Source organism: Gossypium arboreum, chromosome 9, assembly GCF_025698485.1.
Source record: "Gossypium arboreum isolate Shixiya-1 chromosome 9, ASM2569848v2, whole genome shotgun sequence".
In the NCBI taxonomy this organism is placed as follows: domain Eukaryota; kingdom Viridiplantae; phylum Streptophyta; class Magnoliopsida; order Malvales; family Malvaceae; genus Gossypium; species Gossypium arboreum.
Genome location: NC_069078.1, coordinates 61,196,019 through 61,256,966, shown reverse-complemented (window position 1 = coordinate 61,256,966; position 60,948 = coordinate 61,196,019). Strand labels below are relative to the sequence as shown.

General features: G+C 33.4%; 1 protein-coding gene across 1 annotated transcript; it reads right to left on the bottom strand.

The window, feature by feature from the left end:
- Positions 1-21,597: 21,597 nt before the first annotated feature.
- On the bottom strand, positions 21,598-34,792 carry LOC128280448 (uncharacterized). Its single transcript, XM_053018591.1, has 7 exons — positions 34,572-34,792; positions 33,802-34,471; positions 33,416-33,551; positions 33,156-33,189; positions 22,811-22,903; positions 22,324-22,476; positions 21,598-21,693 (listed from the first exon to the last, which is right to left on the bottom strand). Exons 2-7 carry the CDS (start codon positions 34,331-34,333, stop codon positions 21,598-21,600), a joined length of 1,044 nt encoding a protein of 347 aa, XP_052874551.1. The 5' UTR covers positions 34,334-34,471; positions 34,572-34,792.
- Positions 34,793-60,948: the final 26,156 nt, after the last annotated feature.

Here is a 60,948-nt window from a genome sequence, read left to right as displayed (position 1 = left end):
ACATATTCTTCGGGATGGCTATATCAAGATAGGATCACCCGTCCGGCTAGATCCTTTTATAGTCAATTCCTTTTCGAGATCCATCAATTTTCCTTTCATTCAACCGGATTTCTTCCCATTTTATCAAATATATCAATTTTTCATTAATTTTCATACAATGAACATTCAAATCATATTCACATCAATAACGTACAATCTCAAGCATTTAAGAATATAATTCAAGTTACACGAACTTACCTTGATACTTGTTTGTAAACAAAAAAAAATCTACTAATCCCGAACTTTTTCCTTTCCTCGATCTAGCTTCAGATTTGAATCTTCTAGATCTAAATAAATAAATTTAATTATAAATTTAATACATTTCAAGTTCATATGCAACATTCCTATAATTCAACTATTATTATTTATAGTTTATTCAAAGCTGTCTATTTGAGTCATAGTCACTAAATTATTTATAACTCGAGCTACGGAACTCCAAATTAAGATCCGTTAATTTTCCTGAAACTAAACTCATATATGTTCTCACCATAAAATTTTCAGAATTTTGGTTTAGCCAATAAGTACAGTTTATTCTTTAAATTCACCCCTGTTCTGCTGTCTATCAGTTCTGACCCTTCTTCACTAAAAATTAATTATCTCTTCATAAAGGATTAAAATGATGTTATTGTTTGTTTCTATTAAAAATAGACTCATTCAGGATTCTAGAAATATAAATTTAAGCCCCTAATTATTTTTATTAAATTTTTTATGATTTTTCAAAGTCAGAACAGGGGAACCCGAATTCATTCTGACCTTGTCTCACAAAATTCATTATATCTCAAAATTTACAAATCCATTGCTTACACTATTTCTTATATGAGAAACTATACTCAATAAGCTTTAATTCCATATTTTTTTCATCTTCTAATTCGATTTCTACAATTTATGGCGTTTTTTCAAAGTTAGTCTACTGCTGCTGTCCAAACTGTTTTTGTGCAAGCTGTTTATTACCATTTTTCCCCTAATCTTTTAATAAACGATAATTTCGTCACTACTCAATTAGCCTCTCAATTGAGCTGATTTTTCTCAATTAAATTTTATTCCGTCACCTTAAATTAGTGTACAACCTTTAGGAATCAGAATTTCAGCAATAGACTTTAATTCTAAGCATTTTCACAATTAGGTCCTAAAAATCAATTTCTATTGAAATTACCTAATAAAATCATCTCATAAACAAATTAAAGATTTAATTTCATTCTATTTCATCATAAAATTACAGCACTCAACCATGGTGACTTTCAATTTCATCCATGAAATCAAAAACTAATGAATTTAATAGTAGGGCCTAGTTGTAAAAGTCTTAGAAAAACAAAGATTACAAGAAAAAAGCAAGGATTAACTCACTTGGTGCAACAATTATGAAATACCAGCTTAGAGAACCCTCCTATGGCGTTTTTAGCTGTTGGAATTGAAGAGAAATAAAGAGAAATCTAGATATTTCCTATTTAGTCCTAGCTTTATTTAGTTAATTTTGCAATATTCCAATTTTGCGCTTAATTTATGAATTTTCCTGCTGATTTCATGCCCTTGCCATCCAGTCCAAATAAATTTTGGGTCTAATTTCCTTTTAAATCCTTTCTCATTAGACTCTTAAGCTGTTTAATCATTCTAGCAACTTTTACACCTATGACAATTTAGTCCTCTTCATTTAATTGACTACCCAAACATTAAAATTTCCTAACAAAATTTTAATACCACATTACTAACATTTCATAAATATTTATAAAATTATTTTTGACTCGGTTTTACGAGATAGAGGTCTGATACCTTGTTTTTACCCAATTTCTTCAATAATTTTTTTTCTAACTAACCACTAAATCGGTAAAATTTTTCTATCAAAATTTTCATACGATTTTCCTATCATATCAATTTTCATGCAAAAATATTGAAATAAATTTCTCTTTAAATTGGATTTGTGGTTACGAAACCACTGTTCCGATAACTTTGAGTTTAGGCCATTACAACTCTACCCCCTATTTAAGGATTTTCGTCCTTGAAAATCTTACCAATAAAGAGATTTGGGTATTGTTTCCTCATTGCCTCCTCCGGTTCCCATGTCGCTTCATCAATCCCGTGTTTTTGCCACAATACTTTCAGCAAATTTATCTTCTTATTTCTAAGCTCTTTTGTCTCCTATGCCAATATCTTGACCGGTTCTTCACTGTAAGTCATATCTGGTTGAATCTCCACTTCTGTCAGAGAAATAACATGTGAAGGATCTAATTGATATCATCGTAACATAGATACATGAAAAACATTATGGATTCTATCAAGTTCCGGTGGTAATGCCAATCGATAAGCGACCGGTCCAATTCTTTCTATGATTTCATATGGCCCGATAAATCTTGGACTCAGTTTATCCTTTCGACCGAATCGGAGGACCTTCTTCCAATGAGACACTTTCAGGAACACCTTGTCACCGACTTGAAATTCAATCTCTTTTCGTTTAAGGTCGGCATATGATTTTTGACGATCGGAAGCTGCTTTTAGACTATCTCGAATAACCTTTACTTTTTCTTCTGTTTCTCAGATCAAATCAACCCCATGTATCTTCCTTTCACTGAGCTCTGTCTAATATAACGGTGTTCTACATTTTCTACCATACAAAGCTTCATACGGAGCCATTTTAATACTCGACTGATAACTATTGTTGTAAGCAAATTCAATCAAAGGTAGATACCTCTCCCAATTACCTTCAAACTCTAGTATACAACATCGGAGCATATCTTCCAATACTTGAATTACACGCTCAGATTGACCATCTGTCTGAGGATGAAATACAGTACTGAAATACAACTAAGTACCCAAGGCTTCTTGCAATTTATCCTAGAAATGAGACGTAAATCGGGGATCTCTATCTGATATAATGAATACAGGCACTCTATGTAGCCTAACAATCTCAGATATGTACAATTCAACTAGTTTATCTAAAGAATAATCCATACGTACCAGAATAAAGTGAGCTGACTTTGTCAATCGGTCAACAATCACCCAAATAGCATCTTTTTTCCTCGGAGACAAAGGTAACCCCGATACTAAATCCATAGTGATTCTTTTCCATTTCCATTCTGGTATAGTAATTGGCTGAAGTAACCCCGAAGGTACCTGATGTTCAGCTTTAACTTGCTGACATATTAAACACTTTGATACAAACTCAGAGATATCACGTTTCATTCCCGACCACCAGTACATCTTTTTCAGATCATTATACATTTTATTACTCCAAGGATGTACAGACATAGTACCGCTGTGAGCCTCGCGTAGAATCTTCTGTATGAGCTCTGAATCCTGAGGTACACATACCCTACCTCTGAATAAAAAACAACCATCAGAACCAATCTGAAATTCAGAATCATTACCTGACTCACACTGTGCCCATTTAACTTGTAACATCTCATCATTCTTTTGAGCTTCACATATTTGCGGTAAAAATGTCGGTTTAGCTTTAATTCTGCTAGGATTGAACCATCATCAGTCAATGATAACAGGGTATTCATAGCTTGTAAAGCAAATAGAAATTTCCGGCTCAAAGCATCAGCTACAACATTAGCCTTACCCGGATGGTAATCAATAATCAAATCATAGTCCTTTATCAGTTCAAGCCACCTGCGCTATCTCAAATTCAAATCTTTCTGTGTCATCAAATATTTCAAGCTTTTATGATCAGTATAAATATGACATTTCTCACCGTACAAGTAATGCCGCCATATCTTCAACGCAAATACAATAGCAGCTAATTCAAGATCATGTACTGGGTAATTTCTTTCATGTGGTTTAAGTTGTCTTGAAGCATAGGCTATTACTTTACCTTATTGCATTAAGACACAACCTAAACTATTTAATGAGGCATCACTATAAATAACAAATTCCTTACCCGGTTCAGGCTGCACTAATACAGGTGCTTTCGTTAGTAGATCTTTCAATCGGTTGAAACTCTGCTGACATTCATCAGTCCACTCGAACTTTACATCTTTCTGCAATAATCGAGTCATCGGAGAAGCTATCATAGAGAATCCCTGTACAAATCTCCGATAATAACCAGCTAAACCCAAGAAACTTCTAACTTCAGATACATTCTTTAGTGCATTCTAATTGATAATAGCTGAGATTTTACTTGGATCTACCCTGATGCCTTCGGCAGATACAATATGTCCAAGAAAACCCACTTCTCGGAGCCAAAATTCACATTTACTGAATTTAGCATATAACTGCTTCTCTCGCAGAATTTGCAACACAATTCTCAAATGTTCTCCATGTTCTTCTTCATCCCGAGAATAAACCAAAATATCATCAATGAATACTCTATCTAAGTACGATCTAAATATCCAGATAATCAAATCCATGAATACTGCAGGTGCATTAGTTAGCCCAAACGGCATAACCAGAAACTCATAATGCCCATACCTGGTTCTAAAGGCTATTTTTGGCACATCTGACTCCTTTACCCGTAGCTGATAATAACCCGATCGAAGATTAATCTTTGAAAACACAGTAGCACCTTTCAGCTGATCAAATAAATCATCAATCTGGGGTAACGGGTACTTATTCTTTATGGTTACTTTATTAAGCTGACGGTAGTCGATACACAATCTCAAAGACCCGTCTTTCTTTTTCACAAATAGAATCGGAGTACCCCAAGGTGAATGACTCGATCGAATAAAACCTCTATCAACAAGCTCTTGCAACTCTGTCTTTAACTCTTTTAATTCTGTAGGAGCCATCCGGTACGGAGCTATGAAAATAGGAGTAGTTCCCGGAATCAAATCTATAGAAAATTCCACTTCTCTTTCTGGTGGCAATCCTGGTAATTCCTCTGAAAACACATCGGAAAATTCACATACCACTGGAACTGCCTATATTTTTGCCTCAGATACTTTGGTGTCGAGTACATAAGCCAAGTACGCATCATACCCCTTTTTGACATACTTCTGTGCTGCCATTACTGAAATCATATCAGATAACCCCTCTTTCTGATCAGATTTAACCCGGAGCAACTCACCATTCTGACATTTTAGCACAATATATTTTTGTCTACAATTTACTACCGCATCATGCTGGGTTAACCAATCCATACCCAATATCATGTCAAATTCATCAAATGGCAGTAACATCAAATTAGCCAGGAAACAATAACCTCTTACCATCAGTGGACAATTTTTACAAATTTTATCCACCAACACAGACTGGCCCAGGGGGTTCGAGACTTTAACCACAAATTCAGTAGGTTCAATAGATAAATTTTTAACAATTGCAAGTTTAACACATATACATGAATGCGTAGAACCAGGATCAATCAATTCAGTAATATCAGTATCAAGTAAAGAAAATGTACCAGTAATAATATCAAGTACTGAGGCATCTTCTCTAGCACGGATGGCATATGTCCTAGCAGGTGCTCGTGCTTCAGACCTGCATGTAATATCTTTCGTAACTCCTCGGCTACCACTAACATTACCAGATGGTCGAGGTGGTCTACCTCTCGAAACTGGATTACTCGGCTTCGATATCTGTTCAGCTTCTTTTTCACCCCTTTCTGGACAATCTCTGAAGAAATGGTCAAAAGAACCACATCGGTAACAAACCCCGCTCTTTAATCGACATTCACCAAAATGAGCTTTATTACAGTACTGGCATCTCGACTTAGGAGTGCCAACACTGCCAACACTGGTAACTGATGGAGTAGAAGGTCTTGGATTAGTGCGTTGAGAACCTCACTCTCTGCCCAAATACCCAGTGGCCGAGGTAAAACGATCCTGATACTTCTTCAATTTCTTTAAAGCAGAAAACTGGGATTTCCCATCGGTCTTTTACTAAAAATTTGAGCTTACCTCTCAGCTTGTTTCTTTTCTTTGCTCAATTCTTCTGCTTTATAAGCTCTCTCTGCCAATGTAACAAGCTCTCGAATTTCAAGAATTCCGATCAATAGCTTAATGTCTTCATTCAACCCTTCTTTGAATCGTTTGCACATTTCAGCTTCTGACTATACCCATTCTCGAGCATATTTACTTAATCGAACAAATTCTCTTTCATACTCAGATACCGATCTATTGCCCTGTTTCGGCTCAAGAAATTCTTTTCTTTTCTGGTCAAGAAACCTCTGGCTGATATACTTCTTTTTAAATTCATTCTGAAAGAACTCCATGTAATTTCTTCTTTCAAAACAACTGAAGCTTTAGTATTCCACCAATGATAAGCTGTGTCTTTTAGCAGTGAAACGGCAGATTTCAGACATTCTTCTGGTGTACAAGATAATTCCTCCAAAACCCGAGTAGTGTTTTCTAACCAGAATTTAGCCCGTTCGGAATCATCATCAACTGCTGCTGGAAATTCTTCGGCCCCATATTTTTGAATTTTATCTACTAGAGCTTTCTCTTTTCTAACAGATTCAGTACCTGTACCCTGTGGGATCTCGGGAACCGGTGGAGGAGCAGGAGGGGGAGCTTGAACTTGCTGCACTACAGGGTTAGTTCTTAAGTATTGATTAAACCATTCATTCATCATTTGAAAGAAGACTGTTTTTGACTCGTCCCCTCGACCCTCTGTCTCGGGCCTTCTACTGCTAGTTTCTTCTCTTTGTATTGAAGCCGGAGCATGACTCCCAGCTTCCACAGATTGACTCGGTCAGATGACATTACTATAAGAAAAACACATTTTAAATGGTCAGGAGATATCACACTATCAATAATAATTTAAATGGCATGTATAGCTAATCTCGTATTTGCTACATCGATCCTAGAACCGGCTAAACCGTAGCTCTGATACCAATAAATGTAATACCCCTACCCGTATTCATTGCTGGAATAGGGTACGAAGTATTACCGGAGTTTACGAATTAAAATTTTTTTAACTCAATATAACCCCTTTATAGATATCTAACATTCCCTGAAATTTTAAACAAAAAACAATCCACATCAACCAATCCAATTCAACATATTTTCAAGATAAATTCATGCATATTTATAAAATAACGTCATCACATACCCAAAATCAGGTTTGTTAACCATACCAATGGCTAACTCTACATTCATTTCATAGAATCATTTACTTTATTAGCTTATACATGCTATTGATTTCCAAAATAAAGTTTCTTTATATACTGAAATCCTGAGGTTGATAGTGTGATGTGTCTCCGACCAAATTCGACCTCCGAGCTCTAAACACTACAAAACAGGGAAAAAGGAAACGGGGTAAGCACTTTGTGCTTAGTAAGCTCATGTAACAAGAATTATACTTACTTAATATTTTCAATACAATACAATAAACATTCATATATCCATTCAATGCATTATTACCCTAATATGCACAAACTCAACATTCAAGTTAGTATAATAATTTCCATGTACCAATAATATATACCATGATTGATGAGCTCATCAATATCATAATTTCCATTTCCTTGTTATTTTTCCATATTTATCCCGTTGAATTTATCAGAATTTCGATGGATTTTCAGAGGTACACTTTTAGTGTACAATTCCGGGTCCGTCAATTCATATTCATGTGCGCACATTTGCATTTGAGAGAGCACACACTCCCGCGAACCTCAACCTTGCAGCGGGATTACCAGTCCAGGCTAAATCCCCTGCAACGACAATTACTCTAATGAGCTTGGATTTGAATTACCAGTCCAGGCTAAATTCAGACCCTAATTCGAATTACCCGTCCGGGCTAAATCCATTTTACACATATTCTTCGGGAGGGCTATATCAAGATAGGATCACCCGTCCGGGCTAGATCCTTTTTATAGTCAATTCCTTTTCAGAGATCCATCGAATTTTCCTTTCATTCAACCGGGATTTCTTCCCATTTTATCAAATATATCAATTTTTCATTAATTTTCATACAATGAACATTCAAATCATATTCACATCAATAACGTACAATCTCAAGCATTTAAGAATATAATTCAAGTTACACGAACTTACCTTGATACTTGTTTGTAAACAAAAAAAAATCTACTAATCCCGAACTTTTTCCTTTCCTCGATCTAGCTTCGTATTTGAATCTTCTAGATCTAAATAAATAAATTTAATTATAAATTTAATACATTTCAAGTTCATATGCAACATTCCCTATAATTCAACTATTATTATTTATAGTTTATTCAAAGCTGTCTATTTGAGTCATAGTCACTAAATTATTTATAACTCGAGCTACGGAACTCCAAATTAAGATCCGTTAATTTTCCCTGAAACTAAACTCATATATGTTCTCACCATAAAATTTTCAGAATTTTTGGTTTAGCCAATAAGTACAGTTTATTCTTTAAATTCACCCCTGTTCTGCTGTCTATCAGTTCTGACCCTTCTTCACTAAAAATTAATTATCTCTTCATAAAGGATTAAAATGATGTTATTGTTTGTTTCTATTAAAAATAGACTCATTCAGGATTCTAGACATATAAATTTAAGCCCCTAATTATTTTTATTAAATTTTTTATGATTTTTCAAAGTCAGAACAGGGGAACCCGAATTCATTCTGACCTTGTCTCACAAAATTTATTATATCTCAAAATTTACAAATCCATTGCTTACACTATTTCTTATATGAGAAACTATACTCAATAAGCTTTAATTCCATATTCTTTTCATCTTCTAATTCGATTTCTACAATTTATGGTGTTTTTTCAAAGTTAGTCTACTGCTGCTGTCCAAACTGTTTTTGTGCAAGCTGTTTATTACCATTTTTCCCCTAATCTTTTAATAAATGATAATTTCGTCACTACTCAATTAGCCTCTCAATTGAGCTGATTTTTCTCAATTAAATTTTATTCCGTCAACTTAAATTAGTGTACAACCTTTAGGAATCAGAATTTCAGCAATAGACTTTAATTCTAAGCATTTTCACAATTAGGTCCTAAAAATCAATTTCTATTGAAATTACCTAATAAAATCATCTCATAAACAAATTAAAGATTTAATTTCATTCTATTTCATCATAAAATTACAGCACTCAACCATGGTGACTTTCAATTTCATCCATGAAATCAAAAACTAATGAATTTAATAGTAGGACCTAGTTGTAAAAGTCTTAGAAACACAAAGATTACAAGAAAAAAGCAAGGATTAACTCACTTGGTGCAACAATTATGAAATAACAGCTTAGCGAACCCTCCTATGGCGTTTTTAGCTGCTGGAATTGAAGAGAAATGAAGAGAAATCTAGATATTTCCTATTTAGTCCTAGCTTTATTTAGTTAATTTTACAATATTCCAATTTTGCCCTTAATTTATCAATTTTCCTGCTGATTTCATGCCCTTGCCGTCCAGCCCAAATAAATTTTGGGTCTAATTACCTTTTAAATCCTTTCTCATTAGACTCTTAAGCTATTTAATCATTCTAGCAACTTTTACACCTATTACAATTTAGTCCTTTTCATTTAATTGACTACCCAAACATTAAAATTTCCTAAAGAAATTTTAATACCACATTACTAACATTTCATAAATATTCATAAAATTATTTTCGACTCGGTTTTACGAGATAGAGGTCCCGATACCTTGTTTTTACCCAATTTCTTCAATAATTTCTTTTTCTAACTAACCATTAAATCGGTAAAATTATTCTATCAAAATTTTCATATGATTTTCCTATCATATCAATTTTCATGCAAAAATATTGAAATAAATTTCTCTTTAAATCATATTTTTGGTTACAAAACCACTGCTTCGATAACTTTGAATTTAGGCCATTATATGGTCCACCGCTTGTCAGCCACCTGCCCCTCCACTTGCTCCACCACCTGCAAGGTTTAAAGAAGAAAAGACAACAAATAATAAAAAATAATGTAAAAGGGCTATAAAAGCCATCAAAAAACACAATGTAAGGGTTTTTTTTTTTTGGAGAATCAATACAAAAGAACAATAGATTTTCTAATAAAAAAAGCAAAGACTCAAGCATAAAAACAAAACAGCAAATATTTGAAGAAGAAAAATCAAAATCGTGCTAAGGTTCTTTTTATTTTTCTTTTTATTTTCTTTTCTCTCATAACGGTTTATGTACATATATATTTCTTATTTATGTTTTTTAAGGCTGTATATATGTGAGTAAAAAAAAAAATACCTTTTTCGGCATTTGTCTTATTCAATTACGAGTGGCGATCCGTTAATGGGCGTGGTGGTCCGGTGATTGGCCCCATGACAGGAAATCAAGAGGAGGGAAAGGGTGTTGAGAGCTTTTTTTTTTCTTTTTAGGGGTGGGGAAGGATGAAATGATTTTTTTTCAAAAAAAATTGACTTATATAGGCCCCCAAAACGATGTCGTTTTGGGACTGGCCTCAAATGCCCAAAACGACATCATTTCATGCTTGACCTGCGCGACCCGACCCGCTCCAATCTAGGATCCGCATGTTTTATTTTGGAAGGGCTAATTGCACTTTTAGCCCTTTCGCTTTTTATGGTTTTGCAATCAAGTTTTTTTTTTAATTTTAATTTTTGCCCTTTAATTTTTTCGTTTCCAATTTAGTCCTCTTAGAAGCTGTGCGTTTCGGGGGAAGGGAAAATTTCTCTTTTGGTCCCTAGTTGTTATTCGCGCGTTCAATGTGATCCATTTCCTTTTTATTTATTTCAAATTTGCCCCAAACTTTCGTTTTAAGTTCAATTTAGTCCTTTCTCATTATTTTGCTATTTTATTTTCAAATTAATTATTTTTATTATTATATTTATTATTATTATTATTATTATTATTAACGTATTATTACTACTACTTTCTATCTATTATTATTATCTTATTTAAAATATTAATATTATTTTTTCCATAATTATTATATTATTATTATTCTTATTAATACGCTATTATTATCTTTTCTACCTTATTACTATTACTGTATTGTTACTAATATTATTATCATATTATTAGGCTAATTAATTTTATATTATTACTTCATTATATGTTTCCTTTTGCATTTACTTATATTTTTACTTACATCATCGTTATTATTAATTTGTATTATCATTATTATTATTATTATTATTATTATTATTATTATTACTATTTATATTAACATATTATTACTCTTATTAATGTATTGTTATTTTTATTTTATTTTATTATTATTGTTTCATCCTTATTTTATTTTTGTCTTCATTGTTATTGCATTATATATGCTTTTATATACCTGCGAATTTATTCGTGATTATTGTAATAACCAAATTTGTCCGGCCCATAAATCAATGAATAAAAACAAAAACATAAATTAAAAAAATAATAAAGTTTATACAGTCCATGTACAAAGCCCAAAACTCATTTACATTTACAGCCCATTACCCGTTTACATTTGCACCCAAAGGCTTAAAACCCTTAGCCCAGATACCTAAAACTACCCAGTGCCCAATTACACCCAAGCCCGTATGCTACCCAAAATACACAGGGCCCAATTGGCCCAATCTGTTAACAGAAGATAGAGAGGCCTAGGGTTTCAGAAACCCTAGGCGCCGCAACCATCCCAAGCGTCACGCCCTTTCATCTCGCGCCGTTTCAGTGGGCTTCATCGGCGCCGTGACTCCGGCCGCGTATCAAGCCGCAATCAACCGGTGAATCAACTTTAGCGAATTCACTGACGAATTTTTTTTCGTCGGTACCTGCAAGAAGGAAAGAGCCACAACAGCAAAAGAAATAAACAAGGAAAGAAATCAAAAGATTCTTTCCTAAAATGTAACAGAAGGTTATAAAAACCCTTTTTGTTCCAATTTGTAGACACGGTTTTTGACAGAGAGATTGAATAAAACAGAATACCCTTTTATACAGAAGAGAGAATCACAGTCGATCAAGGAACACATAGGTGAATATTTTTTTTTCTGAATATATATATACAGATATTGTAACAATAAAAAATAAAATGGAAAAGGGGAACGCACCGTTTTTATCCGTGTAGGAAAAGGAAATTTTTCCAGTTTCTGACCGCTGTACGTGGTGGCGTTGGCGGGGGCGCGTGAGCGCGTGCAAGCCCCAAACGGAGTCTCGATAGAACTCCGAAGGCCGGCCCCAGATCCTCTTCAGAGGATTTCTTTCTTTTTTTTTAAAACTGGGTTTCAAAATGAATTTAAGTTTAATGTTTAGCTTTTATAGCCTTATAAGAACGACGTCATTTAGCTTAAAACGATAGGCTTCAAAACGGCTTCAAAACGATAGCCCCATGTTGACCCATGACCCGGGAAGGATCCGCGTGTTTTCGTTTAAAGGGCTAATTGCCCAATTGGTCCTGCCTTATTTTTAATATTTATGAATTCATTTTATTTTTATTATGATTTGACCCGGGCCTTTTATATTAGCTTCAATTTAGTCCTAGTTGATATAGTAAGGCTTTATTTTTAAACGGTGTCGTTTTGGGGATTATGGCCAATTGCCCAGTGAGTCCCTCAGTTTTTAATGCGTAATTCAATTAAGTCCAAATTTTTATTTATTTGTAATTAACCCTAGTTTTAAATTAAATTGATTTTAGTTCCTTTTATATATATTTAAATTTTTTAAATATTATATGTATTATTTAAACATTAGTTATATGAAAAATAATATATATCATTTATAATATTATATACATTTTATAAATTTTACTATATGTTATGTTTTTATTATATACATTATTTATTCTATTATATTCACATTTTATTATATGTTATATATTTTTACTATATATATTATTTATTTTATTATATTTCACTTATTCTATTATTTTTGTTATTTTTATATATTATTATCATTTTATTATGAAATATATATTTTGAATATTTTAAATTTCATTACTAAATAAATATGTGTAATATCAATATTTAGCATATTTTTAATATTTAAATTATTATATCCTATAACATAATGTATATTAATTATTTTTTTATTAAAAGATTCTACTTATCATTCTTATATTATTTCTAAATATTTTAAATATCTTTATTTTAATTTTAGTTGATTTATATTTTTATATGATCTGAATTTGCATATCTATTTTTATTTTTTAGTATTGTTTTAGTAAGTTAAATTTTATAGATTTATTTATTACTTTATGTTATTGTTTTTATATATTTGCATGAAAATTAATTTTCTAAGTTACATTTGCATAAAATATTATCACATATATATTATGCAATTTATATTGTTGTATTCATTATGCTCTATGTTATATTTAATATGTAACGATAATGCATGTATATTTTATATTATCTATGTTCACATATGCATAAAATGACAACATATATTGTGTAATTTATGCCAGTATTCATCATCTATATTATATTTGCACGGAATGTTAAAATAGGTATCATGTAGGTTAATATTGATCCTTTGTAATATGACAAATGCATCATCATTTTAAAAGAACTTTTATATTTCATTCGATCCAAAAAGATTTTTTTTTTTAAAAAAAGGGCAATGTTTTTGATATTTAAGAATTCTGGAGGTAGTGCCCTAACATGCTGGGTTGCGATTTTCCGTTTGTCTAAATACCTAAAATATCCTTCTAAATAAGTTTTGAAAATCACAAGATGATTTTAGTTACAAAAGTTTAAAAACATCGTGTCCAATCATGCTGGATATGATGTTTATATTCTTTCGAAGCCAAAGGATCTTGATTTTTTTTAAACTCAAATTATTACGGTTTTAAAGAGATCTTATTTCTATATTCATTCAAACTTTTGACATTAAGACAAAATTATTCAATTTGGTACCAATTTTGGGCGTTACGAGGGAGCTAATCCTTCCTCGTGCGTAACTGACTCCCGAACCTATTTTCTCGTAATTTCGTAGACCAAAACGTTTTATAAAGTGATCCAATCACACTTTAAAAGGTTGGTGGCGACTCCCGTTTTCAAAATACCCTCTCAATTCTAAGGAGGTTTCGACAATTATCATTTTCGTTAGTATTATGCCATCACCCATATAAACACCGTAATCCATTTTAAGTTTTATTACAAAATCATGTCGCATTTTACTCGTTATATCGAAAATTTCTTTTAAAAAAAATAATAATAAGCGATTCTTCTTCGTATTTCGGGATTCGAAAAGTCGTACCCTAACTTACAGGGATTCGACTTTCTCGATAAATTCGAATAATGAACGTTTTAAAAACATTTTTAAATATTCTCGGGAATTAAGAAAAAATCGTATTCTAACTTACGGGATATGATTTCTTCCTAAAATCGAGATAATCGAACATTTTTCAAAATAAAATTTTTTTGGCATTCATTCTCATTTCGGGGATTTATGGCATTATGTCCTAACTTACGGGATGTAGTCTTTTTCCTCGATTAATGTGAAATACGCCCTTTTTTCTCAAAAATTTTTAATTAAGCAATAATTTAACGATGGATCGTATTTTTCTTCAAAGTTCTCAATTTTCGACACTAAGATACTAATTAATCAACTAGGTACCAATTTTGGGCGTTACGAGGGTGCTAATCCTTCCTCGTGCATAACCAACTCCCGAACTTGTCTTCTTGAATTTTGTAGACCAAAAATCATCATTTTAATAAATTCAAATTTTTGTTAAAACGACTGAATTACCAGGTGATCCAATCACACCTAAATAAAAAAGATTGGTGGCGACTCCATTTTTTTCGTTTTCAAAACCAAGTCGACTCTTTTTTTCAAAAAAAAAGGTTTCGACAGTTTGGCGACTCCATTGGGGACCCGAATAAGAAAGTCAAGCCAAAGTTGATTAACTTTTGTCTTTTTGTCGAAAATTGAAAATTTGGTTTTGATATACGATCCTTTCATTTCATCTGTTTTGTGTTACGATCTTCATCATTTTATTCATATTTTCTTTATTTGCTTAGAGCATTTTTGTATATCCCCGCATATTGCATTGCATGACCGCACAGTTACACCCTTTTAAGTGGGAGTGAGAAACTATTCCTTCGTGAGGTCTTCACCTCCGTGCAGGATAGTGGAACGATTTTGGGATACATTTGTACCTATGTCTTCGTGAGATTTTCATCTCTATGCAGCCATAGGAAAATGTATTCCCCTGAACTGGACTCCGTCCATATGAGCCTTAATGGGTGAGGATTGAGGAATCTGCACGTTCGGGTACCTTTTACTTTAGAACCGAACCGTACATAGAGAGCCCTAGGAGCTTACCCTAAGTAAAGGCACGCCAAATCCTAGTGGCCACCCGGATAGGCTCTATTTTTTTTTTCTTCTATGCTGATGCTTTTGATTTTGCTTCGATCACATTGCATTTTCATCGTAAGAGATCTTTTCGTTGTATTTTTAGTCATCTTTGTGACGATCCTTATCATTGAAGTTTATAACTGTTGTGTTGTTTTGAGTTTAGGCATCTTTTTTACATATTGCATTGCATGATCGTTTGATCTACCCTTTCAAGTCGGAGTGAAAAACTATTCTTTCGTGAGGTCTTCACCTTCATATAGGATAGTGGATCGCTTTCGGGATACATTCATACCTATGTCTTAGTGAGATTTTTATCTTCGTATAGCCATAGGGAAATGTATTCCCCTGAACTGAACTCGGTCTGTATGAGCCTATAATGGGTGAGGATCAAGGAATCTGCTGGTTCAGGTACCCTTTTTTTAGAACCAAACCACATATAGTGAGCCTTCAAAGCCAACCCTAGGTAGAACCACCAAACCCTAGTGGTCACCCAAGTAGGTGTTCTATTTTATTGTTTATTTCTTCTGCACTAACGTATTTTGTTTTGTTTGTCTATGATTGCATTGCATTACATCATCATAGAAAGTAGGTATTGATTTATATTCGATTGCTAAATAGAAGAGCTTGTCATGGGAAAATGAATTTCTTGATAAAGTGGATTATAATACGGTTGTCTGAATATGGTCCAAGTAAACACAACGAAAGAAGGCTGATAGCCTGCGGAATAATACAAAACTTTGTTTCACTGCCCGAAGATTCAAGCCGACAAAGATTATACGAGAGCTATCCACTTTCTTAAAGAAGCTAACAATCCTCACGGGGATGAGTAAGTAATGGGCCGCAGCCCGGATCAAGCAAAAAAGAGCTACTAGAAGCATCTATTGGGAAGTTTCGCGAGATTTGATCCTAACACCCTGATATGAAGAAAGGGATTGGTGTCTTCGCTTGGAATATGAGGGCAAGGCCGCATATGTAATCCGTTTTATGTAAAGAAATTTGTTTTCCAAAAAAGTTGTTCTAATGGAATTGAATTCAGAATCAACACCTCTCTTTCTTTTTGTATCTCATGCATTTGCATTACGTTTTATCATATGCATTAGATTTTCCCAAAAGGATTCTAATTAGGTAAAATTATTTCAGTTAACTTGAGAACCAAAAAAAGCTTACATCATTACAGTACTCGTGCTAAGACAAAAGATATGGACCAAAGATTGGAAAGACTTGAACAACTTCAAAGAGAGATGCAAGACCAGTTACAAATACAAATGCAAGAGCAACTGATGAAGATCCAGCAAGATATGAGGGGCCAAGTGCTAGAGTCCCAAAGGAATATAATGAATCAGTTGTCCCAATTGCTGACTAAGGGGCTAGAAAAAAAAAAGTTCCATGATCAATGCTGGGGAGGATAATGAGGGGTCTTTCTATCCCCCAGGTTTTACCCCAATAAGTGCCCAAGTCCAACCAAACGCGCATCTACAAGGGGCATCCTTTATTGTCAGGTCCCAACAATATCAGGCCGGTAACCTTAGCACCTATGAACTACCCGACGGGCTCAGGTTCCAATCTAAGGAACAGTCCAACCAATCATGTAGTTTCTAATCTAGACAAAATGGCAGAAATAAAAAAAGCAAGGGTTGAACTTCCAGAACAACTCAAAGATCGATACAAGTGGTTGGAGGAAAAACTTAGAGCAATAGAGAATGCTGATTACCATTATGGGGTTAATGCCAAAGATCTTAGTTTGGTTTCAGATTTAGTACTCTCGCCGAAATTCAAGACTCCAGAATTTGAAAAGTATAATGGGACTAGTTGTCCTGAAGCTCACATCACGATGTTCTGTCGAAGAATGACAGGATACGTTGATAACAATCAACTGTTAATTCATTGCTTCCAAGATAGTTTGATTGGGTCAGCTGCCAAATGGTACAACCAACTGAGCCGTGCCAAAATTCATTCATGGAAGGATTTGACACAGGCTTTCATGAAGCAATATGGCCACGTGACAGACATGACGCCCGATAGAATTACACTGCAGAATATGAAAAAGAAGCAAAGTGAGAGCTTCAGGCGATATGCCCAAGGATGGAGAGAGGTAGCGACACAAGTCTAGCCACCTCTTCTAGAGAAAGAAACTACGATGCTTTTCGTCAATACTCTGAAATCCCTGTTCATTACCCATATGTTGAGAAGCGGTACCATGAGCTTCTCAGATGTAGCAATGTCTGGCGAGATGATGGAAAACGCAATCAGGAGCGGGAAGATAGACGGAGGAGAAAGCGCCCAGAGGTCAATCCTAAAGAGAAATGAAAATGAAGTGAATAATATGAGCAAAGGGTATTCCAAATTGGTCAACATAGGCCAACCGAGGACTGTAACCACTAGCTATCAAGGCTCTTCAAGGCAGGAATCCAACTCGAGGCCAAATACTGAAAGGCTCCGATTTACACCAATCTCAATTTCATATAAAGAGTTGTATCAGAATCTTTTTGATGTGCATGTGGTGTCTCCGTTCTACTCGAAACCCGTGCAACCTCCGTTCCCAAAATGGTATAATGAGAATGCTCAATGCGAGTACCACGCGGGAATAACGAGACACTCAATCAAAAACTGCACTACATTTAAAAAGTTGGTCGAAAGGTTCATTGAAATAGGAATTGTGAAGTTTGGCGATTCCTCAGAACCTAATCACTCTGACAATACAGTAAATGCGATATTTGAAAGTATGGACAAAAGAGTTGTGACGCCTTGAACAAGTCAAAAGCCTAGAAGGAATATTGGAGAATCTGCATGACTTATTCGAAGAGGGAACCGGGGAATAAAAGGTTCCAAACCCTTGCATACTTGGGAGTGTTTTGAACAATAGGACTGTTGAAGAGATCCCTGTATTTTAGAGCTAATTTAGAGTAATATTCAAAACACGCTTGTTGCTTTAAGCCTAAAAGTAATAAGAATCCTTTTGTGAAATAGACTTGTGCAATAGACTTGTGCCCAAAATCTTTATTTCAATAAAATGCATCTTTTTGAGCAAATATTCTTTTATTTTTTCCATTTCATACTGCACAAATAATGTTTTTTAGATCATTTTGTTCCTTGGACTTTCTTTCAAATATTCTTTTATTCTTCATTCATTATCATGCCATACAAATAATCATCTTTAGAATTATTTATTCTTTGGAATCTGCCTACAATAGGTCCTCAGATATCAATGACATGAGCGACGCTGCTACTGACCCGAAATTTCCTTTTCAGCAAAATATGGGCCTAAAGGGATCTCAGTACTTTGAAAATGACAGAGATGGTAACCAATCTCCTGATTTGTTAAGGATGGTCGAACAAGATGAAAAACATATCCTACCTTACAAAGAGGCAATGGACATCGCGAACCTAAGAGAAGAGAAAGAGGTGAAGATCGGAGCCTATACCACTACAAAGACAAAGTGAGATGTTAAGAATTCAAAGATATTTTTGCATGATCGTATCAAGATATGCCTGGGCTACTAAGGCCTATGGATGTTAAAAAAGGTCCATACGAGTGTCAGAAGGACATATGCTAATGGCTTTACGTTAGCCAGGCTAATCATGAGGTTCAGATACTGCTGGCCCACCATGGAAGAGGATTGCATCAGTTATGCTATAAATGTCGGATTGAGGAAGACAAGATTTATATGCCTCCTCCATTTCTTCACAGATTTTTTTTTACGCGTGGGGCAGATTTTGGCCAACACTGATTCATTCTTGTGGTCGTCGTTTACTTCACTAAGAGGATGAAGGTAGCTTCATATGCTAATATTACAAGGTCGATAGTTATTCAAATTAAAAAAAAAAAAGAGACCAAGTATTGACAAAGAATGCTAAAAAAAAGGTCATGTCTAACAATGCACAACCGCACAATATCAAAAGTTTGTAGTCTATTCAAAGATCAGACGCCATATCATAGTGCAGCAAAGGCAGCAAAAAAAAGAAGAAAAAAAGAGCAAAAACAGCAAAAAAAAAATCGTGGAAGATAACTGAGATTGGTAAAGATTGACATAAAAAAGTTACCGTTTACCCTCTATGCTTATCGAATGTCGCCCAAGACCTTCGTTGGGGTAACACATTTCTTATTACTTTATAGAATGGAAGCGGTTTTGCCTATTAAAGTCGAGATTCCTTTTCTCTGAGTCTTGTCAGAGCCGAAGTTAGACGAAGCCTAAAAGATCTAATTCTGATGTGATCAGTTGAATTTGATCGAAGAAATGAGGTTGAAAGCTATCCACCATGAGCAAAGAACAAAAAGGTTCACCTCAAAAGGGAAACCTAGTATTGAAAAAGGTCTTTTCTATACAAAAATGACTTCAAAGAAATGTGTATGCCAAACTGGAAAGGATCTTATGTGGTAAAGAAGGCCTCCTCTAGAAGAGCGTCGATATTAACCAAGGTGATGGCAAGAACCTGCCTAATCTTATGAATTCAGATTCAATCAAAAAATAATTTACAAAAAAAAAAGAGAGAAAAAGGAGAGGCCGAGGCGAAAACCCGCAAAGGATGCCTTGAGACCAAAGGGTATTTGAGTTGAAAGCCCGAAAAGGGCGGCTCAAAGGTGGATCAAAGTGGGGCATACAGTAGTTTTGCTATGTCTAAATTAACAATGAAGAAGTATGCTATGTCTTGGGGCATCGACAAAGTACTCCGGATCCCCTAAACACATGTTGAGCTCAAAAGAGAGTCTTCAAGAAGTTTGTATAGAGAAGTTCATGCTGCGATATCTGGGGCACCTATTTTCCTTTTGCTTATTTTGTATTCCAGCAATATTAGCTTTATTTGATTAATCCATCATTCTTAGATTCTGTTCTTGATAAATTCTAGTTTTGTCCATCATTTTGATCTTTTTAAAGCATTTTACATTGAAATAACGATTAATGGACCAATAGTACTTTCATAAAAAGAGTTTCGTATATTACTCTTGAAGCTCCTAAATAATACAAGAACTTGAAACATGACTATTGTTTAGAACTCACCAAATCTCAGAGATGGAAATGTTTGAGAAAGAATAGCCCAAATCGTGATTATTTCTTCGGACTTTCTGTCAAAGATATTAGTTGAATAAAAAGACAAGATATTGCATCAGTGATACAACCTCGACAAATAACGAGCAATGTCAACCCAAGTGTAAAAGAGGATCATTCTCGGGAAAAGAAAAATGATACTCTGCATTCATGCAGATATCAGACATATACATCTGGTCATTACACCTAGGGAATAGTGTAACAAATCAAATTGATTGAAGATAATAAAAATCCTATACCTCTGAGTTGCAGCAGGATGGATGGATAAAACCAACTGTTATTCCCCTAAAGTTGCAGTGGGAGGTACAAACTTTATGTTCCAAAATATATAGTGGAAGGGACTCTGAAATTACAGCAGGGCAAGCTTGCTGAACAGAATGTGATTGTTTTTTAGGGTATTTCGTCAAGAATACCAGTTGAACAAGATGGTTGCGTAATACGTCAGTGATAATGCCCTGATGAACAACGAGCGATGATACCTTAAGCATTTAAAAAAGGATCATTCTCATTTCTGCATTCATATATCATGCATGACACATCTAGTTAGGAGTATTTGACTCATTCTGATCATGACATCCTAATTATTTGGCATAAACATAGGAAATCGATGCTACGGATCATATCCCTAGATGATGGTGTAACAACATCGGTAAATTCACAGATCTTATCTCTATAAGGTAGCAATGGAGCAGATAGAAGATTGCTAATCTTGTCTCCCTAAGTAGTAGTGGAGCAGATTTAAGCCACCAGCCTTGTCTCCCTGAGCAGCAGTGGAGTAGGTTGAAGATTACAGATTTTATTTCCCTAAGCAGTAGTGCAGCAGATCGAAGACGGCGAAGCTTGTCTCCCTAAGCAGTAGTGGAGTAGGCTGAAGATTACAGATCTTATCTCCCTGAGCAGTAGTGGAGCAGATCGAAGACAGCGAATCTTATCTCTCTAAGCAGTAATGGAGCAGATTTAAGCCACCATTCTATCTCCCTAAGCAGTAGTGGAGTAAGCTAAAGATTACAGATCTTATCTCCCTAGGCAGTAGTGGAGCAGATTGAAGACGGCAAATCTTATCTCCCTGAGGTAATAAGGGAGCAGATTTAAGCCACTAGTCTTGTCTTCCTGAGCAGCAAGGCAGCAGGCTGAAGATTGTAGTCTTGTCTTTCTGAGGTAGCAAGGGAGTAGACTGAAGATTGTAGATCTTGTCTCCTCGAGATAGCAGTGGGGTAAATAAAAAATGGCGACTCTTATCTTCCTGAGGTAGCAGACGAGCAGATTTTAGCCACTAGCCTTATCTCCTTGAGGTAGTAAGAGAGCAAGCTGAAAATTGTAGTCTTATCTTCCTGATGTAGTAAGGAAGCAGACTGAAGATTGTAGATCTTCTCTCCCTAAGCAGTAGTGCAGTAGATCGAAAACGGCAAGGCTTATCTTCCCGAGGTAGCAGGGGAGCAGATTTTAGCCACCAGCTTTATCTCCCTGAGGTAGTAAAGGAGTAGGCCGAAGATTGTAGTCTTATCTTCCTGATGTAGCAAGGAAACAGACTGAAGATTGTAAATCTTATTTCCCTGAGATAGTAGTGGAACAGATCGAAGATGGTGAATCTCATCTCCCTGAAGTTGCAGTGGAGTAGATCGAAGCCATTAATCTTATCTCCCTGAAATTGCAGTGGAGCAGGTTGAAGTTACAAGTCTTATCTCCTTGAAGTTGCAGTGGAGCAGACTAAAAATAGCGAGTCTTATCTCCCTGAAGTTGCAGTGGAGCAGACTGAAGATAGCGAATCTTATTTTCCTGAAGTTGCAGTGGAACAGATTGAAGCTATAAATTACAGATCTTATCTCGCTGAAGTTGCAGTAGAGCAGATCATAGCAAACCTTATCTCCTTGAAATTGCAGTGAAGCAGGTTAAAATTACAAGTCTTATCTCCCTGAAGTTGCAGCGGGGCAGGCTGAAGACAGCTAATCCTATCTCCCTGAAGCTGCAGTGGAGTGGATTTAAACGACGAGTCTTATACCTCTGAAGTTGCAGTAGGTCGGATCAAATCTACCATGGAAAATCTTATCTACCTGAAGTTGTAGTGGAGTAGATTGAAGCCACAAGTCCTATCTTCCTGAAGTTGCAGCGGAGCAGACTGAAGACAGCAAATCTCATACCTTTGAAGTTGTAGAGGAGCGGATTACCACAAATCTTATCTCCTTGAAGATAAGGTAGAGTAGATTGAAGTTACAAACCTTATCTCCTTGAAGTTGCAGTGAAGCAATGGAGCGGATTAAAGCAACAAGATGCAGTGGGCTGAACGAGTCTATCTAAAGAAGAAGAGCACAGAGAAGTTGAAACTCGGTAAGACCGGACAAAATTGGCCATTCTTTATGTCTTTGCTCTATTCTCGTTACATGACAACGAGCAAAGAGGGGCAGCTGTAAAAGGCCCAAATTGCCCGGGCCCATTTTATAACCTTAAACCCAATTTCAAACTACCAAAACCTAAAGCTACCCAAACCCACTAAAAACCCCAAGCCCACTAAACTAACCCTAAACCTAAACCAACTAAACAGACCCAAAACTCATTAAATCCCAAGACAAATTACCCTAGCAGCCCAATACCCAAACCATAGTTAAACAAAAAATACCTAGCCCTAACCCCACTTGCACTGCCTACAGCCGCTACTGCCATGCTAATCTTCTGACCACCAGCTCCACCGCTTGTCACCTGCTCCTCCACTTGCTCCACCACCTGCAAGGTTTAAAGAAGAAAAGACGGCAAATAAAAAAAAAATGTAAAAGGGCTATAAAAGCCATAAAAAAACACAATGTAAGGGTCTTTTTTCTTTTTGGAGAATCAATACAAAAGAACAATAGATTTTCTAATAAAAAAAGCAAAGACTCAAGCATAAAAACAAAACAGCAAATATTTGAAGAAGAAAAATCAAAATCGTGCTAAGGTTCTTTTTATTTTTATTTTTCTCTTTATTTTCTTTTCTCTCATAACGGTTTATGTACATATATATTTCTTATTTATGTTTTTTATGACTATATATATATGTGAGTAAAAAAAAATACCTTTTTTCAGCTGCCAGTGCCTGCGGTCGTGATGGTGGTCTGGTGGCTGGCGCGGCAGTCCGGTGATTGGCCTCATGACCGGAAAGCAAGAGGAGGGAGAGGGTGTTGAGAGCTTTGTTTTTCTTTTTGGGGGTGGGGAATGATAAAATGATTTTTTTTCAAAAAAAATTGACTTATATAGGCACCCAAAACGATGTCGTTTTGGGACTGGCCTCAAATGCCCAAAACGACGTTGTTTCATTCTTGGCCCGCGCGACCCAACCCGCTCCAAGCTAGGATCCGCATGTTTTATTTTGGAAGGGCTAATTGCACTTTTAGCCCGTCCGCTTTTTTATGGTTTTGCAATCAAGTTTTTTTTTTTAATTTTAATTTTTGCCCTTTAATTTTTTTGTTTCCAATTTAGTCCTCTTAGAAGCTGTGCGTTTCGGGGGAAGGGAAAATTTCTCTTTTGGTCCCTCCTTGTTATTCGCGCGTTCAATGTGATCCATTTCCTTTTTGTTTATTTCAAATTTGCCCCAAACTTTCGTTTTAAGTTCAGTTTAGTCCATTCTCATTATTTTTCTATTTTATTTTCAAATTAATTATTTTATTATTATCTTTATTATTATTATATTTACTATTATTATTATTATTATTATTATTAACGTATTATTACTACTACTTTCTATCTATTATTATTATCTTATTTAAAATATTAATATTATTTTTCCATAATTATTATATTATTATTATTCTTATTAATACGTTATTATTATCTTTTCTATCTTATTACTATTACTGTATTGTTACTAATATTATTATCATATTATTAGGCTAATTAATTTTATATTATTACTTCATTATATGTTTCCTTTTGCATTTACTTATATTTTTACTTACATCATCATTATTATTAATTTGTATTATCATTATTATTATTATTATTATTATTATTATTATTCTTATTAATGTATTGTTATTTTTATTTTATTTTATTATTATTGTTTCATCCTTATTTTATTTTTGTCTTCATTGTTATTGCATTATATATGCTTTTATATACCTGCGAATTTATTCGTGATTATCATTTTCATCAGTATTATGCCATTACCCATATAAACACCGTAATCCATTTTAAGTTTTATTACGAAATCATGTTGCATTTTACTCGTTATATCGAAAATTTCTTTTAAAAATAATAATAATAAGCAATTCTTCTTCGTATTTCGGGATTCAAATTTCTCGATAAATCTGAATAACGAACGTTTTAAAAACATTTTTAAATATTCTTGGGAATTAAGAAAAAATCGTATTCTAACTTACGAGATATGATTTCTTCCTAAAATCGAGATAGTCGAACATTTTTCAAAATAAAATTTTTTTGGCGTTCATTCTAATTTCGAGGATTTATGGCATTATGTACTAACTTACGGGATGTAGTCCTTTTTTCGATTAACGTGAAATACGCCATTTTTCTCAAAAAATTTCAATTAAGCAATAATTTAATGATAGATCGTATTTTTCTTCAAAGTTCTCAATTTTCGACACTAAGACACTAATTAATCAACTAGGTACCAATTTTGGGCGTTACGATGGTGCTAATCCTTCCTCGTGCGTAACCGACTCCCAAACCTGTCTTCCTGAATTTTATAGACCAAAAATCATCATTTTAATAAATTTAAATTTTTGTTAAAACGACTGAATTACCAGGTGATCTGATCACACCTAAATAAAAAAAATTGATGGCAATTCACGTTTTTTTTGTTTTCAAAACCAAGTCGACTCTTTTTTTTTTCAAAAAAAAAAAGGTTTCGACAGCATGCATGTACAAAATCAGAATGGTAAGCATGTAAGACATGCTGATGTACAGTAACGAAAATAGATGGCATGGAAGTCTATGCTTTACAAAATAAATTTATTAAACCTTTTAAAAACACATTAGTTTTGCCATGAAATTACATACATGGTTACATAACAGATTCAGAAATACAAATTAACAAAATCATACATTATATAAACTTATATAGACATAGCGAACCAAAACATACCATTAGAACTACTGGTATCATAACATGCAAATATATATATATATTTCAAATACCCAAAACACAGCAACACAGAAGCATATTTATCGATACCTTGTTTTCAAGTCTTAATTAAGTGGTTCAAACCCAACAGAGAGGCTAAATACAGTTCATGAAACAAAAAGGGCCAAAATGAAAATTTTTAGAAAATGGGCCCACAGGCCTGTGTGGTCCACATGGCTTCACACAAGCTCGTGTGGCCTATACGGCCTAAGAAGCCCAGACAGTGTGACACACGCGGTCTAGCATACGGTCATGTGGCATCGACAATCCCAATTTTGGCTTTCATCGATCGCTGATTTTTCGGGTTTTCGTTACACACCTGAATAGTTTCCGACGTAGTTTCAAAAATGAGTAATCCCACACCGTTTAAACGAGTAATCCCACACCATTTAAATGAGTCAGGAACTACTCGAAAGTTGCTGGAGGAACACCAAATGCCTCTTGATCCTCCCCTAAAACGTATCGAATTTAATTAGATACCATAAGATACGGATTTAGCACCATAACCTTGAAATTTCCAAAATCCCTAAACGCCAAACGATTAGTTTCATCAAAAGAATAGAAAAGGGATAAAGAAACCTTACCTCTGAAGATTGAAACCTACCAATAGAAACAATAAAATCCTGTAACACTCCTAACCCGTATCCTTCGTTGGAATAGGGTTAAGGAGCATTACCGTACAAATAAAATAGTAAGCCTTTCAATTCATACATCAATGTAAACTTAGTCTAATTACATTCAATTACATTCATAGTGTCCCTTAATCGAGCCATTGAGGCCCTAAATATACTTTAGAAACAATCTAGGACTAAATTGGAAACATATGAAAAGTTTAAGAAAAAGTCAGAAAAATTGGACTGCAGGGGTCACATGGCTGAGACATACACCAGTGTGTCAGGCTGTGTAACTTTCAAAATAGGGACACACGGTCGTATCCTCACCTGTGTAACTCTCTGAGTAGGGTTACACGGCCAAACCACATGCTCGTGTGTCAGGCAGTGTGCTAGGCCGTGTAACTATCTGCCTTGTATGCTTTTAAACCTACAGAGGACACACAGCTGTGTCGCATGGCCGTGTGTCATACATGGCTAAGACACATGTCCGTGTCTCAGGCCGTGTGGACCTAAAATGAACATTAAACAATAAGTTTACCGTTTCAAACTTACTTGGACCTTAAGAAACTCAAATACCAACTAAAATACTTATTCAAAATGACATTAATCAAGCCAAAAACATACCAAAATCAACCTATTAAGTGCCTAACCAATGTACCATCATTGATACCACAAGTATATACAATTGTACATCAAAATAGAACCTCAAACTCAACTTATCAATTCATCAAATCAACACCTAACCAATGTACCTATCATAGGTACCTCAAATACACATATCATTAATACATACCATTTCTATTTGCATTGAAACATCTACCTCATTCACATACATTATATAATATGGCAAATTACATTTAATATCATATTTAGCATTTTACTTATTCCAAAACATTAGTAATAACTACACAAGAGACTATTACATGCCATATAAACCGAATCAAACATTCCAAAAACTACTGAAATAAGCTGGATAGTGTGACTTGAGTGTCGATCCGATTGTCCAACCTTCTAAGTATCTACAAGAACATTAAACAACACAAATAAGCTCAATGAAGCTTCGTAAGTTTGACATATTAAAACAATAAATCTTATTGAAGTAAATACAACAATTCAAACAATAATAATTCAACTACCTCCACAATTTTAACCGATAAATCACACATGTACTCAATTTAAACTCAACGTATAGCAAATCCATCAAATTCATTAAACAAAATTACCTTACCGAGATTTTCAATTCGAAAAACGCCTTACGGATAGGAGTACATCGTTAGTCCAACCAAAACACACCAGATGCTTACACAAGCTAATCCTTCCAAAACACACTATTTCTCATAAGAGCTAGTCCAACCAAAACACATCAATGCTCAAAAGTGCTAGTCCCTCGAAAACACACAAAACAAAGTATAACACGAGAGTTCGCAACAAATGCTGAACCTCGATTTACTCGGGTAGTATATATACATCACTCCAAAACCATCTCCACTCCAATCCCCCATAACACACCAAATCATGATTGTACTCAATCTCGCGTTTAGTCTAAACCGAGCACCAAATTAAAAAATATATCTCAAATAATCAGTCATTATCAACAATTAAATATATATATGTTGTACCATGTTATTCTACTCAAAAATTCGTATAGAAGTTAAATTCATGTAAATGTTATATTCTAAACCGTACAAACTTACCTAGACTAAATTGTAGTAGTTGTAGAAGTTCATGGACTATTCCACTATTTTTCCTTTTCCACGAGTATCTACAGAAGCTTGATCTAAAATGTAAAATTTATCAATTATCATCTAACAATTCACATTCCAATCCATTTTTCAATTAATACCCTTTTATTTTTCAAATTTACACAATTACCAAACTTTTACAATTTTTACAATTTAATCCCTTAACCCAAAATTCATCAAATTAACCATTTTTTTCTCAAATATTCTATCCAAATACACTAGGACTTAAAAAGTCCCTAATGAATATTAAATTCACTATCAAACTCTATTATTTTGACATTTTTACAATTTAATCCTAAAATCAAAATCTAATAAAAATCACTTTACAAAATCATCAAACAACATAATCAAAGCTTCAAATACATGTTCGTCATAAACATTCAAAGTTCATCAATGGAAACTTCAAAAATTTTTAATAGAATCAAAAACGAAAGTATGGACTAGTTAGACCTAATTGCAACAATATCAAAAAACATAAAAATTATAAGAAACGGGAAAGAAATTCACTCACATGCAAAGCTAATAGCTTGGCCGATTCTCCTGGTTTAAATAACCCTCAACTTTCGGCTATGGAAGGTAAATTGAAGAAGAAACCTTATTTCTTTTATTTAATTTTGTTTTAATTTAGTTTTATTTTCAAAATTGCCATTGATCACATAATTTTTAATCAATTTCAGTATGTTGCCGTCCCACTATATTAACTAGGGTATATTTGCTACTTAAATCATTCTCATTTAACTTTCCAACTATCTAATTAACTAAATACAATAATTACTAAATTTTTCACATTTTATAAATTAGTTTTTTTTCCCTTTAATTAGCTATCTAAACGTTAATATTTCCGAACCACATTTTAATACGATTGAAATGACTTTATAAATATTCTAAAAATAATATTTATGAGTCGACATGACTGAAATTTGTTGTCCTGAACTACAGTTCCGTCACCACTGAAAATTGGAATGTTACAAATCCAGAACAAATTAAAAAGACAAAAACAAAATTAAGGAAAACATGAGAATTTGGGAAAGAAAGAAAAAAAAAACAAATTGTAGCAAACTTGAATAATAATAATTGTTGAAACCTTTTTTTTGAAAAGGTCGACTTTTATTTAAAAAAATAAAAATGGAGTCGCTACTAATCCTTTTTTTTTATGAGGTGTGATTGGATCACCTCGTAGTTTGATCGTTTTAATAAACTATTTTAATTTACTAAAACAACGATTTTGATCTACGAAATTTGAGAAAACGGGTTCAGGAGTCGATTACCTACGAGGAAGGATTAGCACCCTCGTAACGCCCAAAATTGGTACCTAATTGATTAATTAATGTCTTAATGTCGAAAGTTGAAAACTAGAAAAGAATTTAGAATACGATCACCTTTTTTATTAATGTTGATTTTTTTTTTAAAATGCTTGAATAAATTGAAACGAATGTCAAAGACCCTGTTGTCCTGAGATAACAAATGTCACATCCCGTAAGTTAGGATACGACATTTTGAACCCTCGAGAATAAGCTTGCCTTTAAATTTTTATTTAAAATCTTACGTGTTTTAATTTTGAAAGGATATTCGGATATTCGGATATTCAAGTTCAACGAGAAAATCGAAACCCTGTAAGTGAGGGTACAATTTCTCAAATCTCCCAAATACCTGACATTGCCTACTTTTCAAAAATTTTCTCTTTTTTTTTATGAATTTGAGTGAAAATTAATATAATATTTAAAAGATATACGCTTAGTTTATTCGATTATAGTATAAAATGCGACTAAAACATAAGAAAAATATCATGTTTAATGAATAATGATAGTGCGACATAATTTATGATAATATGACATAATATGCATGTTAGAACAATAATAATAATGAAATTTGATAATAGTGACAATAATAAATATTAATAATAATAACAACGCCAACAATAATGATAATGACAACCAAAACAATAAAAGCATAAAATGCACCTTAAATAAAAAACAAACCAATAATAAAAAATACAATAAAATAAATAAATAAATAAGTAAAATAAAGTATAATAAATAATATATATAATAATCTAAAAAGTATAATAAATAATATATATAATAATCTAAAAGTCCAAACTAAATGAATAAGGACTTAATCAACATTAAAAAAAATTAGAATCTAGATTTAAATAATGAATGTAAGGATATAAAAAGGATTAAATTGAAACCTAAATAAAATTGAGGGAAGAAGCCGGATAAAAAAATGAAATACTGGTCTAATTCGTAACGCGCTAAAAATATTGAGAGGCGAAAGGAAAAATATCCCTAGCCCTTTTATTGGCAGCGATTTATCCAAGGACTGAAATGACACAAAAATAAATTTATAGGGTAAATTAAAAAAACAAAAACAAAATGAGACTGAATTGAAAAAGCTAAAAAAAGCGGAAGGGTTGAAGCAATAAATAGCCCATTTAAGCAAAATACGCGGATCTTCCCCTTGGAGCGGGTCGAGTCGGATGCCCCCCCGAAACAACGCCATTTTGGCATTCGGGAGGGCCAAATGAAACAGCGTTGTTTTAAGCTTCTTATTTAAGCCCCAAAATTTTTTAACCCTTCATTTGAGCCTTTCCCTTAAAAAAATCTAAAAAAACCTTTCAAACTTTCTCTCACCCTTCAAAATCCGGCCAGGGGTCCGGTCAGCAGCCGCAGTCTGCAGTGGTCAAAAAAAGCCAAGGTCCCTACTTTTGCCCTTTCAACCCTCCTAATCCTAAATTCGGGCCCAAAAACCCCTGAAAAATTAACAAAAACACCCAAAAAACTGAAGAAACCTTTTGGTTTCCGGCCACCCATCCTCGGCGGTGGCTTCCTTGGCCGTTCACGTTGTTGAAAACCTGAACACCAGATGAGTTCCCTTTTTCTTTTATTGTTTCACCTTTTTAAAAGAAAAAAAAGAAATAGAAAGAAAATATCAAAATATAAAAGAAATCAAAATAACCAATATATCAAAAAAATCACCTTTTATTTCAAAGTTCTGTTTTTTTCGTATTTTGTTTTTGTTTCTTGTGTGCGTAAAAAAAATACAAAGGAATCGTCTCGGCTTTTATAGCCAATGCTAAGATCCGTTTTTGTTTGTTTTTGTTTTGTTTTCTACTGCCATTTTGTTTTCTTCTTTTGCGTGTCTTTTTCTCTTTACAGGCGGTGGTAGAGGCTAACGGTGGCGTTGGCAGAGGCGTGCACAGACGCATGCTTGCTGACGTGGAGGAGCAGGGCGGCTGAACATGCGGACAGGGTTTCTTCCCTTCTTTTTTTTTTTTTGACTGAAAACTAGTTTAGTTTTGGGCCATTTTGGAATACTAGGGTTTGAATTTATTTGGGCTGTAATTGAGTTTACAATTTTGGGCCGTTTATTGTAAATGGACTCTTAATTATTTGGACCATTAATACTATTTATTTTTTATTTTGGTTTTATATTTTGTATCTGAATTTCTGATTTAGGCCTGGGTAAAATTGGCACACTACAATAATAATAATAATAATAATAAACTTAAAAATAGAATAAAGGAACAAACGAATAAAATGGGGTGAGGGAACGTGCGAAAACTGTTTTTAGTTTTTGGAAATTAAAATTAAAATAAATATATATAGAAAAACAAATCAAAATAATAATATAATAATAATATTAACAAAAGGTAATATCCAATTAATAGATTAGATTTTGATATCTTATTAGATTTCGCCTAGAGTTTAAAGCAAAAAAAGAAAAAAAAAATCTTCCTTTCATAGACAAGGATTTGAATACAAGACCAAGGGATAAGTTGACATCTTATCACTAAACCATTAAGCTCATCATTATCATTAATTGAGCGAAAATAATACTTGACTGCAAGCTCAAATATAAGAATTTGGGCAAAAATTAAAAATATTCATGAAATAGGATTCAAACCTAGAATTTTACACACACAAACTCAGCACTTAACCGCTAAACCAAATCAATTTAATTTAACAAAATTCACAATCTAATTTCTTCTAATCCAATTTTCAGGATGTGGCACAACTAAAAATGCTAAAAATTAGGAGGAAAAAAATCTTATTTGTCATTCTCCTATTAGAAAGGGATAGGGATGACATGGAATCACATTTTCATATAATCCCTTGCTGTGTTATTATACACCCATCTATATCTAATATATTCTTCAACTTAATTTAACTTTAATTAAATTACTTAAAATAATTAATTTTTAAATTATAAACAAACATCTTTTCTTCTTTTACAAATTTTAATCATTTTGTTTTTTTCCCATAAGTTAATATTTTTATTTTTGTGCAACCAATTTTTGAAAAAAGTTAGTAATTTTTGTGAAATTTTTTCATGTCATTGACACATAATTTTGGTAATTATTTTACCCTAAACCTCGAACCTTGAATCTCAAACCTTGAAGTTTGGGGTTTGGGTTTAGGATTTAAGGTTCAAGACTTGGGTTTTGAGTTCGGAATTTAAGATTTAAGTTTAAGGTTTAAGGTTCAGGGTTATGAGTCTAGAATTTAGGGTTTAAGAGCTTGTGATTTTAGTTTTTTAAGCTTAAGGCTCGAGATTTTAGATTTAGGATTCAAAATTTTGAATTTAAGTTTCAAGGTAAAAAAATTACAAAATTATGTGTCAATGACATAAAAAATTATTAAAATATTATTAAATAATTTAAAACTATAAATAATATAAAAGAAAATATTTATAAAATAATTTCTCTATTAATAAGTGTATAATAATAATTTTATCAATTAAATAATAAATTTATTATAATAACTCATTGTCTGTCATCACATAGGAATTGACTGACTGTGAGCATAGTCACGTCTGCCCATAAAGATATAACATATAAAAATGTAAATGACAATTACCCTTTATTATACGCTATTATTTGATAATTTTTAATGGTAAATTTAATAATTGCGTTGGTTTAATTAACTCGTAATATTAAATATTTAATAATATAAATAATAATGTAAATATATAATAAATTTAAATATTTTAATGTTTATATAATGTTGACCCACTGCTATCCTCGTCCAAAATTGATACATTGTTTATATTATATGTATTTAAAATAATAGTTATAAACTCTCGAATATAAATCATAAAATAAACATAAATGATATAAAAATAATTACCCACAATATAAATATTTTTCCTAAATAAATTATGCATAAATCTTTCCAAATTATAAAAATTATTTCATTTATTAATAAACAACATGCTTCAATGCCAGTATCGTACATAAGTATTCGAAAACAAAATAGAGAATAAATTATACAGGCTAAAAGTATAGAGAAACAATGAGCAGAGGCCACCAGGAATTTACATGGTAATTTAATTCACCCCTCCAACTTCCAAATATTGTTAAAAGGGATAAATTAACAGGAATTTTTTTTTAAAAAAAGAAAGAAATTTGAATGCAGTACAAATACAAAAATATAAATTTAATAATAATTAAATAGAATTCCCCAGCAACATCTCTACATCCACAAGAATCTTTTGAGCTTTGCCTCAGTTTCTAAACCTGCAACCTGATCTGCCATGCTGCACAAGTAAATAAATTTTAGTTAGTACCCAAACCTGCTAAGGGCTAATTTAAATACAAATCAAAAGTATAGGAGCTTATTTGGTTATAACAAAAGTATAGGGACTTATTTAACAAAAATAAACTTGTTCAAGGGCTAGTTTAATATTTTGTGTCTTTCACAATACTACCCACTTTAAGAAACAAGAACAACATATTGAAATGGCAATTAGTAATAGTACATACAAGGGAGATCCGGTATTGGAAATGCTTGAAGATGGATTTCCAAATAACTCAAGTGATAATAGACCTCCTTCCATTGCACCTCCTACTCTCATTTCCGACCCTCCGGATTTTGTCGATGTACCTCGGGATTCCATTCCTGCATATATATTAAACCGACAAAACAAACATTAATCTCATATTCTCGTTTATCTCAAACTATTAATCAAATTCTAAATTCAAACTGAATTCTTAAACTCAGAATAGTCCTTCCATCAATCTAACTGTCAGCTTGACATTAAATGCTTGCCAACTTAGATTTGACGTGACTGGAAGATACTTTTAAGCTTGAGAATTCAATTTAGGAATTGACCTGTAGTTTAGGGATGTAGAGTGCAATTAACCCGTACCATGATAGATGATGACAATTAACAAGATCATAATTAAGACCATGGCCAAAATGGTGGTGTTAGAAGAAATGCCCTTAGTAGCTTTCATCTTCTTCAAGGCTTTCATCCTCTCAATCCTTGCACGTTTCAATCTAGCAAGCTCAGCTAACTCCTTAATTAACCTACGGTCAGCAGCATCCAATGTTGGTGCCTTTGGTGGTCTTGGTGGCTTTGGGGCCTTCTTATTACGTTTCTCTTTCCTTACTTTATTATTATTGTTAATTTTATTTTCATTGTTGCTCTCTTTACCAATAACACCCTTGTTATCTTGGCCTTCCTTATTCACTGCTTCCGTACTACCGGAATCCGAAGCATCACCGGATAATGACACTCTCTCGTCCGAGGAAACATTGTCTGAGAAGCAGAACTTTGAAAGCAACATTTGTGCCTTGTTTTTAAGGCTTGAAAATGGGTTCTTGATTTGATCTTCTTCGTCACTAATGGTTAAACCTTTTTCAAGGTCAAGTTCTGTGTTTTTTTCCCTTGTTGCCATACAATCTATTGAAACCCCACCACTCAATAAAATTTCAACCCGTTTTTTTCCCTTTGTTTAAACAAGTTTTGCCAATGATTCAATGAGCCAAAATTTAGGGTTTTCTTCAACAGAAACCCATCAATTGTCAAACCCTCCCTGCATGCATTAAACAAAAAACTCAATAAGATTTAAAAAAACCCTAAAAACCATTGAAACCCTAAAAAGGTACGTTGAGATAAAAGTTTTAAAAAAATACCTTGGAAAGAATGTAGGAGGAAGAGGAGGAGAGAAGAGAAGAGACAGTGTTCAAAGATGTAAGAAACTTCTTCCTTTGTATGTTTTTTTTTTTTTGCGTCTGTGTGTGTTTTCTTAATAATGTCTTTGGCTATGGTTTTAGGTTTCAAATATAAAGGGGGTAAATTGAAAAGCAACAGAAAGAACCATTGCTGACCTTAATTGGTGGCCTCCCCCTTTGTTTTCCTCTAATTTCTCACTTGTAACCATCAATGGCAATTGTCAATGCTTTCTTTTTTCTATTTTTGTCTTTTTTTTAAAAGTCATTTTAATTAATTTCAAATATTCGAGATTGTTGTACGACCGTTTTTGCATGAAAAATGAAGTTGTTTAACAACTCCAGACAAAATATACTCTTAAATGTAATATATGTTTCAAAATATTTAACAACGTAACGTAAAAATGTAATTATAAAAAATAGATATACAACGTTAAGTTTTCTAACACACATACTAATTTAGACAAACAACTAAAGTGCAACAACTCTTTCAACTCCGGTCATTGATTAACAACTCAAAGTATGTTGTTGTTTACGAATTTGATTTAATTTGTTTTTTATTCAGATATTTTAATTATCCATTATTTACGGATTCGAATATTTATTACCAATATTTATTTTACTTTTGTGGATAAAAATTAATATTCAAATATATAAAACCATTATCCACGTGCTTTTTAAAATTTTTATTTTATTTTATTGGAATTATGTTGGAATTTCGATATTAAAAAAGAAAGAATTGTAGAGAAAAAATGAGAAATTTAGCAACAAAATTATCTGTTAAAGTTTTTTATTTTTATTTTTCACTCATCTATTAGGAACAATGTAACTAGGGTATTTATAATAAGAAAAAATATAATAAGAAAAAACTCTTAAATATGAAAAGAAATAACAAAGATTTTACACTAATAAATGTCAAATATAAATGCTAAATATATTATACTAACAAATACTAAATCTCCTAGAAAGAAAATATATTTTGTTTAATTTTACTTGCAAGCAATCTCTTTAAATACTGTTCATATTTTTTAGTTCACAAAAGTTGAAGTGTTCGCCAACTTTGCATGAACGGTCATCTCGCAACACTCCTCTTTGGCCTTCATGCTGCGAACACCAATTTTATCCCTAAACTTTTCAAACCTCGACTTTCCAAGTAGTTTGGTCAAGATGTCTGCAAGTTGATCCTCAGTATTGTAATGGACCAGAGTCACTTCTTTGCTCTGTTCGAATTCTCTCACAAAGTAACACTTAATTTTAAAATGCTTTGTTTTTCCATGAAAGACTGGGTTCTTCGCGATTGCTATGGCAGACTGATTGTTGCAAAAAATTTGAGTTGCTTCAACCTGTACATGATTCAAATCAAACATACATTTTCTCAACCAAATTGCTTGATTAACTACTACTGCTGCAGCTACATACTTAGCCTCAGTAGTGAATTAACCAACTATTGATTGCTTCTTCGAACTCCAAGAGAATACTTCAGATCCAAATGAAAAGAAATATCTAGAGGTACTTCGCATATCATCCACTAATCCAGCCCAGTCACTGTCAGTGTACCCAATAAGTTTTAAGGAGTTTGCCATTGTAAACTAAACACCAAAATCAATTGTTCCTTTGATGTATCTCAGCACTCTCTTCACCGCTTTGAAATAAGAAGTATCACAGCAGTGCATAAATCTTGACAACAAGCCAACTGCAAACATAATATCTGGTTGTGTTGCTGTTAAGTACAACAAACAACCCACAAGGCTTTGATAGTTCTTCTCATCAACTTTCTGAAAGTTTTCACTATTGCAGAGTTTTCTCTAAGTGCAATAGGCATGCTAATTGGTTTACACTTTGCCATGCAGAAACTCTTCAAAATATTCAATTCGAAGTCCTGTTGACTTATGAAAATTCCTTCTTGAACTTGTTAAACTTCCATCCTAAGAAAATATCTCATTTCTCCAAGATCTGACATTTTGAACATGTTCTCCATTTGTTGTTTAAATTCATTTACTAAGACTTCGCTGCTTCCAATCACAAGTAGATAATCTACATATAGCAAAACAATTAGAGAAGTGATTTTACCAGTTTACTTCATATATAGGGTAAGCTCGCTAGGACTCTTTTCAAATCCTAAGCTTACAAAGTGCCCATCTATCCTCACATACCAAGCTCTTGGAGTCTATTTCAAACAGTATAAGGCATTTTTAAGCCAATATACCTTCTCTTCTTTTCCTTTAACTACGAACCCAAGAGGTTGCTCCACATAGATTTCTTCTTGCAAATAGCCATTCAGAAAACTTGATTTAACATCCAACTGATGAGTTTTCCAACTCTTCTATGCTGCTAAGGCTAATAATAATCTGATCGTGTCCAGCCTTGCTATTAGTGCAAAAGTCTCTCAGTAATCAATGCCATACTGTTGACTAAAACCTTTCACAACCAACCTTGCCTTCAACTTGTTAAATAAACCATCGAATTTAATTTGGTTTTGAACACCTACTTAACGCCAATGACCTTTTTTGGGAAGGTTTGTCAATGAGCTCCCAACTTTGGTTCTTATGAATCATGTTCAGTTACTCTCGTATGGAATATTTTTACCCTTATATAGTTTCAGCCTCTTCAAAGCTCGCAGGTTCAAGTAGTGCTACGTTAGCTTTCTGATAGATCTCATCAATGGATCGTGTGCCCCTTACTGGAGTGTCGTTGAAGTTTGCTTAAATTAGCTCATCGCTATATTATGACTTCAGCTCGCCATCATCATAATGGTTTTATAAGCCCAGTTCACCTAACCTTTGCTTAGCCTCAATAGCATCCCAATTCTAAGTTTTACTTTCATTGAACACAATATCCCTATTTGCCAAAATTTTCTTAGAGGAAAAATCATAAATTCTATAACCCTTCTTATTGTTGTTGTATCTAAGGAAGATACCTGATCGCGACCTCCTTTCTAACTTCCTCCAAAATAAATGTATCCAAAAACTTTAAAGTAAGAAACAAAAGGTTTGTTTCCAAACCAAGTTTCAAATGGAGTCTTTCCTTCTACAGCCTTGGTTGGTAATCTGTTTAGCAAATAGATTGATGTGTTCACTGCCTCAGCCCAAAATTCTTTTGGCAGTTTGCTTTCAAGCAATAGACACCTCATCATGTCCATCACTGTCCTGTTCTTTCTCTTGCACACTCCATTTTACTGTAGAGTGTCTATGTTTGTGAGCTAGTGATGGATTTTTACTTCTTCACAATAGCTTTGTAATTTATTTGAAGTGTACTTAGTTTCATTATCAGACCTGACTTCCTTCAGTTTGCAATTAGTTCGGTTTTCAACCTGTACTTTAAACTTCCAAAATAGTTTGGCTACATCAAATTTCTATTTCAAAAAATGTACCCATCAATGCCTAGTACAGTCGTCAATGAACAAGACAAAATATCTACACCCATTCAATAAGGGTGTTTTCATGGGTCCGCACACGCTAGAGTACACCGACTGTAGCTTTTCTTGGGCTCGCCAAGCTTTGTTCACTAGGAATGGTAGCCTTACTTGCTTTTCAAGTTGGCAGACTTCGTAGATACCTGTAACACCCCTAACCCGTAACCGTCATCGGAATAGGTTAAGAGGCATTACCGGACTTGGAACTCAATTCAGAACAATCATTAATCAAGTATAACATTATTTCTGTAAATATCATTCATTCATATTCAATATATATTTAAATCGAGCATACAATACTTAAAACATGCATTTAGGACCTAAATTGATAACATATAGAAATTTCAGAAACTTAGAAAAATTTTCAAAGCAAGAGGGGTCACACTCCCGTGTGCCCCAACCGTGTCCCTCACACGGCCAAGTGACACGCTCTTGTCTCCGGCCGTATGGACATTCGAAATGGAATCACATGGCTGTGTCCCAGCCCGTGTCTGACCCCGTGTAACTCTCTAACTTGCTCACACTGCTAGACCATACGTTCGTGTGTCTAACTCGTGTAGTAACATGACTCACAGATATGCCCGTGTCTCAGGCTGTGTGAAAATAGGGCATACATACTGACTTGCACACACACCAACCACACACCCGTGTGACTAGCCAGTGTGAAAATTGGGTGTTACACGGCCAAGTCACACGCCCGTGTACAAGGCCGTGTGGATGGAAATAGGCTATTTACCAAGCCAATTTTGCCACCCACTTTAAGCATTCTTAAATAAGCAATTTATACCACATTTACACATCAATAGGCAACCATTTCGTATATATATATATTTCATAAACCTATAATACCAATTCTAAGCATGCTTCAAATCTCAACCAATTCAATATCATAATAAACATTCCAAACAATTCATATCAACTTATTATATCAAATCATTACCAAACATATTCATGTACACATACCTCATTTGGTATCATTAAAATATACCAATTTTGCATTCATAAACCAAGCATGTATAAACCACATCATATGGCATCACATATATACAATCAAAACAACCATACTACTTCAAGCCACATCACATAGCTTGTTCATATACCAAGTTCACATCAAAATCATTAACATAAGATGGTCATACTTTACAACCTATAAACTTTCTTATATATGCCATATTTATATATCTTCCATGAGTTCCAAAAATACCAAAAAGTCGTCTGGATAGTGTGATAGTAATCTCCGACTTTAATCGAATTGAGCAAGCTTTTGAATCTATAAAACACGAAAAAATAAACAGAGTAAGCATTAAGCTTAGTAAGCACGTATAATATAGAATTAAACTTACCAAATGACAATAAGCATTATAACAAATTAAAAATCCAATCTATTTGCTTATAATGCTTATTCACATCACCATTCACAAGTTAGTCATCTAACATTCATATATTCATTCCTTCATAAGGATGAAACCAAACAAATAACATTCATATAACATCAAATACTAATTATATAAGTATCTCATGTATCATATTATCTATATAATTTATGTATTCATATATCATAAAATCCATGTAATTCATGTAGTTCATGTAACTTATAATTCATGTAAATCATATAGCTCTTATATAATATAATCTTCATAAATCATGTTGGTATAATACCCGTTGAACCTACTGAAATATCGAGGGATACTCGGGTGATACACATTAAGTGTGTAAATCAGTAATCTGTCAATTCATCATCATTTTCGCTCTTTCGAGCCATGATTGGTAAGCTCCTCCTGAGCTGATAAACGGTAAGCTCCGAAGAGCTGAATGGTAAGCTCCAATGAACTGAAACGGTAAGCTCATATGAGTAAAGGTGAGTTCGCAACAAATGCTGGAGCTCAAGCAAACGGTAACTCTAGTGACATGTCACTTGTATCCTACGACTTTCTATGGTTCAAACGGGACTTGGTATTTCACGGTAACAATTAATATAGGCATTCAAATTTCATTAATTACATATATTCAATCCCTATTCATCCATTTCAAATAAACACAATTTGTTTAAAGTTCGATTCTAATTATACGAACTTACCTTGAGTGGCTCGGATATCAACTAACGGCTACTCGTTAATCTTTTCCTTTCCCTGATCTAAACTCGAACTCGGCTTATCTTGGTTTTAATTATCAAATTCAACATATTCAATATTCAATCAATTCAAATTAGTCAATAATTCATATTTTTGGTAAATTACACAATTAACCTTATACTTTCACATTGTTTACAATTTAGTCCTCAGCTCGTAAAAATGCAAATTCGATAAATTTTCATGAAACCCATGTCTAGCCGAATTTGTTGTATAATACTAGTAGCCTATAATTTCATCATATTCACACTTTTAACCACAACAAATAAATCCCTATTTTGCATTTTTGTCAAAAATCACTTTATAAAACTTGTATATCTATTAACAATCATCAATAATCCATCAAGAAACTTCAAGATACCTAAGTATTCATCAATGGAATATCTCAAAATCTTTCACAGTTTTAAAAATGAAGGTATGGGTTAGCTAGATTAAGCTGCAACGAGCTCAAAAACGTAGAAATCATAAAAAATGGGACAAAAATCGTACCTTAATTGACAAGAAGAGCTTGGTTGAAAGTCTAGCCCTAAAATGAATGATTTCATTTCTCAAATTCGGCTTGGAGAAGATAAATAGCCAAAAAAAAAAAAAAGATTTTGGTTTTATTTAATTTAACTTAATAACCTATTTACCATTTTGACATTTAAAAATAATTCTATTTACAAAACTACCAAGTCAACTACTCCACTAACTTAATAATGGACTAATAACCACATAAGGACTTAACCTTTAAGGTTCCATATCTTTTAAGCACTTTTAACTAATAGCACACAAGTTTTACACGTTGCGCGATTAAGTCATTTTTACCAAATTAAGCATTTAAACGGTAAAATTTACTTACGAAACTTTCACATAATTAATCTATCATGCTGTAAAACATATTAAAATGATAATATAAATATTTTGACTTCAGACTTGTGGTCCCAAAACCACTGTTCCGATTTGACCTAAAAACGGGTTGTTACAACTCTCTCCCCTTAGGGATTTTCGTCCCCGAAAATCTTACTGGTAAAAAGGTTAAGGTACTGTTTTTGCATAGCTTCCTTGGGTTCCAATGTAGCTTCCTGAATCCCGTGTTTATGCCGAAGAACCTTCACAAGTGCTATATGTTTATTTCTCAATTCTTTGATTTCTCGAACTAGAATTCTGATCGATTCTTAGTTATACGACAAATCAGACTGTATCTCTACATCAATGGGAGAAATCACATGTGACAGATCTGATCGGTATCGTCGTAGCATCGGAACATGAAAAAAATTATGTATCTTTTCAAGTTCAGATGGTAGCGATAGTCGATACGCTACAGGCCCTATTCTTTCAACAATCTCATACGGCCCGATAAATCGCGGACTTTCCTTTACGTTCGAAACAGAAAATTTTCTTCCATGGTGACACTTTCAAGAATACACGATGTCTGACATGAAACTCTATTTCTTTACGTTTCAAATCCGCGTATGATTTTTGTCAATCTGAAGCTACTTTCGCGAATCACTTTTAGTTTTTCTTCTGTTTTTCTGATCAATTCAACCCCATGAATCTTTTTCTCACTTAATTCAGTCCAGTATAACGATGTTCAACATTTACTACCGTAAAGAGCTTCGTATTGTGCCATCTTTATACTCGTTTGGAAACTATTGTTATAAGCAAATCCAATCAGAGGCAAGTATTTTTCCCAGCTATCTTCAAACTCGAGAATGCAACAACACACCATATCCTCAAGTATCTGTATAATTGTTTTGAGCTGACCGTTATTCTGAGGATGAAAAGCTGTACTGAAATTCAATTTCGTTCCAAGAGATTCTTGTAATTTCTTCCAGTATCTTAACGTAAATCTCGAGTCTCTATCAGAAATAATAGACAGTGGTGTAGTATGCAATCGTTCAAATTCAGACAAGTACAATTCAAGTAATCTATCCAAAGAGAAATCCGTAAGTACCGGTATGAAATGAGCAGATTTCATCAGTCTATCAATAATAACCTAGATTGCGTCTTTCTTTTTTAAAGTCAGGGGCAATTCCAATACAAAATCCATTGTAACTCTATCCCATTTCTATTCCGGAATCATTATTGGTTGTAATAAACCTGACGGTACTTGATGTTTGGCTTTTACTTGTTGACAAATTAAACATCTTGATACAAACTCTGATATGTCTGGTTTCATTCCCGACCACCAGTAAAACTGTTTCAGATTGTTATACATTTTAGTGCTATGTGGATGAACAGAAAAGTGACTATTGTGTGCCTCATGTAGAATCTTCTGAATGAGTTTGGTATCTTTTGGTATACAAATTCTATTCCGAAACATTAATCAATCATTATTTCCCATATGAAATTTAGAATTAGAATTAGACTCACATAAAATTAGTTTAGTTTGCAACTTGCTGTCATTTTTCTGAGCTTCGCAGATTTGTTACAATAATACCGGTCTAGCTCTCATCTCAGCTAGAATAGATCCGTCATCATATATCATCATCTGAGTATTCATTGCTTTTAAATCAAATAAGGACTTTTGATTCAAAGCGTCGGCTACAACGTTAACCTTCCCCGGATGATAATCAATTACAAATTTGTAATCTTTCAATAGTTCAAGCCATCTTCGTTGTCACAGATTCAAATCTCTTTTTGACATCAAATACTTCAAGCTTTTATGATCTGTAAATATTCGGCATTTCTAACCATATAGATAGTGTCGCCAAATCTTTAGTGCGAATACTATTGCAGCTAATTCAAGATCATGTGTCGGATAATTCCTCTTATGTGGCTTCAATTGTCGGGAAGCATAAGCTACAACTTTTCCATCTTGCATCAATACATAACCTAGTCTATTTAACGACGTGTCATTGTAAATCACAAACTCTTTACCTGATTCAGGTTGAACTAAAACTGGCGCTTCTGTTACAGTGCTTTCAACTGTTTGAAACTCTGTTGACACTTCTCGGTCCATTTACATTTCACATCTTTTTAAAGCAATTGAGTTAATGGTACTGCAATAATCGAAAATCCTTTCATGAATCTCCGATAATATCCCACTAATCCCAGGAAACTTCTAATCTTAGATACATTTTTTGGAGGTTTCCAGTCAACAATAGCAGAAATCTTACTTGGATCAACTCGAATACCTTCAACTGAAACTATATGCCCCAGAAATCCAACCTCTCGAAGACAAAATTGACATTTCCTGAACTTTGCAAATAATTGCTTATCTTGTAAAGTTTGTAACACAGTTTTCAAATGTTTGGTATGTTCAGACTCATCACGTGAATAGATCAGGATGTCATTAATGAATACAACCACGAATCTTTCTAAATACGGTCTAAATATTCGATTCATCAAATCCATAAAAACAATAGGAGCATTAGTTAAACCAAATGACATAACAAGAAATTCATAATGTCCGTACCTTGTTCTGAAAACTGTTTTCGGTACATCAGACTCTTTAACTCGCAATTGATAATATCCTGATCTCAGGTCAATTTTCAAAAATACTGTAGCCCCTTTCAACTGATCAAAAAAATCATCAATCCGTGGTAAAGGGTATTTTTTCTTTATAGTCACGTTGTTCAGTTGTCTGTAATCAATATACATTCTCATTGACCCTTCTTTCTTTTTCACGAATAATACTGGAGCACCCCAGGGCGAGAAACTCAGTCTACCAAAACCTTTATCTGTTAACTCTTGCAACTGAGCTTTCAACTCTTTCAACTCTGTCGGTGCCATTCTATACGGAACTATCGATATAGGTGTTGTTCTTGGTATTAATTCAATACCAAATTCAACCTCTCTAATTGGCGGTAATCCCGATAGTTCTTCTAGAAATACATCTAAAAACTCGCAAACTACTGGTACAGATTCAATTTTTGATTTCGATACCTTAGTATCCAGTACATATGCAAGATATGCATCACAACCCTTTTTCATACATTTCTGAGCCATCAAAGACGATATCACAGTAGGAAATTCACTCGAATCATCAGACTCAATCCAAAGAATTTCACCGTTCTGACATTTCAACTCGATAATCTTTCGTTTGCAATTCACAACTGCATCATGCATAGTCAGCCAATCCATACCCAAAATCACATCAAACTTATCGAATGGTAGAAGCATGAAGTTAGCTTGAAATCTGTAACCTCAGTCATCTAAGGATAATTTCTACAAATTTTATCAACTAGAACAGATTTGCTAGGGGGTTCGATACTTTAATTACAAACTCTGTAGACTCAGCATGTAAACTCTTTTTAAACACTAAATTCATGCAGATATATGAATGAGTTAATCTAGGATCAATCAACGTAACTATCTCAGTGTCAAAGAGAGAAAAAGTATCGGTAATAATGTCTGGCGATGATGCCTCATCACGTGCAAGGATAGCATAAGCTCGGTCAGGTGCTCGTGCCTCAGATCTCATTATTGTATCTCTAGTAGCACCTCGATTACCACTCGTATTCCCAGTATTTCGGGGACTAATTTTTGTTGGTTGATCTCTTTCAGCCATAGGCTTTTCTGGACAATCCTAGAGAAGGTGATCAAAAGATCCACATCTAAATCAAGCACTTCTCTTAAGTTTACAATCACCATAATGTCACCTATTGCAATGCTTGCTGTAACAGCCCGTTTTTAGGGTTAATCGGAATAGTGGTTTTGGGGCCGCCAAATCTAACGAGTAGGTTTGTAAATATTATATTTAATATTTACGAGTTAATTGCGAGTTTAAAAAAGGTTTTTGATATTGTGATTTTTGTTTTATAAGCTAAGTTCAAGTGGTATGACCCTAAGGTCAAGTGGGTTTAGAAAATGAGGTATCGACACCTCGTTTCTATAAATCGAGTCATAAATATTTTTATAAATATTTACGGAGTGGCAATAAGATGGTATTAAAGTTTCGTTGAAAATTTTTATCGTTTTGATAGTTAATTAAGCAAAAAGGACTAAATCGCGCAAAATGTAAAAGTTGTGTTCTATAAGTTAAATATATTAAATGACTATGGAATTAAAAAGTGGGAGTCCTTAAGTGGTAATTATTCCATAATTGTTGATAGTAGAATTCCATGGGTTGGTATAATGGAAATTATTAATGTATATTAAGGTTAAATATGGTATTTGGTAATTATAATAAAATAAAATAAAATAAAAGCCAAATTACATGCTATCATCTTCATCAATAGCTGAATGTGAGAAAGAAGATAATGTTCTCAAAGCTTTGAAGGTTCAGCCATGGTTGTTCATGCATGTAAGTTCATTTCGTCTCGATTTTTAATAATTTTTACGTTTTTGAGATCGTTGCTTTGTGTTCTAGCTAGCCCGTACTCTTATTTCAAAATTGTTAAAGTATTTGGATGATGCCATTGTTGAATATTTGAGTACCTTGATGTTAAATGATAGAAAATAAATCTTTGATGGTAGATTATTGAGTTTTGTTAAGTGAACTTTAGCAAAAATGTCAATTTTGGACTAAATTATGAAATAGAATAAATTATGTGGTAAAAGTGTGAATAAATGAAAAATATGGGCTGATATGAGCATGTATAAAATTCGGATAGCTTGGGCTATGATGAAATTGACTAAATTTGCATTTTACGAGCTTAGGGAATAATTTGTAAAAAGGTCAAAAGTGTAGGGGTAAAATAGTAATTTTATAAAAATATGAAATTGAGTTAAAATGAATAGAATATGAATTGAAATAGCTGAATTTGAGTGATTTGATCAAGTTAAGCCTCGTACGAGTCTATATCGAGGGAAAAACAAAGTTTCGGATTGGTCGATCCATTTCAATGTTTTGATGATCGAGGTAAGTTCGTATGTATTAAGCATTGTTAAATTTATGCTTTTAATGCTTGATATTGTATAAATTCTCTATACGTGATTATTGTTATGATTAATGACTTATCGGCTAAAATGGCACTTAGTGTGCGGTTCGAAATAGCTTCGGCTAAAAGTGGCACTTGGTGTGCAATTTGAGATAGCTTCGGCTGTATATACAAATGTCACTTAATGTGCAAAGTATCGAGGATGGCACTTAGTGTGAGAAACATCCAGGATAGCACTTAGCATGCGAGGTATCGAGTATGGTACATAGTGTGCAAGACATCAAAGATGCAATGGCATTATGTATATGTATGAAATGGTAAGGATCGGTATAGGTATGTATAGAAACTCAACTTAATATGAAATCCATGAATGGTAAGTCCATGAGCATTGTGAAATGATGTTGTGTTAATTTGGTGAATAATGATATATGTTTATAAATGTATGGATTTCTAATTGAAAGAAAGGAAGGTGTGGTAAATTTATTTATTATCATTTTCTTACTAAAACAGTTTTAGACAGCAGCAGTAATCTGACTTTTAAAATACACCAAAAATAGTAGAAAGTGAGTTAGAGATTAAATAAAAATGGAATTGAAGCTTATTAAGTCTAGTTTCTTATAAAAGAAATGGTGTAAGCAAAAGAATTTCATATTATGAGATAATTGAAGTTGTGTGAGACAGAGTCAGAAGGATTTTGAAATCCCTTGCTTTAATTTGAGAAAATCATTAAAAATTGTAAAAATATAGTTATGAGTTATAATTTATATGCCTATAATTATTAATGAGTATATTTTCAATAAAAATTGACAGGAACATCATCCGAGTCCCGTAATATGAGATAACTAATTTTTAGTGAAGAAATGTCGAAGCTATTAGGCAGCGAAACAGGGGTGAATTTAAAGAATAAAATGTACTTATTGGATAAACAAGAAATTCTGAAAATTTTATGGTAAGAATATATGTGAGTCTAGTTTCAAGGAAAATTAGCGGAACTTAATTTCGAGTTCTGTAGCTCTAGATATAAATAAATTAATGACTATGACTCAAGAAAACAACTTGACCTGATCATAAGTAAAAAAGCAAATATGGTTGTATTACCTTGAGAAGCAAGTTAATAAATTACTTATTATTTTCATATGAACTTACTAAGCTTTATAGCTTACTCCCCTTCCTTTTCATCTCTTATAGATTTATTTAGCTAGCTCGGGTTGGAGATCGCCGGAGATTCCATCATACTATCAAGCTACCATTTGGGTATAAGTATTCAAATACTTATGTCTATGGCATGTATACGGGCTTTATCTTTTGTAATTATGTCATTACTAATGTGGCCAAATGTGTTGGCCTATAATGGTTATAGTTCAATTTTTGTATAGACATGAATGGTGGCTTATGTTGATTATATGATTATGCATGTGCCTATGTCATGGAGATGAGGCTTGTGATTGTGTGTATGTAATGACTTATATTGTTGCTGGTGAATGCTTGATGGTTTAATTGAGATGAAATGATGTGTTGATAACTAAGGCTTAAATGTGTGATATGGCAGTAATCTTATAAACTTTGATGCATGAGAATTAGTAAATTTGAGCTTGACTAAGCATGATGTTTTAAGTATGTAAAATATGATATGAGGTTACTATGATCTTGTATTGTTTGTGGATGATTGAATGTTCAAATGTGTCATGTTAATGGTCAATAAAAGTAAGCATGTGAGTTTGTTATTGAGGGTGGCAATTGGCTTGGAAAATAGCCTAAAAATTGTCCACACGGGCCGTGTGTCCCTCGCATCATGTACTTTAGTTTCGAATTGGCCACTCGGGCTGTGACACAACCATGTGTCTCAGCTGTGTGAGGGACACGGCCTGGAGGCACGGGCGTGTGCCTTGGCCGTGTGCCTTTATTTTTGTTGTGACGTCATAAACAGAGAGTTACATGGGCTGAGGACACGGGTGTGTCTTGAGCCACACGGGTGTGTGACCCTGTTTCATGATGAAATTTTGTAAGTTTTCCAAAAGTTTCCAAAGTTCCCAGTTTCGTCCCGAACCACCTCTGATGTATGTTTTGGGCCTCGTATGCCCGTATAAGGGATGTTATGCATGTGTATGAAAAGTTTTAATTTGGATGAAATTTTATGGTCTGGCTTTGTATGAATGTTTTGATGTAAGTCCTGTAATGCCTCGAACCCAGTTTCGACGTTGGATACGGGTAAGGGGTGTTACACTTACACTCAGGCCCAACATTCCTAACACTGCCCACACTAACAACAGATGTCGTTTGAGGTTTTGAGTTAAATTGTCTTGTGTTTCTCTTTCTAATTGAAATCCTAGTAGAAGCGGTAGAGCGAGGATGAAAATCTCTTGATTTCTTTGATATTGACTGGTTTGATTTTCCCACAGATCTCTTTCTGAAGTCTTTAGCCTCAGAATCTACTTTTCTTTTCACTTTACTAAGCTCTTCGGCTTTGCACACTCTATCAAACAAGACAACAAATTTTTTCAAGTCTAGAATTCCGACCAGGAGTTTGATATCCTCATTCAACCCATTTACAAACAGTTTACACATCATCTCTTCGATAGCCACACACTCCAGGGCATATTTGCTTAACTGAACAAATTCTCTCTCATATTCAATTACGGTCCTACGACCTCGTTTAAGTTCTAAAAACTCTTTATGATTTTGATCCAAAAATTGTTGGCTTATGTATTTCTTATGGAATTCCGTCTAAAAGAATTCCCAAGTCACTCGTTCCCTGGGGACTACCGACACCAATGTGTTCCACCACTGATACATTGTGTCTCTTAGCAGAGATACATCACCTTTTACGCAATCATCCGATGTACACGACAATTCATCAAACACTCGGATAGTATTCTCAAGCCATAATTTAGCTTTCTCAGGATCATCATCAATTGTATCCCTGAACTCTTAAGCCTTGTATTTTCGGATTCTATCTATTAGTGGTCTATTCGGTCACAGAAATTCCAAAACTTGAGGAGCTATTGGTATTGGTTGGGGAACAGGTGGGGGTGGAGGTTATTGAGCAGCCGAATTTGTTCGGACATACTCAGAGAACCATTTATTCATTATTTGGAAGAAGGCTTTTTTTGCCTCTCTTCCATGACAACTTGCTACAGGTCTAGATTCGGAAGACGCTGCCCCTTGAGCGGGAGCAGGCGCATTACTCTCTACTTCGTTAGCTATCACTCAATTTGGATCCATTTGCTATATGAAAACACATTTAAAATGTAAGGAGTCATCACACTATCACAGGTTATATATATGGTATGTATAGCTAAACTAATATACATTACGGTAGTCTTAGAATCGACTAAACCGTAGCTCTTGTACCAATAAAATGTAACACCCCTAACCCATAGTCGTCGTCGGAATAGTTTAAGAGGCATTACTAGAATGGGATCACATGACCGTGTCCCAGCTCGTGTCTGACGTCGTGTAACTCTCTGACTTGCTCACACAGTCAGACCATACGCCCGTGTGTCTAACCTGTGTGGTACACACGACCCACAGACATGCTCGTATCTCAAGTCGTGTGAAAATAGGGCATACATATAACTTGTACACACGGCCAACCACACCCCGTGTGACTAGCCCATGTGAAACAGGGTGTTACACGACCAAGTCACACGCCCGTGTGCAAGGCTGTGTGGATAAACAAGTTGCAGAGAAAAGCCAAATGGAAACGCTTTTTTTTGAGGTAAGTTTCTATTATTACTTCTTCAAGGTCGTGCTTTTAGGAGCATCTTATACTTTCTGTGAATCAATAGGCAACCATTTCATATATATATATATTTCATAAACCTATAATACCAATTCTAAGCATGCTCCAGATCTCAACCAATTCAATATCATAATAAGCATTCTAGACAATTCATATCAACTTATTATATCAGATCATTACCAAACATATTCATGTACACATACCTCATTTGGTATCATTAAAATATACCAATTTTGCATCATAAACCAAGCATGTATAAACCACATCATATGGCATCACATATATACAATCAAAACAACCATTACTACTTCAAGCCATATCACATAGCTTGTTCATATACCAAGTTCACATCAAAATCATTAACATAAGATGGTCATACTTCGCAACCTATAAACTAGCTTATACATGGCATATTTACATATCTTCCATGAGTACAAAAAGTACCAACAAGTCGCCTGGATAGTGTGATAGTAATCTCTGACTTTAATTGAATCGAGCAAGCTTTTGAATCTATAAAACACGAAAAAATAAACGGAGTAAGCATTAAGCTTAGTAAGCACATATAATATAGAATTAAACTTGCCAAATGAAAATAAACATTATAACAAATTAAAAATCCAACCCATTTGCTCATAATGCCTATTCACATCACCATTCACAAGTTAGTCATCTAACATTCATATATTCATTCCTTCATAAGGATGAAACCAAACAAATAACATTCATATAACATCAAATACTAATTATATAAGTATCTCATGTATCATATTATCCACATAATTTACGTATTCATATATCATAAAATCCATGTAATTCATGTAATTCATGTAACTTATAATTCATGTAAATCTTATAGCTCTTATATCATATAATCGTCATAAATCATGGTGGTATAATGCTCGTTGAACCTACTGAAATATCGAGGGATACTCGGGTGATACACATTAGGTGTATAAATCGGTTATCTGTCAATTCATCATCATTTTCGCTCTTTCGAGCCATGATCGGTAGGCTCCTCCTGAGCTGATAAACGGTAAGCTCCAAAGAGCTGAATAGTAAGCTTCGTAGAGCTGAAACAGTAAGCTCTTATGAGCTAAATCGGTAAGCTCCAATGAGCTAAAACGGTAAGTTCATATGAGCAAAGGTAAGTCCGCAACAAATGCTGGAGCTCGACCAAACAGTAACCCTAGTGACATGTCACTTGTATCCTACGACTTTCTATGGTTCAAATGAGACTCGGTATTTCACGGTAAACATTAATATAGGTATTCAAATTTCATTAATTACATATATTCAATCCCTATTCATCCATTTCTAATAAACACAATTTATTTAAAGTTTGATTCTAATTATATGAACTTACCTCGAGTGGCTCAGATATCAACTAATGGCTACTCGTTAATCTTTTCCTTTCCCCGATCTAAACCCGAACTCAGCTTATCTTAGTCTTAATTATCAAATTCAACATACTCAATATTCAATCAATTCAAATTAGTCAATAATTCATATTTTTGGAAAATTACACAATTAACCCTATACTTTCACATTGTTTACAATTTAGTCCTCAGCTCGTAAAAATGCAAATTCGATAAATTTTCATGAAACCCATGTCTAGTTGAATTTGTTGTACAATACTAGCAGCCCATAATTTTATCATATTCACACTTTTAACCACAACAAATAAATCCTTATTTTGCATTTTGTCAAAAATCACTTTATAAAACTTGTATATCTATTAACAATCATCAGTAATCCAACAAGAAACGTCAAGATACCTAAGTATTCATCAATGGCATATCTCAAAATCTTTAACAGTTTTAAAAACGAAGGTACGGGTTAGTTAGATTAAGCTGCAACGAGCTCAAAAACATAGAAATCATTAAAAACAGGACAAAAATCGTACCTTAATTGACAAGGAGAGCTTGGCCGAAAGTCTAGCCCTAAAATGGCTGATTTCATTTCTCACATTCGGCTTGGAGAAGATGAATAGCCAAAAAAAAATTGATTTTGGTTTTATTTAATTTAACTTAATAACCTATTTACCATTTTGACATGTAAAAATAATTCTATTTACAAAACTACCAAGTCAACTACTCCACTAAATTAATAATGGACTAATAACCACATAAGGACTTAAAATTTAATGTTATATAGCTTTTAAGCACTCTTAACTAATAGCACACAAGTTTTATGCGTTACGCGATTAAGTCATTTTTACCTAATTAAGCATTTAAACGGTAAAATTTTCTTACGAAATTTTCACATAATTAATCTATCATGCTGTAAACCATATTAAAATATTAAAATAAATATTTTAACTTTGGATTTGTGGTCCCGAAACCACTGTTCCGATTTGACTTGAAAACGGGTTGTTACAATACCACTTTTTTTCTATACATTTATTATTTCTTTCACTAAACCTGCTTCATACATTCGCCTAATACACTCATACTTTGCATGTCCTAGTGTTTTGTGCTAAAGTTTCGCATCATCAATCATACCGGTATAGGCCTTTGAGTTCACCAAGTTCCAGTCTAACATAAAACTTCTATTTTTCATTAAAACTGTTACAACTTCATATATCAATGAATCAAATATTATGCAACTATAATTCTTAAAAACTACGTTGTAGTTTTTCTCAAGCAGTTGACCAATGCTAATAAGATTCTGATCTATCATAGGTACAAAGAGAACATCAAAAATTACTCTAGTACCTGATGATGAATTTATCACAACTCCGTCTTTACCCTTAGCTTTTAAGAGTTCGATATTACCAATCCTCACTTTAAATTCACAACTTCGGTTAATCTTCTTGAATATGCTTTCATCTGAGGTCATATAGTTGGTAATCAATCAACCAACCTCTCATAACTTTGTTGTTAGATGCAGAACTTGTGGCTGCTCCTATTGAATGCGATCTTCCTCAACTGCCTGAGCTTGCACATTCCGTTGAGAGGTTCGCCCTTTTTTCTTACATACCTTCTCCATGTGTCCTAACTGCTTGTATGATTTGCATTTAATATTTAGTCTGTACCAACAATATTTCTCAAGGTGAGTGTTTTTCTTACAGTGCGAGCATGGTGAATGTTTCTTCTTTCCACCATCTTGTATCGACTTCTCCTTCCTCTCTGACCAGCCTTTCTTTCCCTTATATTTTTAAGGGTTTACACCTTTAATACTCAAAGCTCGCAAAGCTTGTTTTTCTGCGTGCTCCTTATGCCTTGATGTTTTTCTTTGTTCTTCAACATACAGGGCATTTGTCACTTCTGAAAGAGAGATCGCTAAGTGATCCCTTGAGTCTTCGAGTGAGGAGATCTTTGATTCATACCTCTCAGGAAATGTTGTTATGACCTTCCCAATGACCCTGCTATTTGCAAACTCGTTCCAAAGTAACCTAATGTTATTTACAACTGCCATAATCCTATCTGTGTACTGATTTACTGTTTCAACCTTCTTTATCTTCAAATTCTTAAAATCTCTTTTAAGATTGATCAGCTGTTGTTGTCTGGTCTTATCAGAGCCTTGATAGCTTATCTCAGGCTTTTTTTTAGAGTTTTACAAGCCATAACACGTGCGAATATGACATCCAAGATGCCATTCTGTATACATGACATTGCCTTGTATCTTTTATCTCGCTCGTCACTGTAGTGTTTAATTTGAGCGATTGTAGCATTGTCCCTCAATAGTGTTAACTCGACATCAGTATTCACAACCTCCCACAAGTCATAAGTTTGCAAGTAGGTCTTCATCTTGACAACCCATATATGATAATTTTCACCATTGAGAACAAACGATAAAGGTGGTCAGAAACTTACGGAAGCCATGTGTAACTCAGAACTAATAATTACGGTCCTTAAGAAGATAGCTCTGCTATCAATTGTTGGAATTTCGATACTAAGAAAAAAAGAATTGCATAGAAGAAACAAGACATTTAGCAACAAAATTGTCTGCTAAGTTTTTTTTTTTCACTTATCTATTTTGAACAATGTAACAGGGGTATTTATAACAAGAAAAAACTCCTAAATATGAAAAAAAATTACAAAGATTTTTATACCCTAAATATGAAAAGAAATAGCAAAGATTTTTATGGTAATAAATGTTAAATATAAACGCTAAATGTATTATACTAATAAATACTAAATCTTCTAGAAATAAAATACATTTTGTTTAACTTGGCTTGCAAGCAATATCTTTAAATCTTGTTCATATCTTTTAGTTCATCAAAGTTGAAGTGTTTGCCAACTTTGCATGAACGGTCATCTTGCAACAAATTACTTAAGTTGGTTATGTAAAAAATTGGATATTCGGTAAATAATTTGAATAAGTTAAATTCGGGTTGTGATAATAATACTCGGATTTAACGTGGGTAATAAATAGATTTCATATTCTAAATCGAATTAATTGATTCATATTCAAATTAATATAAGTTGTCGATATTTGACTCATTTACATTCCTACCCAGTTTGACATCAAGGTTTTCAATATTTTATTAGTGGATTGATTCATACTCGGATTTCAAAATTTTTTAATAAAATACTATGAAGTTTATAAAAAAAACTAATTAATCAAAAATGAATTTAATATAGGAAATTAATTTTTGGGAGTTAATATTTAGTTTGTTGGAATTATAGTAATTATTGGGTAATATTTAATTTGGATCAACTATCATTTTATCAGAAAAAGGGACATTGGGAGTCTTAAGTTTAATTTGGTTGCATCGTCACATTCATAGCCTTCGATCTTAAGTTTGATCATTTCGCGATCTTGTGTTTGTTTGTGTAACGGTCCATTTTTTAGTGGTGTCAAAAATAGTAGTTTCGGGACCGCAAATCTAATGAGTAAGTTCGTATAATTAATATTTAACTTATTCGAGTCAATAATAATTTTATATTGAATTTTGATTTGATGAATTTTAATTAATTGAATTAACGATTAATATAAGTGGTTTAGTCCAAAAGTCAAATGATTGTTGAAAATGAGGTATTGGACCTCGTTTTTGTAATTTAAGGCCATAAATATTTTTATTAAATATTTACAAAGTCGTAATATAGGTGAATTGAAGTTTGGTCTAGTAATATTTATGATTAATTGCTTAATTAAGGTAAAAGGATTAAATTGTGAAAGAGGTGAAAGTTAATTGCTATATATTTAAAATACTAAAGGACCAAAATGGTGATTAAACCATGGTCAAAAAGTCCAAGCGGTGGTGACATGATTAAATCCACTAACTTTTAGGCTATTTACTCATTTAGTCCTAATTAGTTTAGAGTTAAATTGAAATTAAGCTTGTTTAATTGGAATTTAATATAATTGAAGAACCAATTGTGCAATTAAATCCTCCTTGAATGGTAAATTTACCATTAAGGTATTAGTAGATGGTATAAGTGATGGAATTCATGAAATTTCAATTTTTTAAAGGACAATTTTGTTAATAGGTAAAAAGGTAAGTTAAAATTAAAGAATAACAAAATTAGAAAAAATTGAAACTTCATTGCAAAGGTGGAATCAAGCTTTGGTCACTTAGGTTCCTTGATTCGGTAGGTGTTGCCCGTTTTTAATAATTTTTATGTTTTTGAACTTGTATTATCTTAATCTAGCTAATCCGAGGACTAATTTGTAAAACTGTCAAATTTTTTGGATTATTCCAGTGATGATTTTAGTATATTCTTGAATTTTTATGAAATATTATTGAGTTTGGTTGTTAGATAAGACTATTTTGTCAAGTAGTTCTTGATGATTTTAACGTTAAAGGACTAAAATGTTAAAGTGATAAATTATGAGGACTTGATGTGAAATAACAGTAAATATGGGCTGTAATAGGGTCCCAAACAATTCGTCTAATCTTTAATTCAATTGAAAATGGTTAAATTGCATGATTTGGACTTAGGGACTAAATTGTAGAAAAGTAAAATGTTGATGACAATTTTTTAAAATGTCTAAAAGGACTTAATTGCATAAAATAAGTTCATTTTTACTGTTGGAATTAGTTAACTAAATGAAATTATTATTTTATGATAAAAAATATGTTAATAATCATGGAAAAGAAAAGGTTGCAGAGTAGTCCCTATCTTTGGGTCAGTTCTTGCAAATCGATCAAATAAGTTCGTCTTGTTTTTCTATATTATAATGATTTCTTACACATTCCATGTTATTATAATTATGTCCAATTATACTTAACTATTGAATGAGTAGAGAAAACATGATAAATGAATACGATGATTATTTATTAGGCCTTAAGCCTGTGATACAAACTGTAGTGAAGGCTTGAGATCCTGCATGTGTTGTTTATTCTATGCAGCTTATGTGAGTAGCATCTTGAGCCGATGATTATTTAGCAAGTACTACATACCGGTGATACCCTTTTGAAAAGTTGAAACGATAGTAATATTGTAACACCTCTAGCCCGTATCTATTGCCGAAATAGGGTCATGGAGCATTACCGGAGTTTACAGATCAAGTAACTAGACAATTCATATAATATAGCATTCATATCATAAATCAATCAAAATCAAACATATTGTCCCTTATATGAACCTTCGAGGCAAAAAATACACGTTAAAAACAAGTCGGAACTAGATTAGATACTAATTTTTATTTTATTTTAGAAAACATTGAAATTTTTCAAAGTTGCAGGAGACACACGGGCTTGTGGTAAGACCAATTTGCACATCAACAAGCCATAATAAGACATTCAAAACAAGCCAAAATCAAGTTTTAAACATGAAATATCACCACATACAACCGATATGCCCTTAGGCACCTCAATTAATAAATTAATAATGTCAACCAAATATCCATATTTACCTAGATAACCAAATGCATATATTGTACCAAATATACTATTTCAAACCAAGCATCTTTATACCTATAAGTTTTCTATCATTCAACAATATCAAACACACATTAAATATGATAAAGCCACATATATAAACACATCAAAATATATCAAACACAAGTCATTCAAATGGCTTGTCTCAACAAAACATTTATATACCAACATTGGCCAAAATATCTTATACATGCCATTATAACCGAAATTAATTTACTGAAAGTACCAAAAGAGCAGATGGATAGTTTAAAAGAGCTCCGACCAGCTTCCAACCCAAATGAGCTTCTGAATTACTATAAAACATGGAAAACAACACAGGGTAAGCACTTAAGCTTAGTAACTTTGTATATATAAAATTTAACTTACTATATATCCACAAAATAGGTAAGTAAACATAGCATATCTCAATGAATTTGGCCAAAATCCTAAACAGATGATCACTAACATATTATCCATGAAAATCACATATAAAATCGAACACACATGGTTGAATTCATCAAATAATCATATTTCATGTATATACCAGTAATAGTTAATATCAAACTCATATGATTTCATAACAGAACTGTGCCCATTGAACCATTTAGAATATTGTTGGATACACGGGTAGTACACACGGGGTGTACTGAACTGTAATTCGTCAATTCATATTCATGTATGCTCATACGAGCTGTAAACGGTAAGCTCCTTCGAGTTGAATAATGGGAAGCTCATGCGAGCTAAATAACGGGAAGCTCATGCGAGCTGTATAACGGGAAGCTCATACGAGTTGAGTATCGAAAAGCTCATAAGAGCTGTGGTGTGTCCACAACACATGCAAGACCCCAGCCAAATCAGTAACCCTAATGACATATCATTTGTATCTTACGAATTTCATAAGGTTCATACAGGACTCGGTAATTGTCGAATATACAACCGGTATTTATTCATGGCAATTGTACAATTCACAAACAATAATTCATTTAACACAAATGTACAATTTAATTACAGGAACTTACCTCGACGAGTTTATGTAGATATGAAGGCGACTAATCCGATATTTTTCCATTTCCTCGATCTAACTCCGTACTAGGTCTAACCGGATCTATACGAATGAGTTTAACTCAATTCAATAAAATTCATATTCAATTTATTCCAACACACATTTTTGGAAAAAATTACTATTTTTCCCCTATACTTTTAATTTATTACAATTTAGTCTCTAGGCTCGGAAAATGAATTTCATGCAATTTAATCCTTACTCAAGCCTAGTCAATTTTTATACATATTAATAGCAGCCCATATAATTCACAATTTCACAATTTTACCATAAATTTATCATCTTTTTCAATTTAATCCGTAATTGATAATTTTATCAAAATTCTCTTTACAAAAGTTGTTTATCTAACAACAACCTTTCATTTTCTATCATAAAGCTTCAAAATTCAAGCATACTCATCAATGGTAAAACCCTAATATTTTATCGATTTTGCTAATTAATCCCCGAGCTAGCTAGATTAAGCTATTAAGCTACTACTATCTCGGAAACATAGAAATCATAAAAAACGGGACACGAATACATACCTAGTTAAGCAAAACAAGCTTGCTAATATCTCAAGGTTCCATGACTAGGTTTTCTCTTTTTTATTATTTGGTGGTAGATGATGATAATAGATTTTTTTTATTTAATATCACTTTAATTGATAATTTCCAAATTTAACCTTAATGTGTCATGAAATTTCCAATGATGACTATTCATGCTTAACCACTAAGCATTTTAATGGTCTATTTACTATATAAAGACATCCAATTTAAAATTCTATAGCTATTTAATACCTTTAGCTATTAGAACTCAACTTTTGCACTTAATGCAATTTAATCATTTTCATCAAATTAGGTATGTAAATGGTAAAATTTCTAAACGAAATTTTTATACTGTATTTCTATCATACAGTAGAATATAAAATAATAATAAAAATAAATTTTCCAACTTCGGCTTTATGGTCTCGAAACCTCTGTTTCAATTTTACTGAAAACAGACTGTTACAAATATGGAATATGTTTTGAATTATTGTACTGGCATTACTTACCATTGTGAGCTGTGATTGACAGGAATTCTGTAACACCCTTAACCCGTATCCATCACCGAAATAGGGTTACATAGCGTTATCAAAATTTACTATTCAAAAGGATAAAAATTTCAAACATTTCATATCATAGCAATAAACATATTAAAACCAAGTCAAAACATACATTATTGTCCCTTAAACGAGCCTTCGAAGCCCTAAATACGTGTTAGAAATAAGTCGGGACTAAATCAGAAACTCAGAGAATTTTTCAAAAAATAGTAAAAAATTTCAAAACTCCAGGGGTCACATGGCCAACAGACACACCCTTGTTTTAGGCTGTGTGGGCATTCGAAATAGGGACACACGACTGTGTCCCAACCCGTGTACACACCTATGTAACTCACTGAATTGGGTTACATGGCCAAGTCATACGTCTGTGTACCAGGCCGTGTACCCTTCCAAATAACCTCACACAACCACGTGCTAGGCCATGTGTTAGGCCGTGTAACAGCCTGACTTGCAACCCTTTGAAAGCTATAATGTGTCACACACGGCAGTGTCGCCTGGCCATGTGTCACACACGGCTAAGACACACGCTCGAGTCTCTGCCCGTGTGGACGAAAATAGGCCATTTTATAAGCCATTTTTCTCACCCAATTTGTCATGTACCTACAACCAACATTGCACATGTAAAAAAGTCATAATAAGGAATTTAAATAAAGCATAAATAAGTCATGTACATATGATATAACTTCATACAACCAATATGCCCTTAGGTACCTCAAAAGACAACATCCAAACATATCTAACCATGTGTTCAAATTGACTAAATAATCAAATAACTTGTATGCATATTTGTAACAATACATACCATGTAATTTACTTACCAAAACACAACCATTTGATACCAAAATATCATTCTATAACTAGCATTAAATAACCAAATAGTTCATGCATATTAAAGTACCAATTCACAACATGTTGCAAAACTTATACAATATGCACATTCTATTATCATTTAATCTTCCATCATTCAACCATACCAAACATATCATTAACCATTTTTAAGCTACTCATAAACATCCCAAACTATACCATTTCATAAACAAGATGCTAAATCACAAGCCAAGTTAAATGGCCAAAACAACAACCAAAATACATATGGCCAACATAGCCAAAATTTCTATACATGTCATTATAACCAAAATTAAACAACCGAAAGTACCAAAAGAGCTGATGGATAGTGTAATATAGCTCCGACAAGCTTCCAACCTGAATGAGCTTCCGATTCTCTATAAGACACGGAAAATAACACAGAGTAAGCATTTAAGCTTAGTAAGTTCTTATAACATAAAACTTAACTTGCCATTTAATCATATAATAGGTAAGTAAAGAAGCATATCCCAACACAATTTGACCGAATTCCTAAGCACATATACATCAACCATATTAGCCATGTAAATACACATATAAGGTAATAACCATAGATGAACATAACCATTGATCAATTTCTGTATATCGTATAACCACATTTTCATGTAATTCACATGTATACCTATAAGATTTGATATCGAAATCTTATCATTTCATCTCAGAACATTGCCTGTTGAACCGTTTAGAATAACTTTGGATACCCGAGATAGCTAACACATCGTGTGCTAGCTCATATAACTATAATCCGTCAATTCATGTACATGTATGCTCATACGAGCTGCAAATCGGTATACTCACTCGAGCTGTAGATTAGTATGCTCTCACGAGCTATAAATCGGTATGCTCTTACGAGCTGCGAAGTATCAGTAACACATGTAGGACCTCAACCAAATCATGTAACCCTAATGACATGTCATTTGTATCCTACGGATTCCTAAGGTTCAAACGAGGCTCGGTAATCGTCGTACATCATTGGATATGCACTCCGTAATTATATATGACCAATCATAACATTTATATACTTCAATTAAAAACATATAAACACAATTTAATTACACAAACTTACCTCGATGAGTATACGTAGATACGAAGGCGATTAATCCGAGACTTTCTCTTTGCCCCGGTCTAACTTCGTACAAGGTCTAATTGGATTTATACGGATAAATTTAACTCAATTTAACATATAACTCATTCAATTTAATCCAAAACATAATTTTGGAAAAATTACCATTTTGCCCCTGTACTTTTAATTTTTTGCAATTTAATTCCTAGGCTCGGAAAATGAAATTCATGTAATTTTCCCCTACTCAAGCCTAGTTGATTATTATAGAAACTTATAGTAGGCCACATATTTTATAAATTCACAATTTATACCATGACTTTATCACATTTTTCAATTTAACCCTTAATTGACAATTTCAACAAAAATCTCTTTACAAAA

Coding starts and splice junctions, on each gene's coding strand:
- LOC128280448 (XM_053018591.1), bottom strand. CDS start 34,333: ATGGCAACAAGGGAAAAAAACACAGAACTTGACCTTGAAAAAGGTTTA. Junction 22,904..33,155: donor TTGCAGGTTTAGAAACTGAG/GCAAAGCTCAAA, acceptor TAAACCTTGCAG/GTGGTGGAGCAAGTGGAGGA. Junction 21,694..22,323: donor GCTCCTCTACAACTTCAAAG/GTATGAGATTTG, acceptor TTGCTACATCAG/GAAGATAAGACTACAATCTT.